General features: G+C 36.0%; 2 annotated features.

Annotated features, from left to right (window-relative positions):
• Positions 41,159-42,358: an enhancer, noted in NCBI's record as "CDK7 strongly-dependent group 2 enhancer chrX:94544817-94546016 (GRCh37/hg19 assembly coordinates)". NCBI's record gives its function as "activates an origin of replication core promoter dependent on BRD2, BRD4, P300/CBP, MED14 and CDK7 cofactors, with strong dependence on CDK7, by STARR-seq in HCT116 cells {active_cell/tissue: HCT116}" and the evidence as "EXISTENCE:reporter gene assay evidence [ECO:0000049][PMID:35650434]".
• Positions 41,278-41,802: an enhancer, noted in NCBI's record as "NANOG hESC enhancer chrX:94545373-94545897 (GRCh37/hg19 assembly coordinates)". NCBI's record gives its function as "activates a minimal SCP1, AML or CMV promoter by ChIP-STARR-seq in naive H9 embryonic stem cells {active_cell/tissue: H9 hESC(naive)}" and the evidence as "EXISTENCE:reporter gene assay evidence [ECO:0000049][PMID:30033119]".

The following is a 72,089-nucleotide window of genomic DNA, read 5'->3' as shown; positions in this document are numbered from 1 at the left end:
TTGTGGTTATTCTTGAAGCAAAGGTTCACAGTGTGAGTCTTCACATGCTGTTTTGTTCATACAAGTAGGAGCTGCAAGTTAGTCCTGCCTCCTGTCTGCCATTTCCCCCCATTTTCTTTATTTGTCTTTCTTGTTTTAAATTTCCTCTTCTTTCTCTAGCTTCTTAAATGTAATTGTTTTCATTGTTTTGAGATCATCTTTCTTTTATAATATAGCCATTTAGTCCTATAATTTTTTATAAATATTGCTTTAACAGCATCTCACAAATTCTGATATTTTGTGTTTTAATTTTTAGATAATTCAAAATAATTAATAAATTATCTTTCATATCTTATTTGATTTATTGTTTACTTTTTTCACATTTTCTTATAATTTCAAATTTGGTTATAGATTTAGGAGGTATATGTGCAGGTTTGTTACACGGGTATATTGTGTGGTGCCAGCATTTGAAACATAAATGATCTTGTTATCTGGATAGTTTTCCACCCTTCTTCGGCTCCCTCCATCCCTCCTCTATTAGTCTTCAGTGTCTATTGTTGCCATCTTGAGGAGGCAGAGCAAGAGAGTGAAAGAGAAATCTCCATTGATTACCCCCCAACACACACAAGGACACTAACTTGACAACTATCTGTGCAGAAGTAAAACACCTTCATGAAAAACAAAAATCAGGTGACCACTCATACTACCTGGTTATAACTTCATTTCATTGAAGGAGGCACTGAAGGGATAAGAAAGACAGTCCTGAATAGCAGACACCACACTTCTCCCACCCCCATGACACTGGGAGCCTGGTGCAGAAATCATCTCTGGGTGCTGGGGGAGTGAGAGCAAAGCAATTGTGAGGCATTGAACTCAAAGCTGTTCTGTTAGAGCAGAAACAAAAAACAGACAAAACTTAGCTGACACTGGCCCACAGAGGGAGCATTTGAATGAGCCCTAGCCAGAGGGACATTGTCAGTCTCAGCAGATTGAACTTGAGTGCCCTCAAACCTCACCACTGAGGACCAAAGTGCTCTGCATTTCTAAGTAAACTTGAAAGGCAGTCGTGGCTGTAAGAACTGCAACTGTTAGGCGAGTCCTAGGAATAAAATAGACCCAGAGACAGTGGACTGAAAGGGCATGCAACATACTGAGACACCAGCTGGGGCAGCCAATGGAGTGCTGGAATCGCCCCTCTCCAAATGCCAGGCTTTACAGATCAGGGCTACAAAAGAGATGACTTCCTTCCACTTGAGAGAACAGGAAAGAATAAGGAGGTCTTTTTCTCGCATCTAAGATACCAGCTCAGCCACAGCAGGATTGACACTGGTCAGAGTCATGAGAACCCCATTCCAGGTCCTAGCTCCCAGACAATATTTGTAGACACACCTTGATCCAGAAGGGAAGCTGCTGCCTTGAATGAAAAGACCGAGTCCTGTCAGCATTCATCACCTCTTAACTGAAGAGACCTTGAGCACTGAATACCATGTAATACATTGAGGGCCTCGGTGAGCCTCTGAGACTTGCTGGCCTCAGGTGGCACTCAGCACATCACCAGCTGTCATGGCTACGAGGCAAAAATTCTTCTACTTGAGAAAAGCATAAGGAAAATAAAGGGGAATTTGAATTTTGCCTTAGGTCCAACAGCACCAGGGGGGTTAGAGCACCAAGCCAACATTTGGGGACCTCAATTTCAGGACTTGACTCTTGGACAGCATTTCTGGCTTTGCTCTGGGCCAGAGGGGAGCCCATTGCCCTGAAGGGTGAGTCCCAGGCCAGGCAGCATTCACTACAAGCTGACATAAAATACCTTGGGCCTTAAGGGAGCATTTGTAGTAGTCTGGCAGTACTCTTTGTGGCCTGGTGTGGAGGTGGCTATAAGGTAAGGCTCCTTGGCCTTTGGAAAGGAAAGGGAAGAGTAGGAAGGACTGCATCTTGTGATTTGAGTTTCAGCTCAGCCAAAAGACAATAGAATACCAATTAGACTTCTAAGATTGATGACTTTAGTTCCTGTCTGCTTGACAGCACTTCTTGGTGCACCTGGGTCTGGGATCCTTGCTGCCCTGAAGGGAAAGACACAGGCCTGGCTGGCTTTGCAACCTACTGATTGTACAGCCTCAGGGCCTTAAGCAAACATATGCAGTAGCAAGGCATTTGTTACAACTAGCCTTTGCCAAGACCCTGCACAGTTCTGGCTTCAGGTCTGACCCAGTGCAGTCCTAGTTGCACTGAAGAGAAGGACGCAGGCCTTGCTTGCTTTGCCACCTACTGATTGTACAGCCCCAGGGTCTTGAGCAAACATAGGCAGTAGCAAGGGAGTGGTTACACAAGCCTTGGTTGAGACCCAGCAATGTGCTGGCTTCAGGTCTGACCCAGTGCAGTCCTAGTGGAGGTGACCACAAGGATGCTACTGTCACTCTATCCATAGGTTTAGGTGGCTCAGAATAGAGACAGAGACTCTGTAAGTTTGGGAGAAAGTAAATATTTGGAAAACCTTTCCAAAAAGGATGGCTACCAATAAGCCCAGACAGTGAAGACTACAATAAATACCTAACTCTTTAATGCTCAGACACCAAATAACATCTGCTAGCATCATCACCATCCCTGGCATCAACACGATCCAGAAAAACATATCCTCACCAAATGAATTACATAAGGCACCTGGGGACAATCCTGGAGAAACAGCTATGTTATTTTTCAAACCGTTAATTCAAAATAGCTATTTTGAGGAAACTAAAAAATATTCAAGATAACATTAAAAAGGTATTCAGAATTCTATCAGATACATTTTAAAAAGAGATTGAAATAATTTTTAAAAATAAGCAGAAATAATGGAGCTGAAAATGCAATTGGCATACTAAAGAATGCAGTAGAGTTCTTTGATAGCAGAATAAGTAGAGCAGAAGAAAGAATTAGTGAACCTGAAGACAGGTTATTTGAAAATACATTAAGAGGAGATAAAAATAAAAACAATGAAGCACACCTATAGAATTTAGAAAATATCTTCATAAAAGAAAATCTAGGAGTTGTTGGCCTTAAAGAAGAGGCAGAGAAGGATATGGGGTACAAAATTTATTTAAAGTAATAATAATGGAGAACTTTCCAAACGTAGAGAAAGATATCAATATCCAAGTACAAGAAGGTTATAGAACAGCAAGCAGATAGAACTCAAAGAACACTACCTCAAGGAATTTAATAATCAAATTCCCAAAGGTTGAGGATGAAAAAGGGATCCTAAAAACAGCAAAAGAAAAGAAACAAACAACATGTAATGGAGCTCCACTATTTCTGGCAGCAGGCTTTTCAGTAGAAGTTTTATAGGACAGAAGAGAGTGACATATTTAAAGTGCTGAAGAAAAGAAAACTTTCATCCTATAATAGTATATCCATAAAAAATTATCTTTCGAACATAAAAAAGTAAAGACTTTCTCAGACAAACAAAAGCTGAAAGATTTCATCAATAGTAACATCATTCCATAAGAAATGCTAAAGAGAGTATTTCAACAAGAAATAATAATAATAAACATTAATTGGCATTAAATAATTATCTGTATGTACAAAACTTACTGGAAATACTAAGTACATGGAAAAGCCAGAATACTATAACACTGTCACTGTGGTGTGTGAACTACATTATCCTATGTAGAAAGACAAAATGATGAGCCAATCAAAAATAATTTCAACAGCTTTTCAAGACATAGTCAGTAGAATAAGACATAAATAAAAACAACAAAAAGTTAAAAAGCAGGAGGATAAAGTTAAGGTGAGTTTACATTAGTGTTTTTTTTTTTTTTTGGCTTGTTTGTGTACTTGTTAATACAAATACGGTTAAGTTGTTGTAAGGTTAAAATAATGGGTTATAAGATTATAAGATAGTATTTGCAAGCCTCATGGTAACTTCTAACCAAAAATCATACAATTGATACAAAAGAAATAAAAAACAAGAAAGTAAATTAAATCACCAGAGAAAATTTTCTTTATTAGAGTAAGACAGGAAAGAAAGAAAACCACAAAACAACCAGAAAACAAAACAAAACAAAGCAAATTGACAGGAGTAAGTTCTTACTTATCAATAATAACATTGAATGTAAAAGGACTAACTCTCAAATCAATAGACATAGGCAGAATAAATGAAAAAACAAGACCCGTTGATTTGTTTCCTATAAGAAACACACGTTATCATTAAAGACAAAATTAGACTAAAAATAAAGGGTTGAAAAAAGATATTCTATGCCAATGAAAACCAAAAAACAGCAGCAGTCATTATACTTATATTAGAAAAAAACAGATTTCAAGACATAAATTATAAGAAGGGACAAAGAAAGTCACTATATAATCATAAAGGGGTCAATTCAGCAAAAGGATATAAAATTTTTGAATATATATGCACCCAACACTAGTGCTAAGAGCAAAATTTATAGGTATAAGTGCCCATATCAAAAAAAGAAAAAACGAACTTCAACTAAACAATCTAATGATAAATTTTATTTTATTTTTTATTTATTTTTTTTAAGATATAGTCTCACTCTGTTGCCCAGGCAACAGAGTGCAGTGGTGAGATCTCGGCTCATTGAAACCTCTGCCACCTTTCAAGCAATTCTCCTGCCTCAGCCTCCAGAGTAGCTGGGATTAGAGACCTGCACCACCACACCCAGTTAATTTTTTTGCATTTTTAGTAGAGATGGGGTTCCACCATGTTGGCCAGGCTGGTCTCAAATTCCTGGCCTCAAGTGATCCACCCACCTCAGCCTCCCAAAGTGTTGGGATTACAGGCGTGAGGAACCACACTGGGCCTAATAATACACTTCAAATGATTAGAAAATTAAAAACAAACCAAAATTAGTAAAAGAAAGTAAATAATAAAGATTAGAGCAGAAATAAATGATATTGTAATAAAATACTAAAAATCAATAAAAGAATGTTAGTTTTCAGAAAAGTTAAACAAAATTGACAAAGTTGCAGCTAGAATAACTAAGAAAAAAGAGAGAAGATTGAAATAAATAAAATCACAAATAAAAAAGGAGACATTGCAATTGATTCTGCGTACAACCTAACAAGATAGATCCAGGAAGAAATCGAAAACCTGTGCAGACCAGTAACAAGTAGTAAGATAAAAACTATAATAAAAACTATTCCAGGAAAGAAAAGCCCAGGACCTGATGGCTTCACTGCGAAATTCTACCAAACATTTAAAGAAAAACTAATACCAGTCTTTCTCAAAATATTCTTTAAAAAAATTGAGGAGAAGGGAATACTTCCAAACTCCTTCTATGTGGGCAGTATTACCAGGATACCAGAACCACACAAAGACATATCAAGAAAAAATAACTAGAGGCCAATTTCTCTGAAGAATATTCATACAATATTCTCAACAAAATACTAGTAAACTGAATTCAACAATATTTTGGAAAGATGATGCATCATGACCACGTTGATTTTATTCCTGGGATGCAAGGATGGTTCACCATATGCAAATCAATCCATGTGATACATCATATCAACAGAATGAAGGATAAAAACTATACAATTGTTTCATTAATGCTGAAAAAGTATTTAATAAAATTTACCATCTCTTCATGATAAAAACTCTCAGAAAACTGGGTCTAGAAGAAACATATCTCAATGTTAATGAATAAATTATTAATGTTTTATATGGTGAAAGTTAGGTGTTTACTTTCATCCTTCTGCCTACAGGTAGAAAGCTATCCCAGCACTATTTATTGAATAGGTTGTTCTTTCCTTATTGCTTATTTCTGTCAACTTTGTCAAAAAATCAGATGGCTGTAAGTGCAGCTTTTTTCCCCTGGCTTCTCTATTCTGTTCCATTGTTCTATGTGTTTTGCACCAGTACCATAATATTTTGGTTACTGTGGCTTTATGGTATAGTTTAAAGTCAGGAAATGGTATGTCTCTGGCTTTGTTGCTTTTGCTTAGGATTACTTTGGCTATTTGGGTTCTTTTTGGTTCCATATGAATTTCAAAATAGTATTTTTTTAATTTTGTGAAACATGATGTTTGTAGTTTGAAAGGGATAGCACTAAATCTGTAGAATTCTTTAGACTGTAGGGTCAGTTTGAAAATGTTGATTCTTCCAATCCATGTGCATGGAAGATTTTTCCATTTATTTGTGCCATCTCCAATTTCTTTCAGCAGTGTTTTGTATTTCTCCTGGTAGAGATTTTTTTACCTCCTTGGTTAGATGTATTTCTAGGTACTTTTTGTGGTTATTGTAAATGGGATTGTATTGTTGATTTGACTCTGATCTTGAATGTTATTGGTAAATAAGAATGCTATTGATTTTTGTACATCAATCTTTTATCCTGAAACTTTGCTGAAAGAGTTTATCAGTTCCTGGAGCCTTTCAGCAGTCTTTAGGGTTTTCTAGGTATAGAATTACATTGAGAAAAAAAAGAGAGTTTGACTTTTTCTTTTCCTTTTTGGATGCCTTTTATTTGTTTTGCCTGATAAGTCTGGCAAGAACTTCCAGTACTATGTTGAATAGAAGTGGTGAGATTAAGCATCCTTGTCTTGTTCCAGTTCTCAAGAGGAATCGTTCCAGATTTTGCCTGTTCTGGATGATGTTGGCTGTGGACTTGTAATAGATGGTTATTACTTTGAGGTATGTTTCCTCGATGCCTAGTTTGTTGAGGGTTTTTATTATGAAGGGATGTTGAATCTATCAAAGGCTTTCACATCTATTGAGATGATCTTTTTTGTTTGTTTTTAATTCTGTTGATGTGGTGATTCACATTTATTGTTTTGCATATGTTGAACCATCATTGTGTTACAGGTAGTTAGACAGGCATGATCCTGGCAGGAGGGGGCGCTCCCCAACTTTCCTGATGGTCCACACTTGTTGCATTAAAGTGTTAATTGAATGCAGGCACCAGGGAGAAACAAAAAGAAGTTTCAAATAAAATCTCAGGTATTGGGATGGTGATCCTGGACATGCTAAAATCTCAGGTATTGGGATGGTGAGCCTGGACATGCACATTAAGAGGCAGAATGGCAAAGTATGACCTTCCAGGGGCACTCCACCAGGAAAGGGAAGAAAGCCTCAGATGGGCATGGGTACAACTTCCTATACTCACTGAGTATGCTCACCTCCCAAGCATAAGGAGAGCACTGGGCAAGCGGGCAACCTACTCTAAGGGAAAAATAATGAAAAAGGGGCCAGCCTATAAAGTCCTAGGATCAAGGTTAAACACTGGACTTGACCTTCACGTGACCACTTGGGTTTCTTTCAAGCATGCTTTTCTTTCTTTCCTGTTTTAAAGCCTTTCAAAAAAAAAAAAAAACAACTTCCACTTCTGCTCTAAAACTTGCCTTGGTCTCTCTGTCTCTCTCTATCTCTCTCTCTCTTTTTTTTTTTTTTTTTTTTTTTTTTGCGTTGGCCCCTCAGTCAAATTTTTTCTTCTAAGGAGGCAAGAATTGACGTTGCTGCAGACCCATACAGATTATTCGTTGCCGGTAACTCAGATACCTTCCATGGGTAACAATTGCATTCCAGGAATGAAGTCTACTTGATCATAGTAAATTAGCTTTTGGTATGCTGCTGAATTCAGTTTGCTTGTATTTCATTGATAATTTCTGTGTCTATGGTCATCAGGGAAATTGGCCTGTAGTTTTCTTGTTTCCTTCGTGTCTTTGCCAGGTTTTGGTATCAGAGTGATGCTAGCTTCATAGAATAAATTAGAAAGGAGTCCCTCCTCCTTGCTTTTTAAAAATACTTTCAGTAAAATTGGTACCAGCTCTTATTTTAACCTGTGGTAGAATTCTGCTGTGAATCCATCTCTTCAGGGGCTTTTTTTGTTGGTAGGGTTTCTTTTTATTACTGATTCAATTTTGGAACTCAGTACAGGCCTCTTTAGGGTTTCAGCTTTTTCCATATTCAGTCTTGAAAGATTGGGTGTTTGCAGGAATTCATCTATTTCTTGTGGATTTTCTAGTTTATGTGCATAGAGGTGTTGATAACAGTCTCTGAGGATATTTTGTATTTCTGTGAGACTGACTGGTTGTAAATATCACAACCATTTGTTATTTCTGATTGTGCTTATTTGGATGTTCTGTCTTTTTGTTGTTGTTAATCTAGCTAGCAGTCTGTCGATCTTGTTTATCCTTTTTAAAACCCAACTTTTGATTTTGTTGATTCTTTGTATGAATGTCTGGGTCTCGATTTCGTTCAGTTTTGCTCTGATTTTATTTATTTTTTTGCTGCTATATTTAGGGTTAGTTTGCTCTTATTTTTTTTAGTTCCTCTAGGTGTGATGTTAGATTGTTAATTTGAGATTTTTTCTAACTTTCTGAGGTGTGCATTTAGTGCTATCAACTTTACTCTTAACACTACTTTTGCTACATCCCACAGATTTTGGTATGTTGTGTCTCTGTTTTCACTTATTTCAAGGAATTTTTTGATCTCTTCCTTAATTTCATTGTTTATCTGAAAGTTATTCAAGAGCTAATTGTTTAATTTTCATGTAATTTTGTGGTTTGGAAAGATCTTCTATTTATTTCTATTTTTTTTCCCACTGTGCTCTGAGAGTACGGTTGGTATGATTCCAGTTTGTTTCAATTCATTGATACTTGCTTCATGACTGAGCATGTGGTTGATTTCAGAGTATGTTCTGTGTGCAGATGAGAATAATGTATTTTCTGTGAGAGAAAATTGGTAGTTGATCAGTGGAGTGTTCTGCATATTTTTATTAGGTACAATTGATGAAGTGTTAATTTTAAGTTCAGAATTTCTTTGTTAGTTTTCTGCCTCAATGATCTAATGCTGTCAGTTGGGGGTTGAAGTCTCCCACTATTCTTGTGTAGCTAAGTATTTTGCAGGTCTAGAAGTAGATGTTCTATGAATCTGGGTGTTCCAATGTTAGGTGCATACATGTTTAGGATAGTTAAGTCTTGTTGAATTGAATCCTTTATTATTATGTATTATCTTTGTCTTTTGTTAGTGTTGCTAGTTTCAAGTATATTTTATCTTATATAAAAATAGTGAACTCTGCTTTTCTGTTGTTGTTTTCCATTGTGTGATACATCTTTTTCCAGCCCTTTACTTAGAGCCTATGCATGTCATTAAGTGTGTGATGGGTCTTTTGAAAAGCCAGATGGAAGGGTATTAATTTTTATCCCACTTACAACTCTATGCCTTTTAAGTGGGGGCATTTAGTTGATTTACATTCAAGTTTAATATTGATTATTGATATGTGAGGTTTAGATGCTCTCATTAAGTTGTTAACTGATTGCTTTGTAGTCTTTACCATGTTATTGTTGTTGTTTTACATGATAAAAAACTACAAAGTAGTTTTTTAGGGACTGAGGGATATGCACTTATATGTGTTTTTGTGGTAGCCATGTATCATTCTTTTTTTTTATGTTTAGGACTCCCTTAAGGAACTTTTATACGGCTGGTCTAGTTGCAACAAATTTTCTTATCACTTGCTTTCTGGAAAACATTTTATTTCTCCTTTGCTTATGAAGCTTAGTTTGGGACTATATAAAATTCTTGGTTGAAATTCCTTGTAATTAAAAATGCTGAAAATAGGCTTCCTATCTCTCGTGGCTCATAAGGTTACTCCTATGAAGTCTTCCGTTAGCTTGATTGGGTTCCTTTTGTATGTGACGTAACATTTTTGTCTAGGTTCGTTTAATGTTTTTTCTTTATAATTGACCTTGGACAGTCTAGTGGTGATATGTTTTGGTGATGTTCATTTTGTATATTACTTTAAGGCATTCACTGAATTCATGTATCTGGATGTCTACCTCTCTACAAGATTAAAATTATTTTTTGAATTATTTTCTCAAATATGTTTTCTTGTTTATTTACTTTTTATCCATCTTTCTCAGGAATGCCAACAATTTATAGATTTACAAACTTTAGATAATCTCATGTTTTTTGAAGGCTTTGTTGATTTTTTAAAACACATTTCTAATCCTGAAGAGTGGGTACTCCAGGAGCCTGGAGACCTGTCTAGGCATGGAGTACAGCAGATCCTGATACTCCATGATATATGCACAAAAAGGATAAGGCAGCTTTGGCTGGTGATTCAGATGAATTGGTCCACCAACTGCCTGGGCATGGGTCAGAGAGGGCTCCACTTCACCACAATCTCTGCACAAGAAGGGTTGGCTAGCTCAGGTTGCTGATTTAGGCAAGTGGGTGCTCTAAATTCCTGGAGAAATGCATGGAGATCTACTTGGGAATAGAGTGGAGAAGGTTCCCCCTGTACCATCATTTCTGCAGAGGAAGGGTGGGGTGAGTCAGGCTGCTAAACCAGGCAAGCGGGAGCTCCAAATGCCTGGAAATCTACCTGAGCATAAAGCAAAGAGGGCCCTAGTGCTCCAGGATCTCTACACAGGAATGGTGGTGCAGCCCAGGATGACAATTCAGGTGAGCAGATGCTTTGAATGCCTGGAGATCTACCTGTGTATGAAGCAGAGAGTGCCCCACTGCAGCACAGTCTATGCCCAGGAAGGATGGGGTGGCTTAGCTTGCTGAACCAGGTGAACAGGTGCTCCAAATGCCTGGAGATCTGCCTAAATGTGAAGTGGGGAGGGGCCCCCTGTACCGGGATCTCTGCAAAAGTAGGGTGGAGCAGGTCAGGCTGCTTATCCAAGAATATGGGTGCTCTGAATGCCTGGAGATATGCCTGGGTGTGGAGCAGACAGGGCCTTCTTGCACTAGCACCTCTGCACAAGAAGGGTAGAGTGCCATTGCTAGTCCTTGCGAGCAGGTGCCCTAAAGGCCTGGATTTATGCCTAGAGAGGGAGCAGAGAGGGCCCCACTCCACCATGATCTCAGGGGAGGAGGCTAGGTCACCCAGTAATGACACATGCAGACCAGTTCCAGTTCACTAAGCTGCCCCTGGCTATAAGTCTCATCACCAAGAAGAAACAGAAACTGTAGCAATTCTCCTCCTGTCCCAGACCTCCAAGGGAGGAAAGCACAATTTCAGTCCTTACTGCATAGGTGCTTTCCACAATTATGGCTGTGGAGGACCCTAACTTACTCCAGAGCAAGTGCTCCAATCTCTAGTTCAAGACAAAAATGCTCGCATAGCCACACTGCTGTGTCACCAAAAAATACCTGTTTTTGCATGTGCCTGGATTAACAATGGTGTCCTGCTTTTGGTCCTGGATCTGGAAAGATGTCTGTAGCTTTTCCCAGTGTCTTTCCCTTTCAGCACCTCCAAGCCACTCCCCATGATAATTTTGGGGATTGGGAGAAACAAAGTGCTCTCCCTTGGCCTGGGTTGCTCAGATATCCAGTGGAAAGGAGAATCACAGAGGGAGGCTCTCTGCCTCTCTCACATACTTGGATTTGACTCACTTTTATCAGCTGGATACCATCAACACAGGGCCTGTTAGCTTGTATTCCTTTCCCTGGAGAGTGGGATGTCCTTCAAAATTCTGGTGGATTCTTTTTTTTTTTTCTCTTGAATTAAAGCTAATAGAGTTGATCTTTATGCACTATCTTGTTATTTCCAAGTGGCTCAGGCATGCTAAAAGCCTTTAATTCACCAACTTGGAAGGAAGATAACCTCATTAGTTATTTTGAAATGAATTATTAGTTTCCAAATTGGGGGATTTTTTTCAGAGATCTTTAAAATTAATTTCTAATGTAATTCCATTGTGGTGAGATAAAATATTTTATATGACTTTAATTCTTTCAATTTATTGAGACTTATTCCTTAACCCAGAACATAGTCTGTTTTGGTAAATGTTCCACATTTATTTAAGCAGATTTTGTATTATTTTTTTTTCAAATGGACAACTAGAAATGTCAAATGTTAGTTCTCCTCAGACAGAAGATCCACAGTTACAGGTGAATGATTATGGCTAAGTGGAATGCTGAGGGGAGAGAGGTGGAACCTGTTGGAGAAGCCATGAGAAGAAGCTGGGCACAGAAAAATAAGGCAGCAAGAGCCTGGGAGAGATTGACCCCTGAGAAACTTGGGGTCCCATGGAAAAGGTAGGTGGAAGTGTGGGGTGTTTTTGTTCCCTCATCCCTGCAACAGACTGCTGACTGTTGAATTGTCAGAAAGCCCCTGTGTCTTTAGAAGTTCAGGGATCATTCTCGAAGGTAATTTGGAAACTTCTGGAGGGTTGAGCAGACTGCACAGGTTCTCCTTCTCTCCTCTCAAGCCTGAGCTGAAGTGGCATGTTCCATACTGGTTGTGCACCTCTTGTGGGCCACTATCCTTCCCAGAGATTCTCAGCCCTTTTGTCTCCTCATCAATAGATCCTCCACAAACATTTCCCAGTACCTGCTCTGACTGTGGCAATCACATGGAACAAGCAGGACTCTAAGGAGGCACAAGATCTCCAGAGATCTAGCCCTCGGCACGAGCTGCATCTAGGGGAAGGGAGATTGCAGCCTGCCAAAGCACCCTTTGGGACAAATGAATCCAGATTGCATGCTCTTCCCTGCCTAAGAGCCCCCCAGTTGTGACCAAAATGTGACCATGCCCCTCACAGTGAAGATCTGGGTGCAGTGCTGATCTTTGAAGAGGAAAAGTGTTGGTCCACTCCAGCAGACAGGTGGCACCAGGGGCCAGAAATGAAAGTGGAGACGGGGTCTTCTCCCAATCTCCCATCTACTGCTGTGGATGCAGCTGCATCTTTTCCTGCTGGGGGTTGGCATGAATGCACTCAGTAACAGGCATTCCAGTGCTATTCAGGGTAGCTGCATACCCACTGAAAATTTATCCACTGGCCTGGGCTTGCCTGAAGGGCCAGGCTCATCTCCCCCTTCCTATGTGGAGCAGCAGTGTTCCTGCAGCAGAGTGTGGACTAGCCACAGTGCTGCCTGTTTTGGGCTACACAAAGGTTTTTACTCAAAGTCATTTCAACAATAACCACAGGATTGGCATTTTCCACAGATCTCAGTTGCATTGCAACCTGGAGATAACGGATACCGTGTATTTGAACTGAGGGTTGTCAGCTGTGATTCAAGGGTGTGATAGACAAGTGAATCACATTGCTGCCTGTCCAGGATAAGGAGCTGGTACAGCACTCTCCTGCAGAGACCTCAGTGCATCTGAGCTCCCACCACCACCCCTATCAGTTCGGGTGTTTTCATTGGTCATCAGGATATCCAAGGGTGAGCCAACTTTTACTCATAAGTGCCACCTGCTGGACCGAAGACTTAACTGCAAAATCCAATTAAAAACCTGCTGACAGAAGGGCCTAGTGCTAGAGGAAAATATAAGCTTCCTGATATCTTCATACTCCCAGCCCCCAGAAGATAGCGAGTTAGTTCACATGACCAATATATTACTAAAACAATTAGCATTTAAGAAAGCCACCACACAATGTTGTCTATGAACAACAAACTTATACAGAGCCAGCCCCTGAAATCACCCAGATTTGAAGACAAATGATCATTAACATCATACCTTACAATCACTCCCTCAAGGGAGAAAATGGAAAAAAATTTAAAAGTCACATTTAAATGAAAGCATATGTAAAGTAAGAAGTGACAGTTTCTTTACATGATGAGAAAGAATCAACATAAAACTCTAGTAGTACTGAAAGATAGAGTGTTTTGACATCCATAAAGATTACAGTTGCTCTCTAACTGTGGATCCTAATGAAAATGAAAGTTTTGAAATGACACAAAAAGAATTCAAAATGTGTATTATAAGGAAGCTCAATGAGATCCAAGAGAAAGTTGAAAACCAAGACAAAGAAATCAGAAAAACAATTCAGAATATGAATGAAAAATTGACTAAAGAGATAAATATTTTAAAAACAAACAGAACTTATGAAAATAAAGCAAATTCATTGAAGAAATTACAAAATATAGTTGAAAGTTTAACAATGAACTAGACCAACCAAACGAAAAAATTTCAGAGTTTGAAGACTGGTTCTTTGAACTAACCAAGTCAGACAAGAATTTAAAAAAAAAAATTAAAAAATAAAAATGCCTTCAGGAAATATGAACTTATGTAAAGAGGCCAAACATACAAATGATGGGCATTCCTGAGGGAGAAAAAAAAAGTAAAAATGATGAAAAAATACATTTGATGTAATAATTTAGGAAAACATCCCTGATCTAACTATAGAATTAGACATCCAGATATAAGAAGCACATCCAAAGTCAATATGAAGGAAAAGAAAAATCTTGAAAGTAGCTAGAGAAAAGTGCCAAATCATCTACAAAGAAAATCTAATCAGACTAAGAGCAGACCTCTCAGCAGAAACCTTACAAACTGGAAAGGTCCTATTTTTAGTCTTTTTTTTTTTGACGGAGTCTTGCTCTGTCGCCAGACTGGAGTGCAGTGGTGCAATCTTGGCTCACTGAAACCTCTACCTCCCGGGTTCAAGTGATTCTCCTACCTCAGCCTCCTGAGTAGCTGGGATTACAGGCATGTGCCACCACGCCCAGCTGATTTTTATATTTTTAGTAGACATGGGGTTTCACCATGTTGGCCAGGATGGTCTTGATCTCTTGATCTCGTGATCCACTCCCCTTGGCCTCCCAAAGTGGTGGGATTACAGGCGTGAGCCACAACACCCGGCCTATTTTTAGTCTTCTTAAATAACATAACTGCTAGTCAAGAGTTTTGTATCCTTCTGAACAAAGCTTCAAAAATGAAAGAGAAATAAAATATTTCTCAAAATAGTAAGCACTAAGAAAATTCATAGTCACTTGACTAGTTCTACAAGAAATGCTCAGAAGAGTTCTAAAGATGGACATAAAGGGAAAATTTTCGCCATTACAAAAGCACATGTAAGCACAAAGTTCACAGATCCTATAAAGCAATTACACAATTGAAACTACAAAGCAACTAGATGACAACATTATGGCAGGGACAAATCCTGGCATATCAATATTAATTTTGAATATAAATGGTCTCCTAAATGCTACACTTAAAAGGTATAGACTGACAGATTTAGTAAACAAGATCCATCCACTTGTTGCCTACAAGAGACCAACTGAGTAGGTAAAGATGCTTCCAGACTCAAAGTAAAGGGATAGAAAAATACATACCATGCAAACAGAAAACAAAAATGAGAAGTGGCTAAACTTATGTTAGATAAAGCAGACTTTAAATAAAACCAGTAAAAAAGACAAGAAATTTTATTATGTTGTGATAAAGCATTCAATTCAACAAAAAGATATAACTAACCTAAATATGTATGTACCCAACACCAGAGTACCCAAATTGACGAAAACTTATACTGCTAGACCTAAGAAAAGTGAAAGCAATAAAATTATAGTGGGAAAATTTGACTTCCCACTGACACATGCAGACAGATCACTGAGACAGAAAACTAAAAAAGATACTCTGTACTTAAAGTTAGCTCTAGACCAAGTGGACCTAATAAACATTTATAAAACATTCTGCCCCCAAACTGCAGAATATACATTTTTCTTATCTGTGCATGGAACAGTCTTCAAAATGGACCACATAATATACTCAGCCATAAAGCAAGTCTCAATAAATTTTAAAATATTGAAATCATATCAAGTTACTTCTAGGACCAGAGTGAAATAAAATTAAAAACCAATACCAAGAGGAACTCTGAAAACTATACAAATACATGAAAACTTCACAACTTTCACTTGAATGATCTTTGGTTAAATGACAAATTTGGGACAAAAATTAAAACATTTTTTCAAATGAATGAATATAGATACACAACATATCAAAATCTCTGTAATACAGCAAAAGCAGTGCTAAGAGGAAATTTACAGTATTAAATGCCATCAAAAGATAGAAAGATTTCAAGTTAACAACATAATATCACACCTTAAGGAACTAGAGAAATGAAGAAAAACAAAAAGAAATTTAAAGCTAGCCAAAAATAAAAAAAAAGAAATAATAAAGATCAGAGAAGAACTAAATGAGGTTGAAAAATTTTTAAATGATTCAAAAACAAAATAAAAAGTTGATTCTTTGAAAATAATAACAAAAACGACAGACCACTAGCTAGACTAAGCAAGAAAAAAAGAGAAAACTTTCAAATAAACACAATCAGAAATGATAAAGGTGGCATTACCACTGATACCACAGAAATACAAAAGATCCAGAGACTATCATTTAAGTATTAGTATGTACACAAACTAGAAAACCTGGGAAAAGTTTATAGATTTCTGAAAGTATACAACCAGAGAGAAATAGAAATTCTGAACAGACCAAAAATGAGTAACTAAATCAAAACAGTCATAAAAATTCTCACAAGGAAAAAAGCCCAGAGGACCCAGATTCACAGCCAAATTTACTAGATGTACAAAAAGCTGGCACCAATCTTGCTGAAACTTCCTAAAAATCAAGAAGAAAAAAAGATTCTCTCTAACTCATTCTACAAACCAGTATCACCCTAATATCAGAATCAAGTAAGAACACATAAAAAAAAACAATATTCCTGATGAACATAGATGCAAAAATCCTAAAAAAAGGGGGGATGGCAAATACAACCAAACAGCACATCAAAAGAATAATACATCATGATCAAGTGTTTTTTATTCCTAGGATACAAGGATAGTTCAACATACGTACATTAAGAAATGTAATTTACTACCACAATTAGAATTTAAAACAAAAACCATATGATTACCTCAATAGATGCACAAAAAGCAATATGAAAAACCAAACACTCCTTCATAATATAAAAACATTAACAAACTAGATATCAAGGAAACACACATCAAAATAATAAAACCCAAACATGACAAACTCATAGCCAATGTTATACTAAATGGTAAAAAGTTGAAAGGATCCCCTCTAAGAAATGAAACAAGACAAGGATGCCCATTCTCACCACTCCTATTCAACATAGTACTGGAAGTCCTAATCAGAGTAATCAGGCAAGACAAAGAAATAAAACACATCCAAACTTGAGAGGAGGAAGTCAAATGATCTTTGTTCACATATGATGTAATTTTATATCTAGAAAACTCCAAAGACTCATAAAAGACTCCTCGACTTGATTAATTACTTCAGTATAATTTCAGAGTACAAAATAAACATGCAAAATTCAGTAGCATTTCTATACACCAACAATGTTCAAGCTGAGAACCAGATTAAGAACTGAATCCCAAATACGGTAGTCTATCCCCAAAAGAAAATACCTAAGAATACATTTAACCAAAGAGGTAAAATATCTCCACAAGGAGAACTACAAAACACTGCTGAAAAAAATGTAGTTGACACAAACAAATGGAAAATCATCCCATACTCATGGATTGAAAGAATACTGCTAAAATGATCATACTGCTCAAAACAATCTACAGATTCAACAAATTCCCTATCAAATTATCAATATCAACTTTTATAGAATTAGAAAAAATTTCTAACCCTTATATGGAACCAAAGAAAGATACCAAATAGCCAAAGCAATCCCAAGCAAAAAGAACAAAGCCAGAGGTATCACATTAACTGACTCCAAAATGTACCATAAGACTGTGGTAACCAACATAGCATGGTACAAAAAATAGACACATAGGTCACTGGAACAGAATAGAGAACCCAGAGTTAAAGCAATATACCTACAGCCAATTGATCTTTGACAAAATTGGCAAAAATATACAATGGGGAAAGGACACTCTATTTAATAAATGATGCTGGGAAAATTGTATAGCCATATGCAGAAGAATGAAACTGGACTCCTATCTCTCACCATAAACAAAAAATTAACTCAAAATGGATTAAAGCCTTAAATGGATGACCTGAAATTATAAAAATCCTAGAAGAAAGCCTAAGAATATCTCTTCTGGACATTGGCCTAGGCAAATAAATTATGACTAAGACATCAAAAGCAAATGCAACAAAACAGACAAATGAGATGAAATTAAAAGGTTCTTCATAGCAAAATAAGAAACTAACAGAGTAAACAGGCAATCTACAGAATGACAGGATATTTACAAACTATGCGTTTGATCAGAAACTAATATCCAGAATCTAAAAGAAACCCAAAGAACTTAACAAGAAAAAAAAACTCCATTAAAAAGTGGGCAAAGAACATAAATATACATTGTTTAAAAGAAGACATACAAGTAGCCCATCAACATACGAAAAATAGTGGGACTACTGGGTATGTGCCCAAAGTGAAAGAAATTATTATGTCAAAAAGACAACTATACCTGTATGTTTACTGCAGCACCATCCACCATTGCAAAGTCATGAAATCAACCTAAGTGTCTATCAGTGGTTGATTAAATAAAGAAAGCCTGGTATACATACAGCATGGAATACCCTGCAGCCATAAAAATAATAAAGTCATATTCTTTACTGCAACATGGATGGAGTTGGGGGCCATTATCGTAAGTGAAATAACTCAGAAACAGAATATCAAATGTGGCCTGTTCTCACTTATAAGTGGGAGCTAAACAATGGATGCACATGGACATACAGAGGGAAATAGCAGACACTGGGCACTACAAAAGAGGGAACAGTGGGAGGACAGTGAGTGTTATAAAATTCTGTACAATATTCGTTATTTGGGTGATGGACACAATAGAAACTAAAACCTCATCATTACACAATATATCCACATAACAAACTTGATCATGTACCATCTGAATCAATAATAATAATAATAATAATAAATAATGCAGAACAATGTATTCTGCTGTTGCTGAGTGGTGTTCTATAATTGTTTATTAAGTTGATTTATGGTGTTATTCAAGATTTCTATATTCTTTCTGATTTTATAACTATGTATTTTATTAAACATATTGAGGGAGATATTGAAATATCCAATTAGAATATTTACTTAACATGCATATTAAATATTGTAATTCTGTCTCTCATGTATTTCTATCTCTTACAGTTTTATCAGTTTTAGCTTTTGTATTTGGAAGGTCTATAATGTTACTGAGTACACAGACATTAGAAATGTTGTGTCCTCAATGATAGACTGGATTAAGAAAATGTGGCACATATACACCATGGAATACTATGCAGCCATAAAAATTGATGAGTTCACGTCCTTTGTAGGGACATGGATGAAGCTGGAAACCATCATTCTCAGCAAACTATGGCAAGGACAAAAAACCAAACACCGCATGTTCTTACTCATAGGTGGGAACTGAACAATGAGAACACATGGACACAGGAAGGGGAACATCACACACTGGGGACTGTTGTGGGGTGGGGGGAGGGGGGAGGGATAGCATTAAGAGATATACCTAATGCTAAATGACGAGTTAATGGGTGCAGCACACCAACATGGCACATGTATACATATGTAACTAACCTGCACATTGTGCACATGTACCCTAAAACTTAAAGTATAATAATAATAATAATAATAAAGAAATGTTGCGTCCTCATGGTGAATTGATTCCTTTATAATTAAAAAAGACCTTATTTCTTATCACAGGTAACAGATCAATTTGAGAAAAAATTAACAATGTTAAAAGTTTGAATCTCTTCATGCAGTATGTCTCTCTATTTATTTAAGTCCTCCTTAATTTCATTAATATTTTATAGATGTTATCATACAAATATCATATATATTTATCAAAGTTACCCCTTAAAATTTTATGACTCTTAATGTTATTATAAATATTATTTTCATTTCCAATTGTTTATTGCTAATACATAGAAATGCAGTTTTCTTATATGTTGACATCTTATTCTATGATGCTTCTAAATTCATTTATTATTCTGTTAAGAAATTATTTTGGTGTCTGATTCTATTGATTACTTTGTCTCTTGACAATGATTTTAACTTTTCTTGCTTTTTGTATGGCTCATTTTTTTATGAAACAGGGAATGTTGTGTGTAGAAAATATAAACTGAGGCAAATAATATTCACTCCTGAAGATGGAAATTCTTTTTCTTTGCCTATTAGTTTAAAGTGTTCATATGTCCCATCTCTCCTCAGAGACACTTTTCAATTTTGTTAATTCATTTCACTTGTTTGTCTTTCAATCTCAGGAATCTGAAGGGTTTAACATTTATAATATTTAAAGATTATCCAGTTTTTCTAAAAAAATGGACCTTAGGCTTCTATGTGAATGTTACAACAATAACAATTTTATAAGAAAATATAGGTTAAAAGGTTTACAACTTTTGAGTAGGCAAGTATGTCATAGAGCAAACAAAAGAAAATAATTGATAAACTGGACTTCATAAATATTACAAATGTTTGCTCTTTGGAAGAAACCATTAAAAAAATGAAGAAGAGATTTGGAGGTGGAGCAAGATGGTGGAATAGAAGGCTCCACTGATTGTCTCCCCCACAAGCATGCAACCAATTCAACAACTATCTACATAGAAAAATTGCCTTCATAAGAAACAAACATCAGGTGAGCATGCATAGTACCTGGTTTAAACTACATATCACTGAAACAGGCACTGAAGAGATAGAAAAAACAGTCCGTAATCCCTGAGATCACCCCCTGGCAGCAGCAGCATTGTGTGGAGAGCATGTCTGGGCACTGGGGGAGAGGCAACAAAGCAACTGTAAGGCATTAAACTCAGTGCTGTCCTGTTAGAGCAGAAAAGAAAACTGAACCAAACTCAGAGGATGCCCACACAGAGATAAACCATTTAAACCAGCCCTAGCCAGAGGGGAATCTCCCATCATAGTGGTCCAAGCTTGAGTTCCCACAAATCTCGCCACCGAGGGCTACAGTTCCCTGTGTCTCCAAACAAACTTGAAAGGCAAACTGTGCCATAAGGACTACAACTCTTGGGTGCATCCTAGTGCTGAACTCGGCCCAGAGACAGTAAACTGGGGAGGGAGGGATTTTACATACTAAGAAAACACCTGGGGCAGCCAAGAGTGCTGACAACACCCTCCCCTAACCCCAGGCTGCAAGCTCACAGTTCCAAAAGAGATCCCATCTTCCTACTTGAGGAAAGAAAAGAAAAGAGTGGGGAGGACTTTGTCTTGCCTCTTAGATACTAGCTCAGCCACAATAGGATAGGGCACTGGTCAGAGTCATGAGACCCCTGTTCCAGGCTTTAGATGCCAGATATTTTTACACTCACCTTGGGCCAGTAGGAAACCTGTTTTCTTGAAGGAAAAAAAAAAACGTTCTGGAAGCCTTTATCACCGGCTAATTAATAATCTAATAATCAAATTAAAAATAATCAAAAATTTGAATAGACATTTTTCAAAAGAACACATACAAAAGGCAAAGAGGCATATGAAAAGGTGATCTACATCACTGATCATCCAAGAAATACAAATCAAAACTACAATGAGATATCATCTCACCCGAGTTAACACGGCTTATATCCAAAAGACAGGCAATAACAAATGCTGGTGAGAATGTGGAGAAAAGGGAACACCAGTATACTGTTGGTGATAATGCAAATTAGTACAATCATTATGGAGAACAGTTTGGAGGTTTTTTGAAAAACTAAAAAATGCAATATCATATAATTTACCAATCCTACTGCTGGTATATACCCAAAGGAAAAAATGATCGGTAAATCGAAAAGATATCTGCATTGCCTTGTTTGTTGCAGCACTGTTTACGATAACTAAGATTTGAAAGCCACTGAAGTGTCCATCAACAGATGAATGAAGAAAATATGATACATATACACAATGGAGCACTATTTAGCCATAAAAAGTTAGATCCAGTTATTTGCAACAACATGAATGAAACTGCAGACCATTATGTTAAGTGAAATAACCAGGTACAGAAAGACAAACATCACATGTTCTCAATTACTTGTGGGATTTAAAAATCAAAACAAACTCATGGACATAGAGAGTAGAAAGATGTTTATCAGAGGCTGGGAAAGGTTGTTGGGGTTGTGAGGGAGGTAGGGATGGTTACTAGATATAAAAAATAGAATGAATAAAACCTACTATTTTATAGCACAGTAGGGTGACTGTAGTCAATAACTTATTTGTAAAATTTATAATATCTTGAAAAGAGTAATTGAATTATTTGTAACTCAAAGGATAAATGCTTGAGGGGATGGATACCCTATTCTCCATGGTGTGCTTATTTTATATCACGTGCCTATATCAAAATATCTCATGTACCTCATAAATATATACATCTACTATATACCCACAAAAATTAAAAATTAAATAATTAAATAATTTTAAAAAATGGAATTGATGAGGCAAGTGACAGAATGAAAGAAATTTAGATGAATAGGTAGGTAGATGATAGGTCAAAGATAGATCTGTATCTGTATATCAATATTTCTATATTCTTAAGCACTTGTATCCAGAATGCATAAACATCTTTTAAGAAGAATAACAGTGAAATAAGAAAGGAGACCACTACCACTTAGAATGCAAAAAGCTGGAAGATAAAATTATTTCCATTTTATTAGAAGCCTCGGTTTTTTGTTTTTTGTTTTTGTTTTTTTTTTTGAGAATAATGTTAGAAAATAATACCTTGAGAGAGATTGCCAGGCAGAGCAAGATGGCAGAATAGAAAGCTCCACTGATTGTCTCCCCCAGTGGGACACCAAATTAGCAACTATTTACAGAAGAAAAAACACCTTCATAAGAACCAAAAAATCAGGTGGGCACTCATAGTACCTGGTTTTAACTTCATATCACTAAAAGAGGCAGTGAAGCAATAGAAAAAACGGTCCTGAATTGCTGATAAAACTCCTCCCGTACCCCTGGCAGTGGTGATATGGAGTGAAGAGCGTCTCTGGGCACTGAGGGAGGGAGAACACAGCAATTGTGAGGCATCGAACTCAGTGCTGTGCTGTTAGAGCAGAAAGAAAACCGTACCAAACTCAGAAGATGCCTGCCAGAGGGGAATCCCCCATCCCAGTAGTCCAAACGTTGAGTGACTGCAAACCTCCCCACCGAGAGCTACAGTGCTCACTGCTCGCTGTCTCCAAGTAATCTTCAAAGGTAGTCTAGGGCATAAAAACCGCAACTCTTAGGTGAATTCTAGTGCTGAACTTAGCCCAGAGACAATGGACTGGAGTGCACATGACAAACTGAGACATCAGCTGGGGCAGCCAATGGAGTGCTAATTTTTTTTTTTTTTTTGAGATGAAGTCTTGCTCTGTCTCCCAGGCTGGAGTGCAGTGGAGCGATCTCGGCTCACCTCAACCTCCGCCTCTAGGATTCAAGCGATTCTCCTGCCTCAGCCTCCCAAGTAGCTGGGATTACAGGCATGCACCACCAATGATTCATGAAATAAGCTTTATGCCCCTTTCTACCTCTTACTTATCCTCTCTTATTGTCACTGAACCTCATAATGCATATATTGGTTTGCTTGATGGTGTTTCCTGAGTCCCCTAGTCTTTCTTCACTCTTTTTATTCTATTTTTTAAATTCTCTGACTAGACCATTTCAAATAATATGTCTTTGAGTTTGCTGATTATTATTATTATTATTATTATTATTATTATTATTATTATTATTTGAAACAGAGTCTCACTCTGCTGCCCAGGCTGGAGTGCAGTGGTGCAATCTCAGCTCACTGCAACCTCTGCCTCCCAGGTTCAAGTGATTCTCCTGCCTCAGCCTCCTGAGTAGCTGGGACTACAGGCGCGTGCCACTACGCCGAGCTAATATATTGTATTTTTATTAGAGACGGGGTTTCACCATGTTAGCCAGTATGGTCTCGATCTCCTGACCTCATGATCCACCTGCCTCGGCCTCCCAAAGTGCTGGGACTACAGGCGTGAGTTACCGCGCCTGGCCTGCTGATTATTTCTTTTGCTAGATCAAGTTTGCTGTTAAAGCTCTCTGAACTTTTTTATTTTAGTTATAGTCATCAGTGGCAGAATTTTTTTTTAATAGTTTCTATCTTTGTTGATATTCTTATTTTATGTATTATTTTCCTGAATTTACTGAATTGTCTATTTATATTCATCTGTAACTCCGTAAAAATTTTAAAGATAATTATTTTGAATTCCTTATCTGGCAAATTTTAGATTTCTGTTTCTTTAAGGTCACCTATTTTAAATTTATTTTCTTTCATTGATTATGTTATGTTTTCCTGCTTCTTTGTGTTTCTTATAGCTTTGTTGTGTTGATGATAAATTTGAAGCAGCCATCTTTTCTAGTCTTTACAGAATAGCTTCAATGGACAAAGTACTTCAACAATCATCCACTCTAGAGATTCTGTAAGCCTCTCAAGCCTTTTTAATTGATGTGTCTTCTCTGGACTTGTATGTGTAGGTTAATAATTAGAAAGATTTACTGATTCTTTTTCTTTTAAGAGCTTATAATAATCTTTTACTTCCTATGGTGTCTGACTGCTGTGCTTCAGGCTGAGATGTTGAAGACATGCATCACTCTTCTACATTATTTGTGGAGAAGGCTTGGCTTCTGTGCCTTCTCTCAATCTTGCAGAGACATGGTGGGCACAGCATGCTGCCTTCCCTTTTTCCTGTGTTTTTATCTGGTTCCACCAAACTGTGCCAATTCTGTAAGCACTCAAGGTATCATGCAACTGAATCTGTCCTCTTGGGCAGTGCAATGAAAGGCCAGGTTGTTGGAAGCATGATCCACTTTTTTTTTTCCTCCCTTCAGAGGTAGAAACCTCAGATTTTGTGCCTTTTGTCAATCTCACAGAGCATAGCTGTACCTATCATAGTAAGCCACCTGTCCCTTTTTTTGTTCTTAATTGTCCTCTCCAAGCATCTGAATTATATCTGTTCTGTCAGCACTCCGTGTGAGGCAAGTCGGAAACTGGGCACTCAGGCAGCATATTGACAGGCCAGAATATTGGAGGCATGCTCTACTTCTCTTTCTTCTTCCTGGGGAAGAAGCCTCAGATTCTTCACTTTATCTTAATCTTGCCTAGCCTTATGGGCTACAACAAGTAGCCTACCCATTTTTCTCCATTCCTAGCTGTCCCAGGTGATTGAACTATGCCAGTTCTGTCAGCATTCTATGTCAAGCAAGACAGAAACCACCCCCCTCTGGCAGCATAATGAAAGACTGGTATGTTGGAGGACTCTTAACTCCTCTCCTTTTCTCCTGGAGAAGAAACCTCAAGTTCTGTGCCTTCTCCCAATCTTTAAGAGCTGTGCAGACTGCAGCAAGCCATCTACCCCTTTTTCTTTGTTCTTATTTACTCCCAGGCATGTGAACTCTGTTGTTTCTGTCAGTGCTCAACGTGAGATGATGCAGAAACCAGCCATTTGGGCAGTGCACTGAAATCTTGGGACATTGGAGACATGCTTCGTTCTTCTTTCTCTATTGTGGTTTTGATTTGCATCTTTTTAATGACTAATAATTTTGAACATCTTTTTATGTCCTTGTGGCCATTTTTGTGTGTTTTCTTGGAGAAAAGTCTATCCATTTATTCATCCATTTAAAAATTGAGTTTTCTCTATTTTTCTTATTGAGTTTTAAGAGTTTTTATATCTTCTGGATATTAGGCCCAAACCAGAAATATGATTTTACCAACAATCTATCCCATTCTATGTGTTCTCTTTTGGCATTCTTTATAGTATTTATTGATACACACAAAACATCAATTTTAATGATGTCCAATTTTCTATTTTTTGTTGTTGTTTTTCCTTTTTTCTTGTATCTGAGAATTCATTGCTAAATCCAAAGTCATAAAGCTTTCCCCTCAAGTTTTCTTTTAGAGTTTTGTATTTTTAGATGTTTTATTTAGCTCTTTGATCCATTTTGAGATAAATTTTTGTTGTTGTTGTTGTTTTTTTGAGGTGGAGTTTTGCTCTTGTTGCCCAGGCTGAAGTACAGTGGCGCGATCTTGGCTCACTGCAACCTCCGCCTCCTAGGTTCAAGTGATTCTCCTGCATCAGCCTCCCGAGCAGCTGGGATTACAGGTGCTTGCCACCATGTCCGGCTTTTTTTTTGTATTTTCAGTAGAGATGGGTTTTTGCCAAGTTGGGCAAGCTGGTCTCGAACTCCTGACCTCAGGTGATCCACCAGCCTCGGCCTCCCAAAGTGCTGGGATTACAGGCATGAGCCACCGTGCCTGGCTGAGATAATTTTTTTATGTGGCGTGAGGAAATGGCCTAACTTTATTCTTTTCATGTGGCTATCTAGTTGTCTTAGTATCATTTAAAGAAGAGAACTTCCTTTTATTATTGAATGTCTTGGCACCCTTGTCAAAATCAGTAGGCCAAAGATTTAAGGATGTATTTTAGAACTTTTATTTCAGTGATCTATATTTCTATCTTCTCCCAACATCACATTTTTAAAAATTATTGTAGCTTTATAGTAAGTTTTGAAGTCATGAAGGGTGTCCTTCAACTTTGTTTTATTTCTCAAAGTTGTTTTGGCTATTTGAAGTCTCTTGCAATTTTATATTAACTTTAGAAGTAGTGTTTTTATTTCTGTAAAATAAAACTACCACTGGGATTTTGATAGAGAATGAATTGAATCTATAGATTTAATTGGGTATTATTGCCATCTTAATATTGTTTTTCAATCCATGAATATAAAAACTTTTTCTGTTTATTTAGATCTTTAATTTCTTTTAGCAGTGTTTTGCAGTTCTCAATGTACAGTTCTTGCAATCCCTTGTTTAAATTTATTTGCAAGCATACTCTTTTTTGTGTTTTTGTAAGAGGAACTGTTTTCTTAATTGCTTTTTAATATGGTTTATTGCTAGTTTATACAAATATAATAATCTTTGTGTATTTATCTCGTATCCTGCAACTTTGCTGAATTACTTTCTTGACTCATCATTTTTCTTAGATCCATTGATATGTTCTATATAGAAGATCAGAGATCATATTATCTTAAAATATAAATAACCTTATAATTTTTTCTAATTTAGATATTTTTATTTTCAGTTGTTGCCCAATTTTCCTGTCTAGAACCTCCAGTGCAATTTTAAATATAAGTGGTAAGAGTCGATATTGTCTTGTTCTTAATATTAGGAAAAATGCTTTTAATCTTTAACTGTTTATTATGCTAGCTATTTTTTAATGTAAATGCCTTATATCACTTTGAGGATCTTTTTCTTCATTCCTAATATGGTGAGTACTTTTATAATAAAAGGTGTTAATTTTTTTCAGGTGCTTCATTGCATCAATTTTTAGATGATCATATGGGTTTTTCCTTCTTTCCATTAAGGTAGGATATTACAGTCATTGATTTTGTATGTTGGAAAACTTTTGCATCCTAGGAGAATTCCTACATGGTCATAGTGCATGGTCCTTTTAATACTCTCCTAGTTTAGGTTAGGCAGTATTTATAGTTCTGGGATATTCCTGGTGTTTATCTTGACACTGGGTAGTTGTTTCTGGTTTTCTGTGGGGTAGGGTAAAACCAGATTGCTTTTATTTTACCATTGTGCTGACATCACTTAGGTTTTATTGTAATTTATTGGGGATTTAAAAATTTATAGTCATAAGTGATATTGGCTTATAATTTCCTTCTTAAGTGTCTTTGTCTGGCTTTGGTATTGGGGTAATCCTGGCCTCATAAAATTAGTACAAAAATAGTCCCACCTTTTTTATTTTTGGAAGAGTTTAAGAAAAAATGTTCATTATTCTTTACATGTTTGGTAGAAATTACCATTGATTCTTTCTGGTCCTGTCTGTGTGTGTGTTTGGGGGGGGGGGTGTGTCTGTGTGGGTGTGTGTGTATGTGAATTTTTTTTTTTTTTGCTTATTCAATATCTTAATTTACTATAGGTTTCTACAAACTTTCTATATTTTTCAGTCCATTTGCTTTAGTTTGTGTCTTTCTAGAAATTAGCCTATCTCATCTAGGTTGTCTAATTTGTTGCCATACAATTGTTCATAATATTCCTTTATAAACCTTTAATTTCCATCGTGTCCACAATAAAGTCCTCATTTTCAGTTTTGATTTTAGCAATATGTGTCTTCTCTGTTTGGCAATTTTGTTGTTCTTTTCAAAAAACAAACATTTGGTTTCATTGATTTATGTGTTCTTATTGTCTATGTCATTTATCTTTATTCTAATATTTATTACATTCTTTCTTATGCTTTGGGTTTAGATTATTCTACATTTTCTAGTTTCTTGAGGTGTAAATTATGTTATTAGTTAAAGATTTTATTTTCACCGAAGGAATGTACAGCTATCACTTTCTCTTTGAGCACTGCTTTGGCCATCTTATTAGTTGTATTATGCTTTGTCTTTACTTTTAATCATCTCAAAGTATTTTCCAATTTTCTTTGTGATTTTTTTCATGGAAACATTGATTGCTTAAAAGTATGTGGTTTAATTTACACACATGTTAATTTTTCTTCTTTTCTTGATTTCTAGTTTTAGTCCCTTATGTTTAGAGAAAATACTTTGTAAGATTTCAATCATTTGAACTTCTTAAAACTCTTTTTTTGGCCTAATACATGCTTTATTCTGGAGAAAGTAGCATGTGTACTTGAGAAGAATATGTATTTTGCTTTTGTTGGAGGAAGAGTCCTGTATGTGTCTATTGGGTCTAATAGGTTAATAGAGTTGTACAAGTCCTCTATTTTCTTATTGATCTCACCAGTTCTACCCATTATTAATTGGAGTATTAAAGTCTCTATTTTTGTAGAGCTTTCTATGACTTCATTTCTTTTAATGTTTATTTTATATATTTTGGGGCTCTGTAATTAGGTGAGTATATAAATGTTATCTATTTTTAATGAATTGATGCTCTTATCAATATATAACCTCCTATTTTTACTTTTAGCATAATTTTGCACATAATATCTATTTTGTCAGTTATTGGTAGTGCTACCCCGGGTTTCTGTTGGCTAATAAATATGCATAGGATATCTATTTTCATATGCTTACTTGCACCCTATTTTTATCTTCATGTCTATCATGATTCTCTAGTAGAGAATATATAGGTAGATCATGTTTTTTTTTTGTTTTCATTTTGTCAATCTCTGCCATCTGATTGATGAGTTTAATTCATTTACATTAAAGTGATTACTGATTGATTCTTGGTCTTTCGGCTAAGATAAAGCATAAAGTGATGACTGGTAAGTAATAATTTATTTCTGCCATTTTGAAATTTGCTTTCTATATGCTGTGTATTATTTTTTACCATAATCCCTTCATTACAGCCTTTTTTGCATTTAATTTATTATTCAGAGTAATTCCTTTTGATTCCCTATTTCACTTTTAGTATATTTTTAAGTTATTTTCTTAGTGGTTACCTTGGGGATTATAATTATTTCTTTTCCCCTAGGGCTTTCTTTTGAGCTTATTGAGCATATTTAAGGGAGTTCATTTAAGTTATTTGTCTAGTAAGTCTAATGACTGTGACTTGTCAGAAAAAAATATTACTTTTTCGTGTGTGTGATTTTCCTTTTTTCTTTTTTCTCTCTCTTTTTATTTAACTAGCTCGTACTTTCTTGTTTCTTTGCATGTCTAGTTAGCTTTTGTTAAATAATAGTTATTTTGAATATTATAATTTAGCTGCTCTAGAGATCATATTCTTCTCCATATTTCCCTGGATTTTTTTTACTTGCTGTGCATTGTAGTTGTTCATTTGTTTTGTGACTTTCTAAACTACATTTTGTAAAGACTATTTCTCTGTCATATGATCTTTGAAAGCTGTGCTGCTACAGTTTAGTGAGCAGCTGGTCATTAAAAGAATTTTCTTAAACATATGGAGCATTCCAAATTAAGAGGAAATAAAAACACATACTTTTCTGGCATTTGCAGATTGGCTTTGTGTTGTGGCAATCCTTTGATGCTTAGTGAGACCATATACAGTTCTACTTTAATCTTCACTTTCCTTATCAAGTCTAAACATAAGCCAGATGTTAAAGCTTATAGTCTTTTCAGGTCTTTTCTGAGCATGTTTTTTTGCTGTGGGCATGTATGTAACTTGGTAGATTCCCTGATATTTGTGAGAGCTTTTAAAAGCTCTTATTCAATAAAGTATTTTACTCCCCAGTTTTTTACTCAGGCTATCAGCATGCTGTTGTTTGTGTTTTTGCCACAGTCTTTAATTTTGGCCACAAGTGTCATGGCTTTTGTATTTGCCATTCAGTGTTTTAGAAGAATGTTCTCCACACAGCTGCTTCTCCACCATATTAAAGTTTTGACATTCTTAATAATTTTTTTTTACTTTGACTTTTAAGTTCAGCAGTACATGTGCAGGTTTGCTACATAGTTAAACTGATGGGAATTTGTTCTACATATGATTTCATCACCCAGATATTAAGCTTAGTACCTATTAGTTATTTTACCACATTCTCTCCCTCCTCCTACCGTCCACCCTTGATAGGCCCCAGTATGTTTTGTTCCCCTCTCTGTGTCCTTGTGTTATCATTTAGCTCCCACTTATAAGTGACAAAGTGTGGTATTTGGTTTTCTGCTCCTGCATTAATTTGCTAAGGATAATAGCCTCCAGCTCCATCCTTGGTGCTGCAAATTACATCACCTTGTTTTTTATGGCTGCATAGTATTCCATGATGTATATGCATGAAATTTTCTTTATTTAGTCTACCATTGATGGGTATTTAGGTTGATTCTATGTCTTGGCTGTTGTGAATTGTGCTGCAATAAATATAAGTGTACGTGTGTCTTTATGATATAATGATTTATATTTCTTTGGGTATGTACCCAATAGTAAGATTACTGGGTCAAATGGTATTTCTATTTTTAGGTCTTTAAGAAAGTGCCACACTGTCTTCCACAATGGTAAACTAATTTACACTCCTGACAACAGTGTATAAGCATTCTTTTTTTGCCACAATCTCACCAGCATCTGTTGTTTTTTATCATTTTAATAATAGCCATTCTGACTAGCGTGAGATGGTATCTGGTGGTTTTTAATTTGTACTTCTCGAATGATCAGTGATGTTGAGCTTTTTTTCATGTTTGCTGGCTGCATGCCTGTTCATGTTCTTTGCCCACTTTTTAATGTTTTTTTTCTTGTAAATTTTTTTGGTTCTTTTTTTAAATGTAATTTAATTTTATTTTACTTTAAGTTCTGGGATACATGTGCTGAACGTGCAGGTTTGTTACATAGGTATACATGTGCCATGGTGGGCTTGTTGCACTTATCAATCCATCATGTAGGTTTTAAGCTCTGCATGCATTAGGTATTTGTCCTATTGTTCTCCCTCCCCTTGCCCCACCACCCCCCAATAGGTCCCGATGTTTGATGTTCTCTTTCCTGTGTCCATGTGTTCTCATTGTTCAACTCTCACTTCTAAGTGAGAACATGCTGTGTTTGGTTTTCTGTTCCTGTGTTAGTTTGCTGAGAATGATGGTTTCCAGCTTCACCCATGTCCCCACAAAGGACATGAACTCACTCTTTTTTATGGCTGCATACTATTCCATGGTGTGTATGTGCCACATTTTCTGCATCCAGTCTATCATTGATGGGCATTTGGGTTAATTCCAAGTATTTGCTATTGTAAATAGTGCTGCAATAAACAAACGTGCATGTGTGTCTTTATAGTAGAATGATTTATAATCCTTTAGGTATATACCCAGTAATGGGATTGTTGGTCAAATGGTATTTCTGGTTCTAGATCCATGAGTAATTGCCACACTGTTTTCTGCAATGGTTAAACTAATTTATACTCCCATCAACAGTGTAAGTGTTCATATTTCTCTGCATCTTCACCAGCATCTGTTGTTTCCTGACTTTTTAATGATTGCCATTCTAACTGGCATGAGATGGTATCTCATTGTGGTTTTGATTTGTATTTCTCTAATGACCAGTGATGATGAGTGTTTTTTCATACGTTTGTTGGCCACATAAATGTCTTCTTTTGAGAACTGTCTGTTCACATCCTTTGCCCACTTTTTGATGGGGTTGTATGTTTTTTTTCTTGTAAATTTGTTGAAGTTCCTTGTGGATTCTGGATATTAGCCCTTTGTCAGATGGATAGATTGAGAAAATTTTCTTCCATTCTGTAGGTTGCCTATTCACTCTGATGATGGTTTCTTTTGCTGAGCAGAAACTCTTCAGTTTAATTAGATCCTATTTGTCAATTTTGGCTTTTTTTTTTTTCCATTGCTTTTCGTGTTTTAGTCATGAAGTCTCTGTCCATGTCTATGTCCTGAATGGTATTGCCTAGGTTTTCTTCTAGGGTTTTTAGGGTTTTAGGTCTTATGTTTTAAGTCTTTAATCCATCTTGATCTAATTTTGTATAAGGTGTCAGGAAGGGGTCCAGTTTCTGTTTTCTGCATATGGCTAGCCAGTTTTTCCAGCACCATTTATTAAATAGGAAATCCTTTCCCCATTGCTTGTTTTGTCAGGTTTGTTGAAGATAAGATGGTTGTAGATGTGTGGCATTATTTCTGAGGCCTCTGTTCTGTTCCATTGGTGTGTGTGTGTGTGTCTATATATATATATATATATAATGTGTGTGTGTATGTGTATGTGTGCATGTATGTATGTGTATATATACATATACATATATATATACCTGTTTTGGTAGCAGTACCATGCTGTTTTGGTTACTGTAAACTTGTAGTATAGTTTGAAGTCAGGTAGTGTGATGCCTCCAGCTTTGATATTTTGCTTAGGATTGTCTTGGCTCTACAGGCTCTTTTTTTATTCATATGAAATTTAAAGTAGTTTTTTCTAGTTCTGTGAAGAAAGTCAATGGAAGCTTGATGGGAATAGCATTGAATCTATAAATTACTTTGGGCAATATGGCCATTTTCACAATATTGATTCTTCCTATCCACGAGCATGTGTTTGTTTCTTATAGATGCTAGATATTAGACCTTTTTCAGTGGATAGCTTGCAAAAAAAATTTCTCCCATTTTATAGGTTGTCTGCTTACTCTGTTGATAGTTTCTTTTGCTTTTCAGACACTCTTTAATTTAATTATATTCCATTTGTCAATTTTTGCTTCCGTTTTAATTGCTTTTTGCATCTTTGTCAAGAAATTTTTTTCTTGTTTCTATGATCAGAATGATATTCCCTAGGTTTTCCTCCAGGGTTTTTATAGTTTTGGGTTTTATATTTAAGTATTTAATCTATCTTGAGTTAATTTTCATATATGATATAAAGAAAGGGTTTAGTTTTAATCTTCTGTATATGGCTAGCCAGTTATCTCAGCATCACTTATTGAATAGGGAGTCCTTTCCCCATTGACGTTTGTGTCAGCTTGGACAAAAATCAGATAATTTTAGGTGTGCAGCCTTGTTTCTCAGATATTTATTGTGTTCCATTGGTGTATGTGTCTGTTTTTGTACCAGTACCGTGCTGTTTTAGTTACTGTACTTCTGTATTATAGTTTGATGTCAGGTAAAATGATGCCTCCAGATTTCACCTGTTTGCTTAGGATTGCCTGGGTATTTGGGCATTTTTTGTTTCCATATGAATTTTTAAATTTTTTAATAGTGCTGTGAAAATGTAATTGCTACAATTACATTGTAACAAGAAGAGCATTAAATCTATAAATTGTGTGCCACGTGCGGTGGCTCATGACTGTAATCCCAGCACTTTGGGAGTCCGAGGTGGGCAGATCACGAGGTCAGGAGATTGAGACCATCTTGGCTAACACGGTGAAACCCTGTCTCTACTAAAAATACAAAAACAAAATTAGCCGGGTGAGGTGGCAGGCACCTGTAGTCCCAGCTACTCCAGAGGCTGAGGTGAGAGAATGGCGTGAACCTGGGAGGCAGAGCTTGCAGTGAGCTGAGATTGTGCCACTGCACTCCAGTCTGGGTGACAGAGCAAGACTCTGTCTCAAAAAAAAAAAAAAAAAAAAAAATTCTATAAATTGTGTTGGGCAGTATGGCCTTTTTAATGATATTGATTCTTCCCATCCATAAGTATGAAATGCTTTTTCATGTGTTTGTTTCATCACTCATTTATTTGAGAAGTGTTTTGTAGTTTTCTTTGTAGAGATCTTTCCCTCCCTGATTAACTGTATTACTAGGTTTTTAAATTTTATTGTAACAATTGTGAATAAGATTGCATTCCTGTTTTGGCTCCTGGATTATCTGTGTTTGGTTTATAGGAATGCTAGTAATTTCTGTACATTGATTTTTTTATCCTGAGACTTAGCTGAACTTGTTTATCAGCTTAAGGAACTTTTGGCCTGAGACTATAGAGTTTTTAGATATAGGATAATGTTTTCTGCAAATAGAGATAGTTTAACTTTCTCTCATTATATTTATTTTTTTCTCTTGCCTGATTGCTCTGTACACATTGTCCAAAACTGTGTTAAGTAGGAGTGGTGGGAGAGGGCATTCTTTTCTTGTGCCAGATTTCAAAAAGAATGCTTTCAGCTTTTGCCAATTCAGTATGATGTTGGCTTTAGGTTTGTCATATATGGCTGTTATCATTTTGAAATATGTTTTTTCAATACCTAGTTTATTCAGAGTTTTTAAACCAAAGTGGTGTTCAATTATATCAAAAGCCCTTTCTGCAGCTATTGAGATAATCATGTGGTGTTTGTATTTAATTCTGCTAATGTGATGAATTACATTTATGGATTTGTGTATGTTGAACCAACCTTGCATTCCAGGGATAAAGCCAACTTGATCATGGTGGATCAGCTTTGATGTGTTGCTGGTTTTGGTTTGGCAGTACTTTGTTGAGTATTGTTTTCATCGATGTTCATCAAAAGATATTGGCCTGAAGATTTGTTGTTGTGTCTCTGCCAGTTTTTTTTTTTTATTTGAATGATGCTGGCCTCATAGATTGACTTATGGAGAGGTCCCTCCTCATCAATTTTATTAAAATATTTTCAACAGAAATGATACCAGCTTTTTTTGTATATTTGGTAAAATTATCTGTGATTCTGTCTGGTCCTAGCTTTTGGTTTTTGGTTGGTAGGCTATTTGTTTAATTTCAGAACTAATTATTGGTACATTCAGGGATTCAGTTTCTTCTTGGTTCAGTCTTGGGAAGGTGTATGTGTCCAGGAGCTTATCCATTTCTTCCAGATTTTCTAGGTTATATGCATAGAGGTGTTCATTACATTCCCTGATGTTTATTTGTATTTCTGTGGGGTAAGTGGTAATATATTCTTTGTCATTTCTAACTGTTTATTTAGATCATTTCTCTTTTATTCTTTATTAGTGTAGCTATTGATCTATGTATTACATTAATTTTTTAAAAACAGCTTCTTGAATTATTGATATGAATGAGTTGTCATGTCTCAATCTCCTCCATTTTAGCTATTATTTTTGTTTTGTCTTCTGCTAGCTTTGGGGTTACTTTACATTTTTGGTTCTCTAGTTCTTATAGTTGTGATGTTAGATTGTTAAACTGAGATTTTTCTAACTTTTTGATTTGGGTATTTCATGCTGTAAACTTTACTTTTGACACTTCCTTAGCTGTGTCTCAGAAATTCTGGTATGGTATATCTTTGTTCTCATTATTTTAAAGAAGCTGTTGATTTCTGCCTTAATTTTATTATTTACTGAAAAGTCATTCAGGAGCAAGTGATCCAATTTCTGTGGAATTGTATGGTTTTGAGTGAATTTCTTAGTCTTCATTTCTAATTTGACTGTGCTATGATCCAAGAGATTGGTTGTTATAATTTCAGTTCTTTTGCATTTGCTCAGGAGTGTTTTAGTTCTGAGTGTGTGACTGATTTTAGAGTATGTGCCATGAGAATAAGTTACATTCTGTTGTTTGGGGATGAAGAGTTCTGTTGGCATCTATCAGGTCCGTTTGATACAGTTCTGAGTTTAGGTTATAAATATATTTGTTAATTTTCTATCTTGATGATCTGTTTAATATTGTCATTGGGGTATAAAATTCTTCCCTTTTTGTTGTGTGGGAGTCTAAGTGTCTTTGAAGGTTTCTAGAAAATTACTTTATTAATCTGGATACTCCTGCATTGGGTGCTTATTTATTTATTTATTTATGCTCTTGTTGCCCAGGCAGGAGTGCAATGGCGAGATCCTGGCTCACTGCAACCTCCACCTCCTAGGTTCAAGTGATTCTCCTGCCTCAGCCTCCTGAATAGCTGGGATTACAGGCATGCATCACCACACCTGGCTAATTTTGTCTATTTTTAGTAGAGATGGGTTTTCTCCATGTTTGTCAGGCTGGTCTTGAACCCCTGACCTCAGGTGATATGCCCGCTTTGGCCTCCCAAAGTGCTAGGATTACAGGCATGAGCCACCACGCCTGGTGGATGCATATATTTTTAGAATAGTTAGGTCTTCTTGTTTAATTTAATGCTTTGCCATTATGTAATGCCCTTCTTTGTATTTTTTGATCTTCATTGGTTTATTTTCTGTTTTGTCTGATATTAGGATTGCAACTCCTGCTTTTTTCTGTCTTTTTTTTTTTTTGGTCTTTTTCTTGTTTGCTTGGTAGATTTTTCTCTATCCCTTTATTTTTAGGCTATGTGTGTCATTGCATGTGAGATGGGTCTCTTGAAGACAGTACACAAATGGGTTTTGGTTCTTTATCCTGCTGGCCACTTTGTGCATTTTAATTCGAGTATTTAGTCCATTTACATCATTTACATTCATGGTTAGTATTGATATGCATGGATTTGACCCTCTCATTATTTTAGCTGATTATTTTGCAGACTTGTTTATGTAGTTGCTTTATAGTGTCCTGATCTGTGTACTTCAGTGTGTTTTCATAGTAGCTGATAATGCACTTTCTTTTTCACATTTAGTGCTTCCTTCAGGAGCTCTCGTACAGCAAGTCTGGTGGTAACAAATTCTCTCAGCATTTGCTTGTCTGAAAAGGATCCTATTTCTCCTTTGCTTATTAAGTTTAGTTTGGCCACATATAAAATGCTATGTTGGAATTTATTTTGTTTAAGAATGCTTAATATTCGCCCCCAATTTTCTCTGGCTTGTAGGATTTCTGCTGAGAGGTCCACTATTAGCCTGATGGGCTTCCTTTTGCAGGTGGCCTGACCTTTCTCTCTAGCTAGCTTTAACATTTTTTCTTTCATTTCAACCTTGAAGAATCTGATGATTATCTGTCCTGGGGATAATCTTCTTGTGAGTATTTCACTCTTACTGTCTTCGTTTCCTGAGTTTGAATTTTTGCCTTGCTAGCTAGTTTGGGAACTTTCTCATGGATGGTATATTAAAATATATTTTTTCAAGTTGGTTCTATTATTCCCATCTCTTTCAGGGACACCAATGAGCCATGTATTTGTTTTCTTTACATAATTTTATGTTTCTCAGAGGTTTTGTTTTTTCCTATCCTGCCTATTTTGTCTCTTAGCTCCTGCCTTATTTTATTATAATTCTTAGCTTTCTTGGGTTAGGTTTCAACTTATTTTTGTAGCTCAACATTCCTTATTTGTATCCATATACTTAATTTTATTTCTGTCATTTCAGCTATTTTAGCCCACTTTAGAACCCTTGCTGGATAGACTATGTGGCCATTTGAAAGAAGGAAGGCACTCTAGATGCTTGAGGTATCAGAGTTCTTGTCCTCGTTTGTTCTCATCTTTGTGGTCTTATGTTCCTTCAGTCTTTGAAGTTAGTGACTTTTGGATTTTTGAAGTTGTATTTGATGACCTTGAGGGTTTGATTTTGCTGTAAGGTGGTGTATTAGTCTGTTCTCATGCTGCTAATAAAGACATACTCAAGATGGGGTAATCTATAAAGAAAAGAGGTTTGGCCAGGCACGGTGGCTCCCATGCCTGTAATCCCAGCACTTTGGGAGGCTGAGGTGGGTGGATCACCTGAGATCAGGAGTTCAAGATCAACCTGGCCAACATGGTGAAACCCCGTCTCTAGTAAAAATAAAAAAAATTAGCTGGGCGTGGTGGTGCACACCTGTAATCCCAGCTACTCGGGAGGCTGAGGCAGGAGAATCGCTTAAACCCGGGAGGCAGAGGTTGCAGTGAGCTGAGATCATGCCACTGCACTCCAGCCCGGGAAACAAGCCTGTATTTCTTCTTCATATTTTAAGCATATATATGCTTAAATATATATATTAATATAAAATATATGTATTATATAAATATATCTTTATACTATATTTTAACTGACATATTTTAAGTGTTCAAGAAAAAAATTCTACACTAAGATAGTATATCTGGTAAAATATATATATATTTTTATATACAAAAACATATTTACATATTTTTATATACAAAAACATATTTACATATTTTTATATACAAAAACATATTTACATATTTTTATATACAAAAACATATTTACATATTTTTATATACAAAAACATATTTACATATTTTTATATACAAAAACATATTTACATATTTTTATATACAAAAACATATTTACATATTTTTATATACAAAAACATATTTACATATTTTTATATACAAAACATATTTACATATTTTTATATACAAAAACATATTTACATATTTTTATATACAAAAACATATTTACATTTTTTTATATACAAAAACATATTTACATTTTTTTATATACAAAAACATATTTACATTTTTTTATATACAAAAACATATTTACATTTTTTTATATATAAAAACATATTTATATTTTTATATATAAAAACATATTTATATTTTTTTATATATAAAAACATATTTATATTTTTTTATATATAAAAACATATTTATATTTTTTTATATATAAAAACATATTTATATTTTTTTATATATAAAAACATATTTATATATTTTTATATATAAAAACATATTTATATATTTTTATATATAAAAACATATTTATATATTTTTATATATAAAAACATATTTATATATTTTTATATATAAAAACATATTTATATATTTTTATATATAAAAACATATTTATATATTTTTATATATAAAAACATATTTATATATTTATAATATATAATATATAAATATAAATATATAATATATAATATTATGCATATTATATTATATATAATATAAAATATAAATATGGTATATATAAATATGTATTTGCATATTATATACAAATATATATTTATATGGTATATATAAATATATATTTGTGTATAAAATATAAATATATAAATATATTTATATATAAAATATGCACATTATGTATATATTTATATATTTTTTTACCAGATATACTATCCTAGGGTAGAATTTTTTTCCTTGAACACTTAAAATATGTCATGCAACTGTCTACTGACATATAAGCATTTCAGTGAAAAGTCTGCTTCCAGTTGTATTGAAACTGCATTGTATATTATTATTATTATTATTATTATTATTATTATTATTATTATTTTTTGAGATGGAGGCTTGCTGTGTCACCCAGGCTGGAGTGCAGTGGTGTGATCTCAGCTCACTGCAACCTCTGCCTCCTGAGTTCAAGCTATTCTCCTGCCTCAGCCTCCCAAGTAGCTGGGACTGCAGGCACGTGCCACCATGCCCAACTAATTTTTTTGTATTTTTAGTAAAGGCGGGGTTTCACCATGTTACCCAGGATGGTCTCGATCTCCTGACCTTGTGATCTGCCCGCCTTAGCCTCCCAAAGTGCTGGGATTACAGTCATGAGCCACTGCACCTGGCCTGCACTGTATAATCTTTGTTTCTTTCCTCTTGCTGCTTTTGGGATTGTTTCTTTATCCTTAATCTCTGGGAAACTGACTATTAAATGTTTTGAGGTATTCTTCTTTTTGTTAAATCTGTTTGATACTCTATAACCTTCTTGTACTTGAATATTTATATTTATCTCTAGGTTTGGGAAGTTCTGTGTTATTATGCCTTTGAATAAGCTTTCTGCCCCTATCTCTTTCTCTACCTATTTTTTGGGCCAATAATTCTTAGATTTGCCCATTTGAGGCTATTTTCTGGATGATGTAGGCATGCTTTGTTCTTTTTTATTCTTTTATGTTTTGTCTTCTCTGACTGTATTTTCAAATACCCTGTCTTCAAGCTTGGTAACTTTTTATTCTACTTAATCAGTTCTGCTATTAAAACTTTCAAATGCATTCTTCAGTACATCAATTGCATTTATCAGCCACAGAGTTTCTACTTAATTCTATACAATTACTGCAATTTCTTTTTTAAATTTATCTCACAGAATTATTGATTCCTTCTCTCTATTATTCTATTTTTTAAAATTTTCTCAAAGCAGCTATTTTGAATTATCTGTCTGAAAGGTCACATGTCTGTGTTTCTCCAGGATTGATCCCTGTTGCTTTATTTTGTACATTTGAGGAAGTAATGTTATTCTGGATTGTCTTGGTATTTATACCTGTTTGTCTGTGTCTGGGTACTAAAAAGTTAGGTATTTATTGTGCTCTTCACTATCTGGATTTCTTTTTACCTGTTCTTCTTGGGAAGGCATTCCAGATATTTGAAAAGACTTAAGTGTGTGCTCTAAGGTGTATCCTATTTAAGGGACATTCCAAACCTAGTATTGCTGTGATTGTTCTATACTCATAGAGATATTGCCTTTGTAGTCTTGGTTGAGATCCTGAATAATTCTCTGGATTACTAGGAAGAGACTCTTGTTCTCTTCCCTTATTTTACACCAAACTAACTGAGTCTCTCGATCTGTTCCAAGCCAGCTAAAGCTAGGAAAGGTGTAACACAAGCACCCTGTTGCCATCACTACTAGGACTTTCCTGGGTCAGACCTGATTCAATCACAGCACTTGGTCTTTCTCAAAGCCTGATGCAATACTTCCCTCACTACAGCCTATGTTTGCTCAAGATCCTGAGGTTGGCAATCATCAGGTGGCAAACCCAGCAAAGCTTTTGTCTTTCCATTCAGGGTGGCAAGTTTCCACAGGTCCTGGGCATGTCAAGAGGTGCTGTCCAGGAGCCAGGGACTAGATTGGAAAACCTTAGAAGTCTGCCTGGTGTTCCAATACACTGTTGTTCAGCTGGCATTCAAGCCACAAAACACATTCATTCTCACTCTTTCCTCCCCTTTCTAAAGTTACAGGAGCCTTACCTCATGGCCTCTGTCACCAGGCCCACAGGGATTACTACCAGAGTACCACCAATGTTTCCTTCAGTCCTGATGTCTCTTAAGTCAGCTTTCGTCGTGAATGCTGCTTGGCATGGGTCTCATCTTTCAGAGCAATGGGAATCACTCTGGTACAGGAAAGGCCCAGAAATGCTTTTCAGAAGCCAAATACTGGAATCAGGAACCCCAAGATCCTGCTTAGTGCTCTACCCTCCCCCTATGACTAAGCTAATACCTAAGGTGCAAATCCAAGTCCCTTTTACTTTTCTTTCTGTTTTTGTCAAGCAGAAGGTGTCTTGCCCCATAGTCATCACAGCTGGGAGTATGCTTATTCTCATCTTAACCCAGCAAGTCTCAGAGTCTCAGCCCAAGCTCTCAATGTAGCATTTGGGTATCACTCCTGGTTTTGCAGAGGCTAAAGCCTCTTCACTTAGCAGATAATTCTTCCAGGACAGGGTTCTTTCCTTCAAGGCAGAGAGCTCACTTCTGGCCTAGGGTGTGTCTAGAAATGTTGTCTCACAGCTATGTCCTGGAACGGGGACCTCATGACTCTGATCAATACCTTAGTCAGCTGTGGCTGAGTTGGTATCCAAGATGCAAGACAAAGTCCTACACACTCTTCTTTTCTCTCTCTTTATGCAGAGTAAAGGGGTCTATCTGGGAGCCTTGTGCTGTGCAGCCTGAGGTTAGAGAAGCATTGATGCCAGCACTCCTTTAGCTGCCCTGTTGTCCCTGTAGATTACTTGTCCACTTAGTTCTCTGGCTCTGGGCCCAGTTCAGCACTAGTACTTAACTAGGATTTACAGTCTTTTAGGCCTAGACTGCCTTTGAAGTTTATTTTGAGTCACACAGCACTTTAGCCCATTGTGGCAAGGCTTGCAGGATCTCAAGTTCTGACTACTGGGATTGGTGATTCTTCTCTGTCTGGAGCTGGTTTCAATGCTCCTCAGTGGGTGGGCATTATCTCAGTTTGGTTCAGTTTTACTTTCTGCTGTAACAGGGTAGCGGTGAGTTCAATGACTCACAATTGCTGACTCTCCCTCTCCCCAGAGCACAGGAACGCTTTTAACAGCACGCCATCACAGCTGGAGGATGAGGGTAGAGTGGGCATTGGTGATTCAAGACTGTTTTTTCTACCCACTCACTGTCTTTTTCAGTGACATGAAAGTAGAATCATGTACTGTGAGTGCTCACCTGATTTTTGGTTATTATAAAGGTGCTCATTTTGTGTAGATAGTTGTTAAATTGCCATGGAGATGATTCATGGAGCATTCTATTCCTTCATCTTGCTTCACCTCTTTCCTTTATTTTCTTTCTTCTATAATAAACAAACAAAAAAAAATTTGAGACAAGATCTTGTTGTGTCACCCAATCTGGAGAGCAAAGGCTTAATCATAGCTCGCTGCAACCTTAAAGTCCTGGGCTCAAGAGATCCTCACACCTCAGCCTCTCAGGTAGCTAGGACTACAGGTAAGAAACAGTACACTAAGCTAATTTTTGAATTTTTTGTAGAGATGAGGGGTCTCACTATGTTTCCCAGGCTGGTCTTGAACTTCCAGCCTCAAGCAATCCTCCCACCTCAGCCTCCCAACGTGCTGAGATTACAGACGTGAGCAGCCACATTTGGCCTAATTTTTTTCTGACATTTATATTTACCTTTGCATACGAGGCTGAAACAATGTGAGCAGTCACTTACCTCGGTCATATGCATACACTTTTGGTGAATTTTTTCTCTTTATTGTCTTTAGGTTTAAATGTGTAAGCTGTTTCAAATTTGGTGATATGTTTACTAATGGGTACTATTCCAACAAAGCTTTCTAAATAAAAGAAAAAAAACATTTAAATATCCTCTGGTAGTTGTAATAATACAATTGATTTATATGTGGAATTAAATTAATTTATTAATCATTTTGGTGTAAGCAAGGATAAACCTGAAGGTGCATGGCAAAAAAAAAAAATACTTTTATTGTTACCTTTTTCTGGTTATTGCTTTTCATTCCTTGTATAATCATTTCTTATCAATTATGAATCATAACATTCTAACAAAGAGATTGAGTGATTCTGAAGCAGTGTTGTTTTCTTGGGTAAATACCCAAGAATTGTCTCACTCCAAGGAAATTGAGGATGCAGACACAGAAGAAGTGAGATTCAGAGTGGAGGTTTAATAGGAGAGAGAAAAGAGAAAATCTCTCTCTCCTGCAGAGAGAGAGTGGATCCTAAGTGTGTCTCCCAGTTTCATGGTTAAATGCATGGGGTTTTATAGATGAGCTTGAGGAGGCACTGTCTGATTTACATAAGGCCCAAGAGATTGGTCAGGCCAGGTATGCCATTTACATAATATTTGAAGAAGCTGGCCATGCTTGACCCCTAGCTAGCCTTTTCAAGGCTGCTTTTAATTAAAAGGAAACCTTACTGAGGACTCTCTTACCCTCACTATCTGTCTAAATAATTTATTTCTAGCTCCTGTATCATTTCAGTATGGTATTCTTTCCATGTTCTCCTTGCTCATATCTAAATTTCTTGCCCATACAATTGTATCTCAGTGAATCATTTGGCCTAACTAGTTATAGAAACCAAAGATCAAAATTGAGATTTGCTCTAATTCAGACTAGTATGACTATAAATCCCATTTGTTTTTAAATATAGCAGGGGCATATTATACAAATCATGTTAATAATAGTCTAAGATTCAACTTCTTTTTTAATAATTACCATTTCATTTCAATTATTCACGGTAGCTCAAACTCATATGCCATCATGAAATTACACAAGACTGTTTTGAAGAGACAGAAAATGTTTCACACTGTGCTTTATTTCATTGGCAAAAAAGATGATTACGCTATGACACCCACAATTGTCCTTAAGAATATGATTTTATTTGTTGCTGGGCTTAGGTTTCTAAGATTATTTTGAATAATCCTATTTCATTCTTGAGTGCAAATAATGGAATTCTATGCTAGCTCAAATGTACATAAATACACATGAGTATTAACATGTATGCATATATGTATGTGTTATTCATAGAAAGGTTGAATTTCACAATTGTAGTAAAATTTGCATTTTACATATAAATTTTACATGGAGATAACTGTTGAATTTAATTTTTATTTGTGAAAGTAAGAGCATTTGAAAAGTATTGAAGGTTATGCATCTTCTATTATGGTATCTCTATTTTGGCCCCCAAATTAAGTAGGGTTTTATACATTAACTTTTCCTTCAAATTTAACTGCAGGCTTTAGGGTAGTCCATTTATAATATACTGCTATATTATCTTAATCAGTTTTGAATGTTTTTGATGTTCATTTGGGGATTACTAGGGAAAAGTGGCATAGGTGTGAAACTATGGTATTTACTATGCTTAGTGTTTTATAGATTCACATTAGACAAATATTCTCATCAGTTCAAGGAGTAGAGCATAATTGAGGATAGAAGAAATAAATAAGCATACTCTAATATCCTTGAAGGAAGAATTGAGTTCCTGGTTTTAATTAAGACAATTAATACAGGATAGATTTTTTTATGCTACGTAATTTGACTGGTTGGCTTAATTATTTAGGAAATTATATGTTTTATTTACATAAAGACTAACTTTGTTTAAACAATGAAATATTCTGTGTTTTCTGAAAGGCTTATTTTCTGCTCTTTTTGTCCTCTAGATTGAAAAGACATAAAGCTGAATAGTCTTCGCATAAGTGTATTTTTTTCTCTCCTATTTTATGTCTCATCTCCTTAAGAGGGCAGTGCTATACTCCATAGTGGAAGAAACTCGGACTTTTGTGTCCAACAATTATGAGTTGGAATTGTAACTCTTTTTCATTCATGCATTTATTCAATCAGTATTTATTGAGAAAGACTGTGGAGATGATGGAGAACAAAAGCTCTCTTTGATTTATAGTTTATTGAGGTAAATAGCCAAGAAAGAAATCAGTTAAAATGTTGACTATTTTTGTTGTCTTCTTTAAGAAAAGTCTATGAGATGTAGATTTGCATGCCACATTTGTTATGTGGGCAGGTGAGATACTCTCAGAATCAACATCTATGAGGGGCAGAAGACAAAAAGATTGGACAGAGGGAGCTGAACCAGATAAAATGTTAACAAAGACCTCAGCAGGTCCCTCTGGATACTCTAGAATGGATATGATCTTCAAAAGTTATGTCACCTTGAGGCAGTGATTCTGGACCTTTACATACCTGCATTTGCCAGTCATTGAATGTTGTGTACTTCAGGAAAGGAGGTATGGTCTTAAGGTAAAGGCTCAGCTACCAATGTTTGTAAGCAGCTGGAGGACTAAGTACCTAAGTTCTGAAAGAGAGCTGGGTGGTTTAACAAAGTATCCGTGACTCAGCATTGTATGTGCTTTATTAGCACCCATACAAGTGTACGCTAAGACCAGATAGGAGACGTATTTAACCAAGATAGAAGAGCTAGGGAAGTTTGCTTAAACAAAGTAACCTCCAAAATTTAACCTGTAGAATGAAGAGTTTGGAGGACTAATATTAGGAGCTATGTAGGTAATTTCAAATACAAATAGACAAGGCAAAAGAGAACATTAATGAGTGCTGAGAAAACTGAAATAAACATGTGATTAGATTTAGAATTAGGAGGAGAGCTTTGAGAGATGAGGGCAAAGAAGTTAATGGACTAGATACATCTTCTCTACCATGCTGAATTATTTCTAAGGGCCATGTGACTTTGAGCAAATTACTTCTCCCCACTGTGCTTTACTTTCTTTATCTATATAATATGAAAAAAAAAATACCCACTTCAAATGATTATACTAAGGATTGAGTGAGATTACATAAAGTGTAAGTATAGTACCTGGCAGGTGGTAGGCACCCTTCCATGTAGAAGTGTACAAGGCAGCGTTTAGCCTTAAACAAATAAGTGATAGTTGAAATCGTTGGAAGTTTAGTGTACATCAGGGAGGCTTCATACTAAATATTTTGTTTTACTCTTTAATGATAGGAATTTTAGCATTCTTTAATATTGTACATCAAAATTTATCTTTCTAAAAAGAGTAAAAAATTGCAGTATGAGATATCTTGCTTCATGTGGGTGAAAATAGGAAGAAGGAATACTAAATGTAGACAGAAATGTGACAGAAAAAGAGATAGCAACATTATAGATTTTGCCTATTTTAAAATTGAACATTCTCTCAGCCCTGGAAATACATAACTTGTGTTACATATTTTTATAAGTAAAAAAGTCTTTTTGTTTTTGTTTATTTGTTAGTCAGGAATGAAAACCGTCATCTGTCTCTGGGTGGAATATAGTGAGGGGGGTCCAGGGCTTTTGAGCTGGTGGTAGTCTAAGTTGAGATGGCTTATTTAGAGAGCTATTTGGCAGTGTGTATAAGGATTCAAACATTGTTTATACCTTTTGACTTATAATTCACGTATAGTAATTGAAGCTTAGTAAATAATTAGTAATCGGCATCATGTTTATGCACAGGAATATTAATCACAATGTTATTTATAAGGAAATAGTTGAAAATAAAAGAAAATAAACGTAAAATAGTTATGTACATTTAGGTATGTTCACACAGAAGACTACTGGCCAACATTTAAATTTCAGCTTTATGAAAAACACATTCGAACGCTTTTATACTGTTGGTGGGAGTGTAAACTAGTTCAACCATTGTGGAAGACAGTGTGGCGATTCCCCAAGGATCTAGAACTAGAAATACCATGTGACCCAGCAATCTCATTACTGGGTATATACCCAAAGGATTATAAATCATGCTGCTATAAAGACATATGCACATGTATGTTTAGCAGCACTATTCACAATAGCAAAGACTTGGAACCAACCCAAATGTCCATCAATGATAGACTGGATTAAGAAAATGTGGCACATATGCACCATGGATTATTATGCAGCCATAAAAAAGGATGAGTTCATGTCCTTTGCAGGGACATAGATGCAGCCGGAAACCATCATTCTGAGCAAACTATCACAAGGACAGAAAACCAAACACCACATGTTCTCACTCATAGGTGGGAATAGAACAGTGAGAACATTTGGTCACAGGGTGGGGAACATCACACCCTGGGGCCTGTCATGGGGTGGGGGGCAGGGAGAGGGATAGCATTAGGAGAAATACCTAATGTAAATGACGAGTTAATGGGTGCAGCAAACCAACGTGGCACGTGTGTACCTATGTAACAATCCTGCACGTTGTGTACATGTACCCTAGAACTTACAGTATAATTAAAAAAAAAAAAAAGAAAAGACAAAAAAACACATTCGTCCTCCAGTATCTGTGAGGGTTTGGTTCCAGGATTCCTCATGGATACCAAAATCCATAGATGCTTAAGTCTCTTATATAAAATGGCATAGAATTTACATATAACTTATGCATATCCTCTCATATACTTTAAATTATCTCTAGATTGTTTGAAACACCTAATAAAATGTAAATTTTAGGTAAATAGTGGTTATATTTTGTTTTTTAAAGTGTTATTTTCTGTTCTTGTATTATTATTTATATAGTTTTTCCAAACATTTTCAATGTATGGTTGGTTGAATCTATGAAACTCATGGATACAGAAGGCCAATTGTATTTATTACACAGTCAAATTTGTGTTTTGTAAAATAAAAAACAGTATATAAGACTTTGTGGAGAATGCTCACATTTTTTTAACACACACCCACACATACACAGAAATAGGTTGGAAAACATAAACCAAAATTTTAATAAAGATATTTCTGGGTGTGGAAATATGCATGTTAGTACTTTTTCTCTATTTTACTGAGCAGTATTTTTCAGTTTTTGGGAATGCACATGTGATATGGTTTGGCTCTGTGTCCCCACCAAATCTCATCTGGAATTGTACTCCCATAATTCCCACGGGTTGTCAGAGGAACCCGGTTCGAGATAATTTGAATCATGGGAGTGGTTCCCCCATACTGTTCTCATGGTAGTAAGTGTCACGACATCTGATGATTTGATCAGGGGTTTCTGCTTTTGCATCTTTCTCATTTTCTCTTGCTGCTGCCATGTAAGAAGTGCCTCTCACCTCCCACCATGATTCTGAGGCCTTCCCAGCCATGTGGAATTGTAAGTCTAATTAAACCTATTTTTATTTCCAGTCTCAGGTATGCCTTTATCAGCCGCATGAAAACGGACTAATACAACCTGCAATACTTTATATTCACAAAATTTTTATCTTTTAAAAGTAACACTTTATTCAGTAAAGTATTGTCAGAGTCTGTTTTACTGAGACTTCCAAGTAGTTTTTAAATGGCTGTGGCCAAAGGAAAGAAGTCATCCTCTGAATGATGATATTTCCCACTTTCTTGTTTTTTAAGAGATTAAATATTGCTTAAGATGTACTTTGACCTCCCTGAGTGAAAGAGCTTTGAATCTTAAAATATTATTTTGGCAACATTCAATATTCTATCAATTTTAATGCATACAATATTCTCTAAATTGTGTTTTTGTGACTATGATACCTTTATATTTGGAAACAGAATCATTTTACATTTGTAATAATAAAAAAAGAAACTATAAGCAAACGGATGTACTGCCTTCCCTGTATAAATAGACTGCAAATTTTGCAATATTCAGCCTGGAATGATTGAAGTAAAGGCATGATATAATTAAAATATATAAAATCAGAATACCCCATTTTTGGATACTCATTGTAGCCTAAAACATACTATTATATGCAAAAAAATCAAAAGAAAAGTGATATATCAGAAGGTGATACATACTGAATATAACAAAAAACATAATGGTTTACAAAGGCATTTAGATAAATTCATGGATATTTGATTTGTATTACTATTATAGGAAGCTGGTTATATTTAAAGCATCTTTTCTTGTCAGAAATTGTACTTGTCCTTGTTTTATATTCATAAGTCATTGCCTCATTTACCACTATTGTGGTTTAAGCTTTGTAGGCATGGGGATTGTGCTCTTTTCACTAATTTGTCTATCCACTGAAGTGTCTACTACATTGTATATATATTGGAAGCTCAATTAATATATTGGATTGTATTGAACAATCATTTATTCCAAGAAAACAGCCATTAAGCATAATAATGAACTGGTTAAACTATTCGTAGCACATAAAGGGTTAATTTAATAAAGACAGAAATTCTGATATTTGAAATCAAGAATTCCCACTAGCAAGTAAAAGTTATGTGCCACTTGTACACAAGAAAAAATAAGATTGAAAAGAATCAAGATAATATAGCTCTTTCTGCAATGATTAATATATGATGCACACCTATATAAAATACGTAGTAATGCTTTTTGATGAACAGAATTAGGGGACTCTATCTCTTATATTTTAGATCCTTAAGGCCATTGGAATACATATATACAGAAAAGATATATGTATTTATAATATAATGTTGAGTTAAATTAAGTGTGTTAAAGACATATTTCTTTCACACTATGTGTTTGTAAAAATTGCACAGGAATGCCCACATCCTGAGTACACTAAGAGCAATTGAAGTCATTTGTTGAAATATAAGTGTTTTATAATGATTTTCTTTTTAGATGTCAATGAATTGAGGATAGTTTATTAATACTGTCTACATTTCTAACACACTTTATTAAAGAGTAGGATACTGGAAGCCCTCTAAAATTCAAAGTACAATAGGAATAGCAACATGCACACTAGCCTCAGGAGCTAGTATGTCCTCTGTGCACATGTGCTTATGATCTAGTCATAAAGCTAAGGAATAAAAAACTAGGAACTAACTGTTTATTAGAGAGGATGAAGAATAATACAGAGGATGGGTCACTTACCTCCAGAGATTGGAAAGAGAGAGAGAGATGGAGAGACAGAGACAGAGAAAGAGAGAACACTTCAATAAAGTTATAGACCACTGCTTATAAAATCAAATTTTAAAGACATTTATTTGGGAAATGCTTCAACTGAAAAGAACCCATTTTGCTTTAACGCCAATAAATCTTATTCTCCCCAACTGCAGTAGGAGAAAATAGGTTGTCAGAAACCCTCTGAGACTTCTCTGCTAAAGATTTTCAGTAGTCTGAAAAAATGCAAGGATTCACAAAAAGGGAAATCATTATCCTTCTTGTCATGTAGTCCCAGGAGTTTGCACATTATAAACCTGGGTCTGTGAAGTCCACATAAGAAGGACTTGTCTGGATCTGGGGAAGAACAATGTAACATCTCCCTGGTAATGATGTGCATTATAATCATGATCATCGTCATGATCATGATGATTACATTTCGGTAGTGCTTTATCATTTACAAAGCATTTTAATATATATTGTCTTTTTCCTCACAATACACCTACAAGTTAATTAGGGCAAGAAAACTGGCCCTGCTTCATAAATAATTAAACAGGGACCCAGAGTGAGTCCATCTTCCGCCTAAGGTCACAAAGGAATGGAAACCTTTGCCTTCCAAATTATAATTCAGTGTTCTTTCCATTGAGATGTGGGTGTAAGCAGGGAGGTGAATAGAACTCTTCAATATAAAGATTTCCCTGGATTATAAAGGTTAAAAAGTTATTTCACATTTAATTCACGATGACTTGATCCTAGTTCTGGACTTAGGTAAATGAGGCTGGATTACTGCACCACTGATATAGTAGAATTACCTTGACAAGTAAGTGAGTTTACTTCTCTGAACTTCAGTTTCTCTTTTTTTTAAATGAAAAAATTCATTTCTTGCAGTGTGATTGTGGGATAAAATGAGACAAAATATCTGAAGGTGTCATGAACATCTGAAGTAGCCAATAAAGATTTGTTCTACTTTCTTTCATTCTCAGAGAGAGGTGAGGTTAGAAAACTCAGGCACTTACTGGCCACAGATTGAACTCAGAGAATCATTACAGTCGGGAGGGGTTTAGCGAATCCAGACATGAAGTTCAGAGTTTAGGGCATCTGAGATACAATCACTAAGAAACAGAAAGCACTAATATAAACTCTGTCCTAGGGGATAGGGTTTTGAGCTCTGTTCTCTTTTATATGCCCTGCTATATGTAGGGGAATAAATATACTTAAAATGAGAGAGAAAGTTAAAACACTGCAGATTCATACTGGCCCTGATCCATGCAGGAAAAATTATGCAGGCTCTTCCTTCACTCTCTCACAGTTTTGCCACAAATAGTCAATAAGTAGGTATCCAGTAGCAGCCAACTATATAGGGTATTGCAACTTCATAAATAATTCTGTAGGAGCCAAAATTATTTTTTATTGCCCATCTATGTTTGGTGCTCTATTGCATTTGGTAGTGAGAGTTAAATGTAATAAACTGCATTGTTGCATACAGGTCAAACATTTCTTTTAGAGGAAGTGCCTGAAAGGTAATGAGAATATATAGCCTGATTGCTTTATATGTAATAGGACAAATACAGCTGTTGATTAAAAGATTATTGTGCTTTTATTTTTTGGCATGGCCATAGTCCTTAAGACCTTTATCTTAGTGCTAGATTTTGCTATGAAGTTCTTATACAAACATTTATATTAGTTATTACTTATGTGTTGGGTACATTGAGGCTATTTTGGGGGTAAGTACTATTAATTTTTTGTTATGCTGAATGTTTAATCTTGGAATTCACTGTGAAAGTACAAAGGCCAATGTTATTAGCACAAACTGAAAGGCAGAGAGTATGGATGACTTTTTTTTTTACAAATTTATTTTTAAAAAGCAAGCTTTGATATCATGCAACATAATAATTTGGTTCTAAACAAGGGATCCATGATCTTACTTATCTTTAGCAAAACAGTATCATAAGTCATATTCAGATTTAACAAAACCATGAAAAATCATTTAGTGCATATTGTGTTAGAATGTGTGAAAATAATAAAGAGAATATCACAGAGAGTATCACCAAGTGAATTTTGTTTTGGTGTTCAAATTTTGACATCTTGTTGATTTCTAACTGCTTTTACTTTTTATACTTCTTTTAAAAAGTAGCTTATTACATAGACTTCAAGTAGAATTATGAATGATATTTATTGTTTCTTAGGAATGAAAATGGGCTATATACCATGTATACTTGTGTTTAATAAAGTATTTTTTTGTTGGAAGTGGAACAGAAGGACAAAGCAAGTATGACTTAAATTTATTTAATGATTTAATGATGTAATTTATTCTCTAGTACAACTACTGCATTTTACTAAATTCAACAGTTCCATATCTGGAAGGACCAAGTCAATTGCCCAACTCACTCCTTGAAACTTTAAGGGCTATACAAATTGGGGAATACTCAACTGCTCTGAATGTTCATAAATTTGCAAGATGTTGGAGCTTCTTATCGTATTTCCCTCAGAAAAACATAACAGATATTACCATATTAGAGGCTCTGAAAAGCCATGAGGTGCAAACATCAATTAAAACTTTTTATCAATCAAATTTTTTTTAACTTTTATTTTAAGTTCAGGGGTACATGTGTAAGTTTGTTATACAGGTAAACTTGTGTCATGGGGGTTTGATGTACAGATTATTTTGTTACCCAGGTATTAAGTCTAGAACCAAATAGTTATTTGTCCTTATTATCTCTCTCCTTCTACCCTCCACCTTCCGATAGACCACAGTGTGTGTCAGTCCCCTCTATGTGCTCATGTGATCTCATGTGAGCTCCCACTTAAAAGTGAGAACATGCAGTATTTGGTTTGCTGTTCCTGGGTTAGTTTGCTAAGGATAGGTCTCCACTTCCAACCATGGTGCTGCAAAGGACACTACCTTATTCTTTTTATGGCTGCAAAGTATTCCATGGTGCATATGTACCACATTTCCTTTATCCAGCCTACCACTGATAAGCATTTAGGTTGATTCTATGTCTGTGCTATTGTAAATAGTGCTACAATGAACATATGTGTGCATGTGCCCTTATGATAGAATGATATATTTTCCTTTAAGTATATACCCAGTAATGGGATTGCTGGGTTGAATGGTATTTCTGTTTTTATGTCTTTGAGGAATTGCCACACTGTCTTCTGTAATGGTTGAACTAATTTAAACTCCCGCCAATAATGTATAAACATTCCTTTTCCTCTGCAACCTAACCAGCATCTGTTATTTTTTGACTTTTTAATAACAGCCATTGCCACTGTTGTGAGATGGTATCTCACTGTGGTTTTTATTTTATTTTATCTTATGATCAGTGTCATGAGTTATTTTTTATATAATTGTTGGCCATATGTATGTCTTCTATTGAAAAGCGTCTGCTTATGTCCTTTGCCCACTTTTTAATGGGGTGGTGTTTTTTTTGTAAATTTGTTTGAATTTGTTATAGATTGTAGATATTAGACCTTTGTCAGACGTACAGTTTGCAAATTTTTTTCCATTCTGTAGGTTGGCCTTTTCACTCTGTTGATAGTTTCCTTTGCTGTGCAGATTTTTAGTTTCATTAGATTCCATTTGTCAATTTTTGTTTTTGTTATTATTGCTTTTGGCATCTTTATCATGAAATCTTTGCCTATTCCTATGCCCAGGATAGTATTGCCTAGGTCATCTTCCAGGGTTTTTATAGTTTTGAGCTTTACATTTAAGTTTTCAATCAATCTTGAGTTAATTTCTGTATATGTTGTAAGAAAAGGGCTAAGTTTCCATTTTGGGGATATAACTAACCAGTTATCCCAGCACCATTTATTGAATAAGGAATCCTTTCTTCACTGCATATTTTTGTCAGATTTGTCAATGATCAGATAGTTGTAGGTATGAGGTCTTATTTCTCGGTTCTCTATTCTGTTCCATTGGTCTATGAGTCTGTTTTTGTGCCAGTAGCATGCTGTTTTGGTTACTGCAGCACTCTAGTGTAGTTTGAAGTAGGGCAGCGTGATGCCTCTAGCTTTGTTCTTTTTGCTTAGGATGTCGTTAACAATGTGGGGTCGTTTTTGATCCATATGAATTTTAAAATAATTTTTCTATCTGTGAAGAAGGTCAGTAACTTAATAGGAACAGCGTTTAATCTGTAAGTTGCTTTGTGCAGTTCAGACATTTTAATGATATTGATTCTTTCTATTAATGAACAAGGAATGTTTTTCTATCTGTTTGTGTCATCTCTGATTTCTTTGAGAAGTGTTTTGTAGTGCTCCTTGTAGAGATCTTTAACCTTCCTGATTAGCTGTATTTCTAAGTTTTTTATTCTTTATTTGTGGCAGTTTTGAATGGGATTGCATTCCTGATTTGTCTCTTTGCTTGACTGTTGTTGGTGTATAGGAATGTGTGATTTTTGCACATTGAGTTTGTTTCCAAAGACTGCTGAATTTGTCTGCCAGCTTAAGAAGCTCTTGGGCAGATACTATGGGGTTTTTTAGATGTAGAATAAACTCTGCTGCAAACAATGATAGTTTGTCCTCCGCTCTTCCTATTTGGATGCAATTTATTTCTTTCCCTTGTCTTGTTGCCTGGCCAGGACTTCCAGTATTATGTTTAATAAGAGTGATGAGACAGGGCCTTTTTGTTTAGCACTGGCTTTCAAGGGGAATGCTCTCAGCTTTTGCTCATTCAGTATGAAGCACAGTGGCTGTGGGTTTGTCTTAGATGTCTCTTATTATTTTGAAGTATGTCTCTTCAATACCCAGTATATTGAGAAATTTTAACCTGAAGTTGTGTTGAATTTTCTTGAAAGGCTTTCTGTATCTGTTGAGATAATCTTTCATTTTTTTATTTAATTATATTTATTTGATGAGTCACATGTATGGATTTGTGTATGTTGAACCAACCTTGCATCTAAGGGGTAAAGCCTGCTTGATAATGGTGGATAAGCTTTTTGGTGTGCTGCTGGATTTAGTTTTGTCAGTATTCTGTTGAGGATTTTTGCCTTAATGTTTGTCAAGGATATTGTCCTGAAGTTTTCTTTACCTGTTCTGTCTCTGCCAGGTGTTGGTATCAGAATTATGTTAGCTTCACAGAATGAGTTAGGTAAGAGTCTTTATTTATCAACTTTTTGAAATAATGTCAACATGAACGCTAACAGCTCTTTTTTGTACATCTGATAGAATTCAGCTGTGAATCTGTCAGGTCCTGGGCTTTTTTTGGTTTGTAGGCTATTTATTACAGACTCAATTGCAGAGCTCATTATTAGTCTGTTTAGGGATACAGTTTCTTCCTGATTCAGTCTTGAGAGGGTGTATGTGTCAAGGAATTTATTCATTTCTTCTAGAATTTCTAGTTTGTGTCCATAGAGATGTTTATATTATTCTCTGATGGTTCTTTTTATTTTCTGTAGGGTCAGTGGTAATATCCCCTTTGTCATTTCTGATTGTGTTTATTTGAATCATCTCTCTTTTCTTCATTTTTAGTTTAGCTTGCAGTCTAATTTATTAACTAAAAATACAGCTCTTGGATTTGTCAATATTTCGAATGTTTTCTTATGTCTCAGTCTCCTTCTTTCTTGTCTTCCCCTAGCTTTGGGATTTGTTTTCTCTTGGTTCTCTGGTCCTTATAGTTGTTATGTTAGGTTACTAACCTGAGGTCTTTCTAATTTTTTGATGTGGATATTTAGTGCTATGAATTTCCCTGTGAACACTGGCCAGAGGAACTTAACTATGTCCCAGAGATTCTGGTATGTTCTATATTTGTTTTGATTAGTTTCAAAAAACTTCCTGATTCTTGCCCTAATTTCACTATTTACCCAAAAGCCACTCAGGAGCTGGCTATTCAATTTCTGTGGAATTGTATGGTTTTGAGTGAATTTCTTAGTCTTGATTTCTACTTTGATTGCATTGTGGTCTAAGATATTGTTATAATTTCAGTTATTATTTAACATTTGCTCAGGAGTGTTTTACTTCCAATAATGTGATCAATTTTAGAGTGTTTGCCATGTTGTAACAAGAAGAATGTATGTTCTGTTGTTTTTGGGTAGAGAGTTTTGTAGATATCTATTAGTTACATTTAATACAGTCATGATTTCAGATCATAAATATCTTTGTTAATTGTCTTTCTCAATGATCTATTATTGTTAATGGAATCTTACACTATCTCATTATTGCATGGGAGTCTAAGTCTCTTTGAAGGTCTCTAAAAAGTTGCTTTATGAATCTGGGTGCTCATGTATTGGGTGCAAATATACTTAGTATAGTTACATCTTGTTAAATTGAACCTTTTACCTTTATGTAATGCCTTTCTTTGTCTTTTTTGATCTTTGTTGGTTTAAAGTCTGCTTTGTCTGAAGCTAGGATTGCAACCTCTGCTTTCTTTCTGTTTTTCATTTGCTTGGTAGATTTTTCTCCATCTTTTTTTATTTTAAATCTATGTGTTTCATTGCATGTGAGATAAATCCCTTGAAGACAGCATACCAATGGGTCTTGGTTTTTTATCCAGCTTGCCACTCTATGTCTTTTAATTAGGGTATTTAGCCCATTTGCATTCAAGGTTAGTATTGATATGTGTGAATTTGATTCTGCCAACATAATGTTAGCTGGTTTTTTTGCAGAAGGTTTTTATGTGATTACTTTATAGTATCCCTGATCTGTGTACTTAAGTATGTTTCTCTAGTAGCTGGTAATGCTCTTGCCTTCCCATATTTCATGCTTCCTTTACAAGTTCTTGTATGGTAGGTCTGGTGGTAACAAATTCCCTCAGCATTTGCTTGTCTGAAAAAAAATCTTATTTCTCCTTTGTTTATGCAGCTTAGTTTGGCTGGATATAAAATTCTGGGGTGGAATTTATTTTCTTTAGGAATGTAGTATATTGGATCTCTTCTGGCTTGCAGGATTTCTGCAGAGAGGTTTGTTTTTAGTCTAATTGGCTTCTCTTTGTAGATTATCTGACCTTTCTCTCCAGCAGCCTTTAACCTCATTTCTTTCATTTTGACCTTGGAGAAGCTGATGATTAAGTGTCTTGGGGATTATCTTCTTGTGAAGTGGAGTTCTCTACATTTCCTGAAATATAATGTTGACCTCTCTAGTTAGGTTGGGGGAGTTCTTATAGATGGTATCATAAGATATGTTTTGCAAGTAGGTTCCATTCTTTCCAACTCTTTCAGGAACACCAATAGGTCATAGATTCAGTCTCTTTACATAATCCTATATTTCTCTGAGATTCTGTTCATTCATTTTAATTCTTTTTTCTCTATTATTGTCAGACTATGTTATTTCAGAAAGCTAGTCTTCAAGCTTCGAAATTTTTGCCTTTGCTTTCTCTATTCTGCTATTAATACTTGTGATAGCATTATGAAATACTAATATTGTGTTTTTCAGCTCAATCAGGTTGGTCATGTTCTCTTCTATAATGGCTATTTTGTCTGTCAGCTCCTGCATTGTTTTATTATAATTTTTAGCTTCCTTGAAATGGATTTCAACATACACTTGTAGCTCAATTATCTTCATTCTTACTTATATTATGAATTATATTTCTGTCATTTTAACCATCTCAGCCTGGTTCAGAACCCTTGCTGCAGAGGTGATGTGATCATTTGGAGGAAAGAAAGCATTCCGGCTTTTTGAGTTTTGAATGTTCTTATGCTGATTCCTTCTCATTTTTGTGGGCTTACTTACCTTCAATCTTCAAGGTTACTAACCTTTGGATATTCTTTTTTACTCTTTTATTCCTATTTGATGACCTTGAGAGTTTGATTCTGGTATAAGGTGGATTCAGCCTACTGTCTTGGTTTCTAGAAGATTTTAGGGCACCAAAACTCATCTCTCAACTCCTGGACTCTTCCTTAACTTTAGGACAATTTTATTGGACTCTGACTTTGGTCTGTGGCTTCCTGAGGTTTGGAATCCACTGAACTGGGGGTGCTGAAGTGTGGATCCTGTGGCAGAGTGCTAGCAGATCCCAGGGTGCCTGCCTTCCTGTGAACATTCACCACAGTGGCAGAGGCAACACAGCTGGGGGGATGCAGAGGATTCCTGCTCGTAACTGTGCATGGTCATGCTAGAAATGGTGTTGGCTTGGGGGTGGGGTGTTGACAGGCACAGGTCTAAGTGCTTTCTCTCTGTCCCAAAAGCAGGAGTGATCACTTAGTGTGAGGGAGAATATGCTGTTCTTTTTCTAGTGTTATCCCAAGGGCAGGGTGCTGTCAGGGGTGGGGTTGACTGGCTCTGTGCCTGCCATGGCTCCATCTGCAATGGTTCTTGGTAGGGGGAAGGAGGGCCCACTATACTTCTGCATACTGGTAGGGCAAGAAAAGGAAAAACTGCCTCTGCAGACACATGCCAGCAAAACTATATGGGGAGTTTCCATGGACCCGGGAGAAGCTTTAGTATGAGGAGGGAGCATGCAAGTTGCTGTGTGACCATAGGGGCCACCCTACTGGAGGCCTCTGCCAGTCTGGCATGATCCACTAGCACAGAAGCTATGATGCAGGTCCCCAGGGCACCTGAGACTGCCCTGCAAGCAGGAATGGCCAGGCTGAGACCCCAGGAGAGGCCACAAGACCAATAGGTGCTCAGACTAGACTAGCCTCATCAGATGGGCAACATGGACCTGCAGAGATCAGGTCTGACAGTTCCCCTAGGGCTTAAGTATACTATGGCGGCAAGTTAAGTTTAGCAGGATGACTGTCTCTTGCCATACTCTGCTACAGATGCTCCAGCACCAAACCCTCTGGGCTCCACATCAGCGGGCTTGCTGCCCCTACAACTTCTCTAAGTAGCTATCCCTGCCAACTCTTGTGTACGTGGTGCTTTAGGGGTCTCCTCCTGTTGGAGTTCCTGAGGCCTATGGCAAGAGCAGGTTGCTCCTGGCCAGTTCAACTCACCCATTTCCCCAGAGACTTTGTGGCCCAGTGTGTAGTAACCACGTGCAGGGTTCCCAGATTTCTCCCCATTCGGCCAAGCTTCTGTGTCTTTCCTCTATGCACTCTTGGTGCCTTCCCTCTGAAGATCTGTTAGAAGCATACCAGTTATCTTGTTCCCTCCATGGAAGCTGTTCCACCCGGCTGTGTCTAGTTGGCCATCTTCTATATGTTTATTTTTAATCAATACAATATTTCCCACATTTTCTTAACTAGAGATGATATAGTTTGGCTCTGCGTTCCCACTCAAATCTTGTCTGGAGCTGTAGTCCCCACATGTCAAGGGAGGGACCTGGTGGAAAATGACTGGATCATGGAGGCAAATTTCCCCCTTGCTGTTCTCGGTATGGTGAGGGAGTTCTCATGAGAAATGGTTCTTTGATAAGTGTTTAGTGCTTTCTCCTGTGCTTTCTCTTTTTCTCCTGCCACCATGTAAGACATGCCTTGCTTCCACTTCATCTTGTGCCATAATTGTAAGTTTTCTGATGCCTCCCCAGCCATGCAGAACTGTCAGTTAGTTAAACCTCTTTTGTATATAAATTACCCCATCTCAGGTAGATTTTTTATAACAGTGTGAGAATGGACTAATACAGAAAATTGGTACCAGAATAGTGGGATACTTCCGTAAAGATAACCTGAAAATATGGAAGCAAGGTTGTAACTGAGTAACAGGCAGAGGTCGAAAGTTTGGATGGCTCAGAAGAAGACCAGAAGATGTGGGAAAGTTTGGAACTTCCTGGAGACTTGTTGAGTGATTTTGACCAAAATGCTGATAATGATATGGACAATGAAGTCCAGGCTGAGGTGGTCTCAGATAAAGATGAGGAGATTATTGGAAATTGAAGCAAAGGTCACTCTTGCCATGCTTTATCAAAAAGACTGGAAGCATTTTGCCTCTGCCCTAGAGATCTGTGGATATTTGAACCCGAGAGAGATGGCCTGACATTGGGACTTATGTTAAAAGGGGAAGCAGAGCATAAAAGTTTCAAAAAATTTGCAGCCTAACCATGTGGCAGAAAAGAAAAAGCATTGTCTGAGGAGAAATTCAAGCCAGCTTCAGAAATTTGCAGTAGCCAAATGTTAAAAGCCAAGACAATGGGGAGAATGTCTCCAGGGCATCTCAGAGATCTTTGTGGCAGCCCCTCCCATTATAAGTCAAGAGGCCTAAGAGAGGGAAATGGTTTCCAGGTCCAGGCCTTGGGTCCCACTGCTCTGTGCAGCTCTGGGACATGATACCCTGCATCCCAGCCACTCCAGCTTCAGCTGTGGCTAAAAGGGGCAAAGGTATAGCTTGGGCTGTTGCTTCAGAGAGTGGAAGCCCCAAGCCTTGGTGGCTTCCACATGGTGTTGGGTCTGCGGGTATGCAGAAGACTAAAGTTGAGGTTTGGGAACCTCTTTCTAGATTTCAGAGGACATACAAAAATGTCTGTATGTCCAGGCAGAAATCTGCTGCAGGGGCAGGGCCCTCATGGAGAATCTTGGCTAGGGCAATGCAGAAGGAAAATGTGGGGTTGGATCCCATGCACAGAGTTCCTACTGGGACACTGCCTAGTGGAGCTCTGAGAAGAAGACCAACGTCTTTCAGACCCCAGAATGGTAGATTCACAGACAGCTTGCCCCATGTACTTCAAAAAGTCACAGGCACTCAACACCAGCCTGTGAAAACAGTCACAGGACTGTACCCTGCAGAGCCACATGGGGGGAGCTGCTGAAGCGCATGGGAGCCCACCCTTTGCATCAGTGTGGCCTGGATATAAGGCATGGTGTCAAATGAAAGTATTTTGGAGCTTTAAGATTTAATGGCTGCCCTGTTGGATTTCAGACTTGCATGGGGCCTGGAGCCCCTTTGTTTTGGACAATTTCTCCTATTTGGAATTGGAGCATTTACCCAATGCCTGTATCCGCATTGTATCTTGGAAGTAACTAACTTGCTTTTGATTTTACAGGCTCATAGGTGGAAAGAAATTGCCTTGTCTTAAATGAGACTTTGGACTTGAACTTTTGAGTTAATGCTGGAATGAGTTAAAACTTTGGGGGAACTGTTGAGAAGGCATGATTTGTTTTAAAATGTGAAAAGGATATGAGATTTGGGAGGGGCCAGATGTTGAATATGATTTGGCTCTGTGTTGGCACCCAAATCTCATCTGGAATTGTAATCCCTGCCTGTTGAGGGAGGGAACCTGGTGGGAGGTGATTGGATTATGGGGACAGTTTCCCCTATGCCATTCTCATAATAGTGAGAGAGTTCTCATGAGATCTGATGGTTTTAAAAGTGGCAGTTTTCCCTGTGAGCTCTCTCTCTCCTGCTCTGCCACTGTGAAGTTGTACATGCTTCCCCTTTACATTCCACCATGATTGTAATGTTTCTGAGCCCTTCCCAGCTATGTGAAACTGTGAGTCAATTAAACCTCTTCGTTTTCATAAATTACCCAGTCTCAGGTAATATCTTTATATAAGTGTGAAAATGGACTAATACAAGATAATTTCTTTTTGTTTGTATATTTATAAATCTCAGAATATGACTAAAATTCCAACATTAAATGGCCATTAATTTAAGATTTACTTATATGATTTTGACATAATTTAAAAGGGAAAGATAAGACTTCATAATTTCGAATGGATTCATGTATTTATTTACTTTTTGAGGAATTTTGATAAGAAAAACATTTTGATAATGTCTTCACCAGTGGATCCAGATAATATCAGGTGTTAAAATATGGGATTCGGAAGAAAGAGAAGAAATGCTGACTAGGGATCCTTTGTGTTTTGAACTAAGTAGAGTTAGTGAGGGAGACTAGCATGTTTACAAGATGTTCAAAGTGTTAGTGAATAATTTTTCAACCTCCAATTCTACTCTAATAGCTCACGTAGATCAGGATGTCTTATTGTGAACAGTGTAGATATATGAACAGTAATCCTTCTTTGTTCTTAGCATCTTTGAAACACTATACAAATATATATGTGTGTATATATATGTATATATATACACACATATATACACACATATATACACACACATATACACATATATGTATATATATACACACACATATATACACATATATATGTATATATATATACACACACATATATATGTGTATATATATACACACATATATATACACATATATATACATATATATATTTCTTATTAGTCTTGATTGTGGTGGATAGCTAAGAGAGGAAATACAAACCAGTTTATGGTGGAAAAAAAAAAAGAAGAAGAAGAAGTAGAACTCCAGTGGCACACTAAACTTTCTTATATTTACCAATATCTGCAGAAAGACAACAATATATATTTTTTTCTTCAGAGTTTAGTATTTAAGTCAATTAGATACTGTAAGTGAAAACCCCTCCCCCCAAAAAAACTGCATATCAATGAGGATTTCACACTGCAGCAAACATTAATTCTGACAATATTCTTATTTTTCTAAAATTTACATATAATAAAAGAAGAGAATGTCAAATTCAAGTATGGAAAGACATTTTAATATTTCCCTGCTATAATGACCCACTTTGCTGAAAAATGGAGTTGTTCAATTAAAATGACAACTAAAGAATACTATTTGTTTTTTAAAACCATAATTATAAATCTACAATAAAATTAACAAATTGTTAAACATTTTTACTTTTTTTGTAAAATTCTTATAGATTTTGCAAAACTAAGGAGAAAGTCACTACAAATATGTAAATATATAATTTAAAATAATGGTCAGCAGAAAGATTAAGAATATTTTAATTTTGATGTTTATAGGGTGGTAATATGGGTTGGCTGTGTCCCCACCCAAATCTCATTTTTAATTTTACCTCCCATAATTCCCACCTGTCATGGGAGGGACCTGGTGGGAGGTAATTGAATCATGAGGGTGGGTCTTTCCTGTCCTGTTCTCATGATAGTGAATAAGTCTCATGAGATCTGATGGTTTTATAAAGGGGAGTTCCCACACACATGCTCTCTTTTGCCTGCTGCCATGTAAGACGTGTTTTGCTTCCCCTTCACTTTCTGCCATGATTGTGAGGCCTCCCCAGCCATGTGGAACCCTGAGTCAATTAAACTTCTTTCCTTTATAAATGACCCAGTCCAAGGTATGTCTTTATTAGCAGCATGAGAACAGACTAATACAGTAAATAGGTACCAGGTAGTCATGCACTTTTGTAAAGATACCTGAAAATGTGGAATTGACTTTGAAATTGGGTAAGAGGCAGAGGTTGCAACAGTTCAGAAGGCCCAGAAGAAGATATAAAAATGTGGGAGGGTTTGGAACTTTCTAAAGACTTGGAGGGCTCAGAAGACAGGAAGATGTGGGAAAGTTTGGAACTTCCTAGAAACTTTTTAAATGGCTTTGGCCAAAATGCTGATAGTGATATGGACAATAAAATCCAGGCTGAGGTGGTTTCAGATAAAGATGAGGAACTTGTTGGAAACTGGAGTAAGGGTCACTCTTTCTATGCAAAGAGACTTGGGAAATCTCCCTCAAGTTCAAAGTTCCACAGATCTCTAGAACAGAGGGTACAAACCCCAAGCCTTGGCAACTTACACGTGATGTTGGGCCTACAGGTGCACAGAAGTCAAAAATTGAGGTTTGGGAACCTCTGCCTAGATGTCAAAGGATGTATAGAAATGCCTGGATGTCCAGGCATAAGTTTGCTTCAGGGCAGGGCCCTCATAGAGAACCTCTACTAAGGTAGTAAAGAAGGGAAATGTGGTGTTGGAGCCCCCACACAAAGTCCCCACTGGGGCACCCCCTAGTGGAGCTGTGAGAAGAGGGCCACTGTCCTCCAGACCCCAGAATGGTAGATCCACACTTGCATCATGCACCTAAAAAAGCCACAAATACTCAATACAAGCCAGTGAAAGCAGCCAAGAGGAGGGCTGTACCCTGTAAAGACACAGGGGCAGAGGTGCCCACCTTTTGCATCAGTATAACCTGGATGTGAGACACGGAGTCAATGGAGATTATTATGGAACTTTAAGGTTTAATAACTGCCCTATTGGATTACAGACTTGAATGGGGCTGTAGCCCCTTTGTTTTGGCCAATTTCTCCCATTTGGAATGGGAATATTTACCCAGTGTCTCTTCCTCCAGTATGCCTGTGAAATAACTAACTTGCTTTTTATTTTACAGGCTCATAGGTGGAAGGGTCTTCCTTGTCTCAGATGAGACTTTGGACTGTGGACTTTTGAGTTAATGCTGAAATGAGTTAAGACTTTGGGGGACTGTTGGGAAGGCATGATTGGTTTTGGAATGTGAGGACATGAGATTAGGAGGGGCTGGGGATGGAATTATATGGTTTGGCTGTGTCCCCACCCAAATCTCATTTTGAATTGTAGCTTCCATAATTCCCACATGTCACAGGAGGGACCTGGTGGGAGTTAATTGAATAATGGGGGTGTGTCTTTTCTGTGATATTCTCATGACAGTGAATAAGTCTCATGAGATCTGATGGTTTCATAAAGGCAGTTCCCCTGCACATGCCCTCTCTTGCCTGCTGCCATGTAAGACATGTCTTGCTTCCTCTTCATTTTCTGCCATGATTTTAAGGCCTTCCCAGCCATTTGGAACTTTGAGTCAATTAAACCTCTTTCCTTTATAAATTACCTAGTTCTGGGTACAACTTTATTAGCAGCACGAGAACAGACTAGTACAGGTTGCTTTGAAGGTATATTGCATATATTTCTATATTCTGCTGAAGAATTTTCTTCATTTCTCTGGGAATGTTGTCTTTGTGGATATCAAACTTATAGCTTTAGGAGGGATTTACATGAATTTTCTTTTAAATGAACATTTTATAAATAATCAGGTCAGCCAAATCAACCAGAGTTTTTAAAAAATTTAACTAAGATAACTAAAAATAAAATGCTTGATTTGAATTACTTTGTTGATAGCTCATGTCTTCATACTCATAAATTACATCTTTTGATTATTGAGTGAATTAATTATCAAAGCAGTAGAATTATTAGAAATAACTTTTTATTCAATATATGAAATTTGGACCAAGTGATTAAAATGTAATAGCAAAGCAAGAATTTTTAGATCCTGGCTTAATGGGCTCAATTATCTCAATAAGGAATTGTTTTTATTACTTAAATCTATCTTTGTGTGAATATTAATATGCCACTGTATATTTTAAACAATAAAAAGCAGTCCTGTTTGGTTTTTGAATATATAGAAAAATCTCACCCCATTATGACCAATGACGACCTCATCCTACTTAAATCTTGGCCCTATGCTTAACCTCTTTGAGCCTATCTTTGTATATATAAACATATATACACACACACAGTTCATAGCAAGTAATAAACACTCAGTAAATGGTAACTATTAGCATCATCACTAATTGTTATAGTCATGCCTATCATACTAATTACCAATCATTTATTATATAATCAGTTCCATTTTTTGTTTTTAACTCTTTTCGGGACTATACAGAATAAAAGAAACTGTCATAATTTTGCACTTTAAGAGTGGTAATGTACCATTTACTATGTGGCACTATGTGTATACACACACACACACATATATATACACACACACACACACATATATAGGAGGAAGCTTCAAAAAGTTCATGGAAAATGGGATTAAATGATAAATATAAAACCATAAACTTTATCTTTCAACATAAGTGCCACCAAGTTCAAAACTTAAAGTGATGATACTAGACATTTAGTCAATTCCTAAATAATTTAGGACCCTGTGAATGTATCCATGTCAATGTAGTCTTTTCTTAAATTATTAACAGAAAAAAAACGGGTGTCCTCTTTAAGTTTAGATAACAAAAAGATTTCAGAAGAAGTCTAATCAAGACTAGAAGGTGGATACCTTCCCATCAAAATTCTTGCAAAATTGTCCATGTTTGATGAGAGGAATGAGCAGGAACATTGTCATGGTGGAGAAGAACTTTCTGGTGAAGCTTTTTCAGAGGTTGTTCTGCTAAAGCTTTTCCTAACTTTCTCAGATCACTGTCATAATAAGCAGATGTTATCGTTATTTTTCCCTCCAAACAGTCAACAAGAAAAATGCCTTAAAAATCCCCCCAAATCCCTTTCCATGAACTTTGCTCTTGACCAGTCTCTTTTCACTTGACTGAATCACTTCTGCCTATGAATAGCCATTGCTCTGATTGTGCTTTGTTTTGAAGGTCATATTGGTAAAGCCATCTTTCATTCCCTATTAAAATTATTGGAGAAATACTTCAGGATCTTGATCCTCATTTGTTTAAAATTTCCTTTGAAAGCTCTGCTCATTTCTGCAGCTGATTTGGGCTCAACAGTTGTGATATCCATCGATTTCACAATGTGATACCCATTAATATTTCTCAGCTATAATTTTTCAGTCATAATTGTGTAAGCTGAATCAACTGTCATGTCTATGGTATTGGCTATTTTTTAATGTTAATCATTGGCGCACTTCAATTAGAGTACAAACAAAATAATTTTTTTTCTCACAAACTGTTGGGATAATCTGCCATTGCATGTTTTATCTTCAACATTGACTCCTCCCTTTTAAAAACACATTATCTATTTTTAAACCTCTAATTTTTCTGGGGCATTCTCCCAATAATTTTTTTCTAAAGCGTCAATGATTTTATTCTTCTTCCACCCAAACTCCACCATAAATTTGATGTTTGCTCTTGCTTTAATTTTATCAGACTTTATGTTGCTCTGATAGAAGCTTTATTCAAACTGATGTCTTATCCTTCTTAATGATTCACCCAGGACCCTGTTCAGATATGTTATAAAAAGTAATAAGTTCATTTTGGTGCAAAAAAATTTAAAATTTATGCATCTTTTTATAATATGCATTTTCCAAGATCTTTTTGAAGACCTCTCGTGTGTGTGTTTGTGTGTGTGTACGTGTACACAAAACAGTTTCTGAATTACAATAGTATAACATATTATTTTGATTTTATTATGTTGCAAAAGTGATGCATTGAGACTGTACTTCAAGTACTCACAAAACCATTATTTTTCACTTTTAGTACATATTTAATAAATACATAAGATATTTAACATTTTATTATAAAATAAGCTTTGTGTTAAATGATTTTTACCAGTTGTAGGCTAATGTAAATGTTAGGACATTTTAGGTGAGCTAGACTAAGCTACGCTGTTCAGTAAGTTAGGTGCATTAAATTCATTTATGACTTATGACACTTTCAACTTACAATGGGTTTATTGAGATGTAACATTATTTTATGTCCAAAAGTATCTGCATATAGTGCCTATTTCGATAAAAAGGAAAGCTCCCCCAATCTTTAAGATTATGTAAATAAGTATTGACTTTATATATAAATGCAATAAAAATTATGCACATATTTTAAACCATTTACTTTCTTTTGTCATGTCTAGTTCTTTAAACATGCTCTTACAAATAAAATGAAATAAATATTTGTCCTTTATAATATTTTCAAAAATGGGGTGGGGGGAAGTACTAAACAAAATTAACTAGATCAGTTTATCTCAACCTACGCTGCACATTAAAATCATCTGGGATAATTTGAAGCAAAAATTACCAAAGCCCGTGCTCTACCCCCAGAGGTTCTCATTTAATTGGTTTGTAGTGAGTCCCTTGTTTGGGCATTAATTGTTTTTAAAAGCTCTTCAGGTGATTCTAATGTTCAGTCCAGGCCAAGAAGCTCTGCCACAGAGCATTCATTAATAGATAAATTTCAATGTGGAGTAATTTTTCTAGTGATTTTTCAAAGTACTTTGTCCTTGATTCCGTTTCACTCACCATTTTAAAATAGTGTACTTGAGTAAAAATTTAAAGGTCAATCTTTTTAAATATAGGGATGCCATCATATTTGGAAAAATAAAATAATCAAAATTCTATAGAACCTTAATTCTAGAATGAAGATCATAAGATGAAATCAAATAGGAGTATATGTAAAGTTCTGCATTTAGTTTAGAAAAGGAATTGTGCAAATTATATTAATTTGCACATGGCAAATTATATTAATAGTCATTCCAATGGAAAAGCCATTTTATTTAATAAGCCTGGCCAATTGGAGTCAACTTATTACATAATGGCTGGGGCAAGGAGAACAAGTGTTGTCATGGTCTGCATTAGCATGATATGTAACCCTTGGAACAAAACAGTGAGAATAGCCTTACACCTTTTGCTCATCAGCTCAGGTACATATCAAAGGAAGATTAATTAAATAAACTGTAGGAATGATTTGCTTGGCAAAGAAAATCTGAAAAGACATGAAAATTACAGTCAAGTATTTCAAAGATTCTTCTGTAAAAGAGGCATTAGATTTATTCATATAGTTAAGAAAGCAGAAGTAGAAGAAGTGGATGATAATTGCAACAGGATAGATTTGGGCTTGGTATTAGAACTTTCCAACAATTACAGCTCTATAATAATTTGAATGGGTGTAGATATATTTAGAACTTGAAAAAAACAAACAATTTTCTCAAACATATGGGTATACTACATAAGTATAGTCTATATAAGTAACACCCTTAGAATTTAGTTGAGACATAAAAATAATACAGTATGTCATTTTAAGCATAAGATAATTCTGAGAGGGTTACTTTAGCTATACATAATAATTTTTCTGTAGCATATTTATTTAAAACAATGATACACTATTTATCTGGAAAATATGCCTTCAAATATAGAATCACTTAATGATGTAAATATACAAAACTTGTCTGTTATTAAATAGTAATTCAGTGAAAAAGAATTAAAAAGTTGTTAAGAGTGGATCTTAGACCCAAATAATAATACTTAAAATTGTTAATATTAATATCTGCTTTAGTTCATTATCTATTGCATTAATAGAATGCCACACACTATAAAGAAAATAGCTTTCTTTAGCTCAGAGTTCTGGAGGTTGGAAAGTCCAAGGGCATGACACTGACTGGCATCTGGTGATGGCCTTGTTGGCAGATAGGCTGAAGGGCAAGAAAGCATGAGAGAGAGTTGAGAGAGAGAGAGAGAGGGAGAGAGCACAAGAGAGTTCACTTAAAGTCTCGGCCGGGCGAGGTGGCTCACGCCTGTAATCCCAGCACTTTGGGAGGCCGAGGCGGGGGGATCACGAGGTCAGGAGTTCAAGACCAGCCTGACCAACATGGTGAAACACCGTCTCTACTGAAAAAAAAAAAAATTAGCTGGGCGTGATAGCATGCACATGTAACACCAGCTACTAGGGAGTCTGAGGCAGGAGAATTGCTTGAACCCGGGAGGCAGAGGCTGCAGTGAGCTGAGATTGCGCCATTGCACTCCAGGCTGGGTGACAGAGCGAGACTCCGTCTCAAAAAAAAAAAAAAAAAAAAAAAAGAAAAGAAAAATGAAAAAAGAAAAAGAAAAAAAGAAAAAAAAAAGCAAATGAAAAACAAAGTCTCTCCTTCAATAACCAACCCACTCATGTGATAACAACATTAATCCATTCAAGAGAATGGAGCTACAATGGCCTAATAACATGTTAAAGTCTTTACCACTTAATACTGTAAAAATGGCTATTAAATTTTAACACAAGTTTTGAAGAAGGCACTCAAACCACAGTGTTATCCAAATAGAGATTTATAAACATTAGAAAAGTTTTCTTTCAAAATTGACTTTTGACTATTTTAAAATCATCTTATGTGTTTTAAGCTTGATTCTATGGTCTCTGATTTTGATATTCAGATTTAGTAATAAGAGCTTTGTTATGATGTCCTCTCTCCCTTCTATATTTCGTATACGAACTTAAATATAAGACTATTATATATTTAAAACTTATTATTGGATCTTATTAAATTAGTTGGGAGTAAGCTGGATTTAGTGTATAGCAACAATAAAAGTTTTTTTAACTTTTTAAATTTTTTTTATATTATGTTAAGTTCTGGGATACATTTGCAGAACGTGCAGGTTTGTTACATAGGTATACACGTGCCATTGTGGTTTGCTGCACTCATCAACCCTTATCTACATTAGGTATTTCTCCTAATGCTATTCCTCCCCTAGCCCCCCAACCCCTGACAGGCCTCGGTGTGTGATGTTCCCCTCCCCATGTCAATGTGTTCTCATTGCTCAACTCCCACTTGTGAGTGAGAACATGTGGTGTTTGGTTTTCTGTTCCTGTGTTAGTTTGCTGAGAATGATGGTTTCCAGCTTCATCCGTGTCTCTGCAAAGGACATGAACTCATCTTTTTTATGGCTGCATAGTATTCCATGGTGTACATGTGCCATGTTTTCTTTATCCAGTCTATCATTGATGGGCATTTGGGTTGGTTCCAAGCCTTTGCTATTGTGAATAGTACTGCAATAAACATACGTATGCATGAGTCTTTATAGTAGAATATTTATAATCCTTTGGGTATATGCCCAGTAATGGGATTGCCGGGTCAAATGGCATTTCTGGTTCTAGATCCTTGAGGAATCGCCACATTGTCTTCCACAATGGTTGAACTAATTTACACCCCCACCAACAGTGTAAAAGTGTTCCTATTTCTCCACATCCTCTCCAGCATCTGCTGTTTCCTGACTTTTTAATGATCACCATTCTAACTGGCATGAGATGGTATCTCATTGTGGTTTTGATTTGCAATTCTCCAATGACCAGTTATGATCAGTATTTTTTCCATGTTTGTTGGCTGCATAAATGTCTTCTTTTGAGAAGTGTCTGTTCTTATCCTTTGCCTACTTTTTGATGGGGTTGTTTGTTTTTCCTTATAAATTTGTTGAAGTTCCTTGTAGATTCTGCATATTAGACCTTTGTCAGATGGATAGCCTGCAAAAATTTCCTCCAATTCTGTAGGTTGCCTGTTCAATCGGATGATAGTTTCTTTTGCTGTGCAGAAGATCTTTGGTTTAATTAGATCCCATTTGTCAATTTTGGCTTTTATTGCCATTGCTTTTGGTGTTTTAGTCATGAAGTCTTTGCCCATGCCTATGTCCTGAAAGGTATTGCCTAGGTTTCCTTCCAGGGTTTTTATGGTTTTAGGTCTTACGTTTAAGTCTTTAATCCATCCTGAGTTAATTTTTCTATAAGATGTAAGGAAGGGGTCCAGTTTCAGTTTTCTGCATATGGCTAGCCAGTTTTCCCAATATCACTTATTAAATTGGGAATCCTTTCCCCATTGCTTGTTTTTGTCAGGTTTGTCCAAGATCAGATGGTTGTAGATGTGTGGCATTATTTCTGAGGCCTCTGTTCTGTTCCATTGTTCTATATATCTGTTTTGGTACCAGTACCATGCTGTTTTGGTTACTGTAGCCTTGTAGTATAGTTTGAAGTCAGGTAGCATGATGCCTCCAGCTTTGTTCTTTTTGCTTAGAATCGTCTTGGATATACGGGCTCTTTTTTGGTTCCATATGAAATTTAAAGTATTTTTTTCTAATTCTGTGAAGAAAGTCAAAGGTGGCTTGATGGGGATAGCATTGAATCTATAAATTACTTTGGGTAGTATAGCCATTTTCACAATATTGATTCTTCCTATCTGTGAGCATGGAATGTTTTTCCATTTGTTTGTGTCCTCTCTTATTTCTTTGAGCAGTGATTTGTAGTTCTCCTTGAAGAGGTCCTTCATATTCCTTGTAAGTTGTATTCCTAGGTATTTTATTCTCTTTGTAACAATTGTGAATGGGAGTTCACTCATGATTTGGCTCTCTGATGGTCTATTGTTGGTGTTTAGGGATGCTTGCGATTTTTGCACATTGATTTTGTATCCCGAGACATTGCCGAAATTGCTTATTAGCTTAAGGAGATTTTTGGCTGAGATGTATACAGTCATGTCATCTGAAAGCAGAGACAATTTGACTTCCTCTTTTTTTCTATTTGAATACCCTTTATTTCTTTCTCTTGTCTGATTGCCCTGGCCAGAACTTACAATATTATGTTGAATAGGAGTGGTGAGAGAGGCCATCCTTGTCTTGTACCGGCTTTCAAAGGGTATGCTTCCAGCTTTTGTCCATTCAGTATGCTATTGGCTGTTGGTTTGTCATAAATAGCTCTTATTATTGTGAGATACGTTCAATCAATTCGTAGTTTATTGAGAGCATGAAGCGGTGGTGAATTTTATCAAAGGCCTTTTCTGCATCTATTGAGTTAATCATGTGGTTTTTGTCATTGGTTCTGTTTATATGATGGATCACATTTATTGATTTGTATGTGTTGAACCAGCCTTGCATCCCAGGGATGAAGATGACTTGATCATGGTGGGAAGAAAAGCTTATCCAACAATAAAATTTTTTAAAGAATACCAGTTATCTGGATTACCAGTAATGCTAAAAAGATTGGGAGGGATGTTGAGCTATATGCTCAAGAGATTGGGAAGGATGTTTTCAGGAACTAAAAACAGCATCTTAGATGAGAAACAAACTTAGCTGGGCTGAGCTGAAAAACAAAACCAGGAATCAGAACCCTGGACTAGGTGTTGAACCTGAAGCAGAAGTAACAGGAGAGTACCAAGAGATGCACAAGGACAGTAATTGAACTAAACAACCTAGGATCTTATAACCCGTGGGCCTAATATACATATATGTTATAATGAGCTGAGATTCTCACTTAGCCCTCAGGATCTTAAAGGAGTTCTAATTTGGTGTGAAATGGGATGGAGATCCCAACACTAGGTTAAAAATCTTCCAGAGTAAGTATTTTGATGTCAGTTTGAGCAAATATCTTTCTCCATGGAATCGTGGTGGTTAAGTTAGTATCTCCAAATATTAAGTAAAGAAATTAGTAGAGTGCCATAATTATCTCTATCTTTATTTTATATACTAAAACTCTGATTTTTCTTTCAACAATATACATTCTGTGTACTTTTGTTTGTACCTATTTCTTTATTCATTCATTCGAGGTTCC

This window comes from Homo sapiens, chromosome X, assembly GCF_000001405.40.
Source record: "Homo sapiens chromosome X, GRCh38.p14 Primary Assembly".
In the NCBI taxonomy this organism is placed as follows: Eukaryota; Metazoa; Chordata; class Mammalia; order Primates; family Hominidae; genus Homo; species Homo sapiens.
The sequence above is the reverse complement of the archived record's forward strand: the minus strand, read 5'-3'. Positions and strand labels throughout refer to the sequence as shown.